The 72,089-nt window shown below is 36.4% G+C and overlaps 4 protein-coding genes and 1 non-coding gene across 5 annotated transcripts; 2 read left to right on the forward strand and 3 right to left on the reverse strand.

Annotated features, from left to right (window-relative positions):
• Window positions 1–5,080: 5,080 nt before the first annotated feature.
• On the reverse strand, window positions 5,081–8,155 carry LOC143529465 (two-component response regulator ARR2-like). The gene is made up of 6 exons (XM_077025251.1): window positions 8,005–8,155; window positions 7,500–7,652; window positions 6,659–7,042; window positions 6,235–6,311; window positions 5,531–6,154; window positions 5,081–5,432 (listed from the first exon to the last, which is right to left on the reverse strand). The coding sequence occupies exons 1-6, from the start codon at window positions 8,153–8,155 to the stop codon at window positions 5,352–5,354; spliced, it is 1,470 nt and encodes a 489-aa protein (XP_076881366.1). The 3' UTR covers window positions 5,081–5,351.
• Window positions 8,156–17,726: 9,571 nt separating this feature from the next.
• Window positions 17,727–36,848, forward strand: LOC143529471 (protein DEHYDRATION-INDUCED 19 homolog 4-like). Its single transcript, XM_077025255.1, has 6 exons — window positions 17,727–17,733; window positions 34,385–34,472; window positions 35,910–36,049; window positions 36,148–36,225; window positions 36,330–36,589; window positions 36,676–36,848. Exons 2-6 carry the CDS (start codon window positions 34,403–34,405, stop codon window positions 36,788–36,790), a joined length of 663 nt encoding a protein of 220 aa, XP_076881370.1. The 5' UTR covers window positions 17,727–17,733; window positions 34,385–34,402; the 3' UTR covers window positions 36,791–36,848.
• Window positions 36,849–38,638: 1,790 nt separating this feature from the next.
• Window positions 38,639–41,035, reverse strand: LOC143529467 (uncharacterized). The gene is made up of 5 exons (XM_077025252.1): window positions 40,844–41,035; window positions 39,770–39,981; window positions 39,437–39,693; window positions 38,827–38,912; window positions 38,639–38,735 (listed from the first exon to the last, which is right to left on the reverse strand). The coding sequence occupies exons 1-4, from the start codon at window positions 40,886–40,888 to the stop codon at window positions 38,893–38,895; spliced, it is 534 nt and encodes a 177-aa protein (XP_076881367.1). The 5' UTR covers window positions 40,889–41,035; the 3' UTR covers window positions 38,639–38,735; window positions 38,827–38,892.
• Window positions 41,036–48,780: 7,745 nt separating this feature from the next.
• On the forward strand, window positions 48,781–49,747 carry LOC143529468 (major allergen Pru ar 1-like). The gene is made up of 2 exons (XM_077025253.1): window positions 48,781–48,986; window positions 49,211–49,747. The coding sequence occupies exons 1-2, from the start codon at window positions 48,806–48,808 to the stop codon at window positions 49,492–49,494; spliced, it is 465 nt and encodes a 154-aa protein (XP_076881368.1). The 5' UTR covers window positions 48,781–48,805; the 3' UTR covers window positions 49,495–49,747.
• Window positions 49,748–61,122: 11,375 nt separating this feature from the next.
• TRNAS-AGA (transfer RNA serine (anticodon AGA)) lies at window positions 61,123–61,204 on the reverse strand. Its single transcript has one exon. It is a non-coding gene; the product is annotated as a tRNA-Ser (tRNA).
• Window positions 61,205–72,089: the final 10,885 nt, after the last annotated feature.

Consider the following 72,089-nt stretch of genomic DNA (forward strand, 5'->3'; position numbering starts at 1 on the left):
TATATTTGTAAATACAAAGAAGACCTCTCATTTCCTAACCTTTAAATGTTTTATGGTTTGTCTTTTTTAATAGACCATCACCCCATTAATAATAACCTTATAATATTGAACACCAGTAAAAGGCTATATGTTGAATTAATTGATTTAAGTTATTTATAAAATAAGAATCCAATTAAGAAGGTGTTTTCCACCTAGGAAACTCCATCGACCACATCATGTCTTAGTGCATGTTTAGTTGTTTACTCAAAACAACACAATCAAGTGATCAACAACGTTAACTTTTTCCAACATAGTTCCATTGAGGAAATCGAATTTTTGGATGTTTTTACCAACAAATTTGTTGCCTATGAAAACAATCAAATCATGTGAAAAAGAACAACATCAAACGACACAAAATATTTCAAAAGACACTGATATAGCAACGTGTTAGATATTTTAGTGTAATTAGATTGACTTGTCGTCAAATGTAATCATAATACACATTAACAAGTCAGGAGGCCGGTGTGGGGTGCACACTTGGGGTAGGGTCTACCGATGGCTAGTCGAGATATGGCATAATTTTATGATCATTTAAAATTTGCAATGGTACACGAATTCAGTCTAAAAATCTCGTTCTTGATCTCATCTGGTTGAATTATTTGGGTAACCACCAAATAGTTTCAATCTGAAGTGCTACAAGACTTTCAAATAATCCGAGTAAGTAATCTGAAATTCCCCAACACAATGTTAGTGAACAAACTGAATGAAATAAACGCACAAAATAAAACAAGAGAAGGTGATTAGAAGCTTTCACTTTATTAAATGAACTGCATGAAATAAAAAGGTCAGAGATCGAACAAAGTTTATATAGACTCTCAAAACAAAATTAACAAATAACCAACAAACTATATATCCCACAACCATGCATGAAACCAGAAAACTGACAAACTCGACTAACAGTTCTCATTCAAATTTAAACAAGACTCTGACCCAACCGTGCTCCTAATCCATCAAACAACCCAACTAGTAGATTTTATTTCTTTGAACGGGCATGTAGGTACCCAACGAGACTAGATGATGTATGATCTTCCACCTGTTTAAGATATAGACGAAATTTCTGCACAAAATATGTACACACATGAGCAATTTCTTTATAAAAAGTAAACAAAAACAAAAAATTGATGAAATTAATTTCAAGATACCTGAAGATGACTGGCAACATTTTCTACGCTCATACCTGGAACGTCGTTAGTTAAGTGTTATGTGCCTTATGTCCAAGGCTTGATGTAAAACTACTTTCGAGCCGGGGGTCTCACTGGAAGCAGCCTCTCTATTCCTACAGGGTAGAGGTAAGGCTGTCTACATCTTACCCTCCTCAAACCCTACCATAGCTCTGCTATTGGTGGGATATACTGAATACGATGATGATGATGATGATGATACCTGGAACGTCGTTCATCAGCTCCAAGATTTTGCTTGGTTCAGCTTATGCATTGACATAAGACAGTTAGACTCAGAAATGTATCATAAGATCGTGTGTTGTGGTTGAGGACGTCCACCATGCGACGCCACCTCACCCGTTTACCCACCATCAAATCATAACACCTCCCAGGCGCCAAACCTTTTGCCCGTGCTCGCCATCCCAATAACGCCCAAGAGGGCTAGAAAAAGGTGGGGTCCACCCCATTTTGGTAATCAATTTTTTTGTTTTGTTTTTTAATATTTAGTTAAAACACAATACCTTACTTGACAATGACGTGACGTGGCATTTTAACTAACTAAACCACAACACATGGTCTAATTAAACAAATACATAAATGAGAGAAATAATTCAAAAAGACGAGAAAAGAAAGTTGTTACCATCGATTCCAAGCTGAGAAATCGCCAAAATGAACCTTTGATGATTCTCGAAAGACCAAGCGACATGAGGTTTCTTTGGATATTTTGAAACATGCTCTTCATTTTCAGAAGACGTATAATCAACTTCTTCCGTAACATTTTGATGTTGGTCGACACTATCGACACTTGTTAACGGCTTGAAATCTTTTAGCTCGTGTTTCTGTCTTCGAACCACGTGTTGCCATATGTTACGCAAGATCTCTATACTAATGCGCTTCACCAAAAAATCGCATGCACCTTGAGTTACAGCTTGCATTACTGCATCATGGCTATCATCCCCTGATATCACTGTAAATTTGACTATATTAATAAAACAAAACCAAAAGAAAAGGAAATTCAAAAGCATGATGTTTGAATTGTGAGTGTGTTGGCCCAACCCAAAGATTAAACCCATAAAACCATAACAAAAAGATGAACAAAACTTGTGTTCGTGGAACAAACAACTGACCAAACAAAAGGCTTATTAAATTGTAAATTGCATACTCAAAACAAAGACCAAACAACTGTATTTATAACGTAACCAAATCTAAACATGCTATGACTTAAATTACTTAACTTGCAAACCAAATAAATCTACTAAATAATTCTTAAACATTAAAACTTCCTAGATAACTTACACTATTTATTAAAAACTAAACTTGCATCTTCAACCGTTCAATTTTCTTTTAAACTCGATTTTATGAATCATGACTAACTTTCAATAGAATATATACACATATGTGTATGTGTGATGAGAATAAGTGTCATAAAATAAGAAACAACCACAAACATTTGAAGTTAACAAAACCACATTGAGACTTAGGCCCCGTTTATTGTCATTGACGGAGGCTTAGCCCGTTTATTAAATCGTTTATTTTTCATCTTAAAAAAACCGAAAGAAATAGTGTTTATTGTTTGTCAACTGTCACTTCTAACATGTAAAATAAAAATCCAACGAAATCCAGTTAGATTGTGTCAACTTACTAATAACTGGAATGTCCATTTCTAGCCCAATGTGAGCAAGAAGCTTGAATCCATCCATGTGTGGCTTATGAACATCAACTAGAACAATATCATACCTACTTTTATTTTCCCTCAACAATGATAAACCAATCAAAGGTTTATTGCATGTTGTTACTGCAAAATTAACAAACAATAATCCACCATCAACAAATATATTCTTTAAACAATGATGTCATCAGATCTAATTAATTGGTATTTTTTATTGTACCTAGATACTTGCATTGTTTGAGCATCTTTTCTAAGATCTTGAGAGAAAAAGGATTATCATCAACAACAAAAACACGGAGCCCTGCCGGGAACTTGTCGGCTACAACGTCGGCGACAACGGTCTTGCTTGAACCACGCATCATCATTCTATGTTTCTGAATGTTTTGAGGTTCAAATTGTTGCTTCTTATGAGAGTTGAGTTTTCTTTTTTTATAGATGTTTTCCTTTGTAACGGTGTTTTAAATTTGGTATGTGTTAAACTTCGGAAGGAATTTATTTTAAAAAAATGGAGTTATCTTTTATTTCCTTATTTATTAAATTGATATTTTTCAAAACTATTTTGTTTTTTAATTTATTACACATTATGGTTTTTTTTAATCTATCTATTCGATCATATCATTACACTTTTCTTTTATTTTTCCTTTAATCTAGTCATTATATTGTTTTTTATAACAAATATATGCTTCTTCTTATTATTTTTTTAATATTTTTAATCAACTCATGTCAAATACAAACTATAAGCACGAAATAAATTTTGAAAATGAAATAAGCAATATGAAAAACTAATCCAACATTTATACATATGGTCCGCTTTCTGCTTCGATAAACGAAGAAAATAAGACCAAAAAATTTGTTATGTTAGTTAAACAAACGGATATTAGCAATTGAGCATGATCGTATGTTCTTTACTTTCGTACACATTTTGTTTTAAGTTCATTCGTTTTTATCAACTAAGTTACATATTAGCAATAACAATTGCCCCATCATGCATCAACCCTCACTCAAAAGAATTAAGTATCAGTAATCGACTAACGAACTGAACGAACAAAAAAGTAACATACTTTTTTTCTTAATTTGTTCATTACATTCGTTTAAGCTAGCATATTTCTATTCTTAATTGCTTGACTCGATATAGATAAGACATCATATCCCCTTTCACTTGAATTAAAAAGATATGTTAAAAACAAACCCATAGCATAATGGTTAGAGTCACAATGACGTAGTTCTTTTTTTTTTCTTTACATAAGTCCCAAAGTGTGAAAATAATACTTAAATACTTTTATAAAGTTGAAAAAAGATGTCAAGTTATCAACAATTCAACATCATCTCTTTATACAGAGAGACTACAACATGTCAACAAGAATGATAAAATGTCATAAATATTCTAATATTCAAACTAAAGATGCAATAATAACTAACAAACAAACTTAAAGAATAATAATAAATCAAACTATAATATCTATCATCTATAAAAAAAAAAGAAACTTTGGCTATAATATCATCACAACGTGTAGCTTAATAATGAAATGTAGCAAAGCAAGCATACAAGAAATGCAATGTCGAACCTGATTCTTGCCGATCATTGCTGCATTCGTTGTACCGGGTTTAAAAGTTCAAGGCATGGGCATGATTCTTGCAAATCATTGATGTATTTGTTGTTCCCGTCTTTAGATAAATAAAACGCATAATGGTCACTAAGAACGTGTTTAAATATATACAAACTAATACATCATTTTATTAATATATTATAATATTACAAATAAATTACACATAAATTTCTTATGATTTTAGGAAAATCATGAATATTATACTTCGTTAGTCTTCCTAATTTCAAAATAGAGATGAGCTAGGTACCGAGCCAGTACCTCTCCCGAATTTCCCGATCTCGAATTTCCAAAAATTTGATACCAGCATCGATGCTGAAAATACTCGGTTCGGTCCTTAAATATTTGTTAAATACCGATACATATTCTAATTTAACGATTTTCTTAAAGACGTACTAGTACCAGTTTCGAAATACTCTCATCCCTTTTTCAAAAAGAATATACAAAATCCATCCTCCATAATAATCTTCTTAAATCATAAAAACAATCCCACTGTTTACGTTTCTCACCTTCAGATCTTCACCGACCATATTTTCAGTTTTTTTTAAAGATATTTAACTCATTTTTAATCAATAAATCCAAATAAATATGTTTTAAAACTTCTTTGGAAACAAGATAATCAACCTTAAAATCATGTATCTACAAACCAACCCACAGACAAACATCAAAACATAAACGTTCAAAGCCCTCTACATTTCCAAACAACCAACGTTAATATTTCCGAACATAAAAACCTAAGATCCGTTGAGAAAATCGAATTTTTGGATTTTTTACCAACAAATTTGTTGCCTATAAAAACAGTCAAAAATTCATGCGCCAAAAACAACCTTCGACAAAACGAAATGTACGAAATCCTTAAAAGACACTGAAAATAAAACTTCAAGTCCCCCTCAGAAGATCATCAAACGCATACCCATTGAACCCATTCTCGTTTTTCAATTGCCCAAAGCCTTCTTGCGGCTGCATCAAAAATTCTACACACATTATTTCATACAGTAGTACAGTACAACCATAACAATGCATCACAAATATTATTGTATCATAGAACATTTATTTACCTGCTTAAAAATTGCAGACAGGAGGTCATCTTGATTATCCCCGGGCCCGTTACGGTGGGTCCCGCTTTCGTCATCTACCACCAACGACGCAACTGGGTCAGTTTCCTTGCTAGACGAATAAGCCAACCAATCGTTAAACGACGGGTTCGGAAAACCAGAACCAGGTCTCGTCTGGTTTGACTCGTTTAAAACATTGTAGTTTGGAGCAAACCCGGGCGGATGTTGACTTTGACTTTGACCGACCATTGGCATCAGCATTTGACCATTCGCACCGTTAAACGAACGCTGTCGGGATTGATGCAAGCTGACAAACTGCTTCGGTTGCATATTAGTTGGAATGCCATGAAGTAAATGTGGCGGTTTGACTTCTGAATATCTCAACATTGAGTTATCGAAGTTAAACGCGTTTCTTTGATCGATACCAGGCATAGAAATAGGAGATTTCAAGTTATTTGAACGATTAATAACCGCAGCTTGGAGTGTCGCGAAGCTTTGACCCGGGAGTTGACCACCGGAAGTGAGAGCTTGAAGATCATAACCCGCATCGGGATTACCCATAAACGAGGCATCCATGGGGCCCAGATGCTGGGAACTGCTCAGCCGTTTAAGATATAGACGATATTTCTGCACCAAATATGTGAATTAACTTCTTTTGTAATAAAAATTTAAATTTATTTCAAAATTTTGGTGAAATTTTAAGATGCCTGAAGATGGCTGGCAACATTTTCGCGGCTTATACCCGGAACGTTCATCAGCTCCAAGATTTTCTTTGGAACAGCTTCTGTATTAACAAGTGGAAAATGTTATACGAGCTCGTTTAAATATAAAATAAGGTTTTATACGAGTTACTTTAGAAATTGTATAAGGGATGTGCATGAAACCGCAATAACTTATTCAATGACCGAAATAACTGAACTCAACCCAAAACCAACGGTTCGGTTTTATATTTTTCAGCCCAAAAGTTTCAAGCCAAAACGGCGGAACTTAAACCATACCAAATCAGACCCACTGTGACAACCGAAAAAGGCCGAAACAGAACATATACTGAATGATGTAGCAGTACTGTTGTAAAAAATACATATAAATGCAACAAAACAATATAAAAGAAACGAGGAAAGAAGTTCTTACTATCTAACCCGAGCTGGTTAACCGCAGCCATGAACTGTTGATGAAGATCAACGGACCAAACAACACGAGGCTTCTTAGAAGAACAAGACTCGTCTCGCTCTTCAGATTCATCCTCATCGTCTTTCCTCCTTTTTGTGTTTTTCCAATTATTCCCTTCGTTTGTGGAAGACGTATAGTCAACATCTTCCGGAACTTTCTGATGTTGGTCAACATCATCAGCACTTGTTAACGGCTCGAAATCTTTCCACTCGTTTTTCCTTCTTCGAACCACGTGCTGCCATATGTTACGCAACGCCTCTAAACGAACAGGTTTTATTAAATAATCGCATGCACCGTGTGTTACACCCTTCATTACTACGTTGCTGCTGTCATCCGCTGACATCACTGTAAAGTTGACCACATTATGAAAGTCAAAATTTGACCATATTATCATGGCGTTGACTATCAAAAACTGAAAGTCAACAACATGAAGAAATCCTAAGATATGACTTCTGTCAAATAAATCATGGCGTTGACTATCATAAATTGAAAGTCAACAACATGAAGATACTGCAGATAAAAACTGGTTGACTTATTGATGAGTGTTGACTTTCTAGATTGTGCAAATTTCACCAACAATTTATCAAATTAAACCTTAAAAATTCAACACACATAAACAGTAGTTGACTTTTCAACAACTACATATGCAAATTTGAACAGTAATAAAATAAAACATGCATTTGACCATATCAAGAACACAAATAAATTCAAATCAAATCAAACAAAAAAAAACACAAATTTCAAAACCTTAAACTAAACCGCGATAAACACGAAAAAAGTCAAAACAAATGCATTGACTTACTGATAACAGGAAGATCCATCTCAAGCCCAATACATTCAAGAAGCTTGAACCCATTCATATCTGGCATATGCACATCACTCAAAACTACATCATACCCACTTTTATTTTCCCTCAATAATGATAACCCAATTTCAGCTCTGTTGCATATTGTCACTGCAAATAAATAAATAAATAAATAAATAATTAAATTAATCAATATTCAACCCAAAATTGTTAAATTACACATAAACAACAAATTCAATCTCAACAGTTAAACATATTCAATATAATAAAAACCCAATTTTAATTAGGGTTTATTTCAAATAAATAAACCCTAACTAAAATTTTGGTTTTATTATATTATAATATTATATTAATTTTTTCCTTCATTAATACCAAACAAAATAATCCCGGTTAGAACATGGAGGCAGGTAAACGGACAACAAGTTGTGACACCAGTCCACCTTCATCGTTCTTATACGTCGATAAGTTACTGCTAAGCACATGCTATATATTAAATTCATACCTTCATAGTTGCATTTTTTGAGCATCTTTTCCAATATCACAAGACACGTAGGATCATCATCCACAACGAGAACACGTAGTCCTGCCGGAAACTTTTCCGGCATACCGCCGGCGACAGGCTTCCAGTTAGACCCACTTGAAGCAGGCATCATGAATGAATATGTTGTAATCGAAAATGAATTAAATGGATATTCGGATACCCTTTGAAGTTGATTTCAAAACAGAATCATCCAATTGTGGGTTTATATCGCCAATTTTTAGCATAATGTTAATGTTAGAGAGAGAAAGAAAGAGCAAAGAAACCGTTTATGTGAGAGTTGAGTTGAGTTGAGTTGAGTTGAGTTGAGTTGAGTTGAGTTTTATTTTGGTATATCTTATGTAAATGTTTTTCTTTTTCTTAATATAATTATATTAACAAAGACCATGTTTTCGGTAAGTGTTCACGGGTGTTGGCATTAGGTGAGGGTTTTTTCTGGTTTAGAGACAAGTGTATCTCAGTGTGACGAATTTTCTTAGTTGCCTGTTTGAAAGATTCGTTGGCCATTAAAATATATAAATATATAAATAAAATATAATATTAATTTTTTTTGAACGGCAAACGAATCCTACAAATGAGCTACTTGCTAAATTCACCAAATCGGAATACACTCGATTTTAGATCCAGAAAAACTCTCACCTAAGGCCAACGCCCGAACACTCGCCAAAGGATTGACAGTGCGGTGAGATAAAATTCGTTCAGTTCAATGATCCAACTAGTTAAAGCCACCTACTAGCCTAGTCTTCCATCATTACCCTGGTGCTTCTGAAAATAAATGTTTGGGGACAGGAATCGAACTTGCTTTACGTGGAACACCAAATCTCTCCCTATGTGGGCGTTATGCGCCATGTGACGCCACATCACCATAGAGGCTTTATGGCTAAAATGGGTGTAGTGGATGGAGCGCCTTCAAACCATTTCATCATTATTTTTATTATTATTTTTATATTAAAAATAAAACAACCAATCAGATTTCTCTTCGACTCCCCCTTCCGGGCCGTGTGGGAAGCGTCCCCTACCCCTTTAGTGGAGCATATAACGCGTCGGGGGACGGTGCTCCCGACACCATGGGGCGCCATGGTTGGGGATGACGCCCACTAACATTTTATTAGCAAAAAGTATAATATTAAGATATATTGGATTTTAATAATCTATATTAAATGGTATTGGCCGATAATAATCCATATTCGTTTTATCACCAATAGCGGTTCCAAATTCAAAAAGTTGGCCCCCAATGGTCCCCCCGTTAAAAATTACTTAACGGAGTTATAGTTTTTTCTGAATTTCAAACCAATGTTTTAGGGCTTTTAATCATTAGGAGGATACGAGTCGATTGGTGTAAAACTTAGTTTGAAATAGTGCTTCAAAATGACGAAATAATGCTTCAATTCGGGTGTTTGAACTTACAATTAACCAAAATTGAGTTGTGTTGATCATTATTTCGAGCTAAGTTTTACACCAATCAACTCGTATCCTCCTAACGATCAAAGGCCCTAAAACATTGGTTTGAAATTCAGAAAAAACTATAACGTCGTTAAGTCATTTTAACGGGGGATCATTGGGGCCAACTTTTTTGAATTTGGGACCGTCAGTGACGATAAAACGAATATAGATTATTATCGGCCAATACCATTTAATAAGGATTATTAAAATCCAATATTCCTAATATTAATTGATTAAATAATTATTAATTTGTTACTATTATTTGATTTGGATTTTAGGTATAACGGTATATTGGATTTGGTATGTGTTTTGAATTTGGAATGGATTTTTAGAAAGATCGGATTCTTTTCTCAATGAGTATATTTGTCATTAATATATTTTCTTATTTATGATCATTGCAATATTATTTTATAGTTTTATAGTCAATAATAATTATCATTAATTTCGTCACAACTTGTACTCATTACAAAAAGTGTTATAATAAAGTTTGCCAATGAAGTTGGGGTTGGTGGATGCATGGTTTTTGTGTGCATAAATAACGCTATTAATTTTGTCACAGGAAGTATTTTATGATTCAAACACGAGAGTTGGATTATTATCGACCTAAATTGTAAATATTGGTTTACTAATGACCTATATTATAGTAAATTGATTATTTGACCATATTTTGTGGCTTTAATCGTATAAATTTGTCATTTTAGCTGGTCCACAGTTGGAAAAATATTTATAAGCCAAAATAGGACTATTATAGAAAACCTTCAATTGTCCATTTCATTGATTTGATTGTAAAGATATGGTTGTTTTAGGTGGTCTATAGTTGGTTAAAAGTATATATAAGTGTGAGCGGAGTTATCACCCTACATAAAATGACAAACATGGGTTTATTAGTGATCTATATTTCAAACTAGCCAAGTGTCCAATATCTCGTGGCTTCGGATCAATAAATCTGATCGTTTTAGGTAGCCATAGCTGGTAAAAAAATATGATTAGCATTGATATGCAAGGGTTGGTTAGCAATTACCTATATATATATAACAATCAAGTATATTGACCGACAATTTTTTTGGACTCAAATCATATATATATATATGATAATTTAAATATTTTAGACGACATGATGGTTATAAGTTAGCTCCATTGAGCTCTGGACATATGAAACGTTCGAGTCGTACTTATGTAGACAATACTAATTTATGGTCAATAATTCCATACTCGGTATTCAACAAGTATTTTAAGTTAATATTATTACTATGGTAGACAAATGTTCTTTAAAGTATTTCCTAACTAATAATATGAGGGAATGTGAACATTATAAAATTGACATTAAAAAATGGTTAATCTGAAAAACCTTTTCATTTGAAATTATTAAATATAATAAGCATGTCATTTTTTGTATGGAATTAAACAAAATTCTCTGGCTATCTACCTTAAAAGATTATTTGTATAAATCTGATATTATCATATGAATATACTCCAACTTCCGATACCTTTTTATAAAGTAAAAAGTAAAAGTTAATAAATAAAATAAAATAATACAGAAAAGTAAAAAGCAAGTCATGGAAATGAATATACGGGAATCTGCATTCTGCTATATGTTTGAATACGAAATATTTTAATCTCATAATTTTGAATGAATACGGCTCCATAGCATTTATATATCAGGTTCGTTTATTTGTATATTGTTAATTGTCAAATAAGTTTGTACGTATAACTGTATAAGTTCTCATGGGTGAAGGCGTGAAGCAATGCTCGGTTTCTTTAGTTTGATTTTATAAAATTATCACTGATAAAATAGTTGTGACGAACATATATATAAAATATATTTTATGATATTTAAATTAAAATCTTTGATTGTGTGATAATAATGTTTAACTTTTTTTAGAGAAATTGGATAACACTTTGCCCAGTAATAATCTCAACTTAAAAACTATTTTCCTCCACCAATCCTTATCTAACTAGGGTCTAACGTCGTTAGTTTTTAGTGACGTGACAGATGATGTGGACGCCTACATTTAAAAATATCATATACTATATCACATATAAAATTATAATTGAAAAAGATATATATATACAAAATTTAATTAAGAAATAGTAAAATAGCCGAGTCCGAACCGAGCTCGGGTTTGGAAAACTACCCACGGGCCGAGCTCAAGCTTTAGAAACTGAGATCGAAACGAGCCGAGCTCGAGCTCTATGACAGTTAAACGATCCGAGCTCGAGCTTCGCTCGGGTCGGCTCATTTGCACCCTACATGTTCTCTTTATGCTCGAGCTCGACTCATTTAACTTACATAAAGCTCATGCTCGAGCTCGATTTGTTTAACTTACATAAAGCTCGGGCTCGACTCGTTTAACTTACACAAAGCTCGAGCTCGGATCGTTTACACAAAGCTCGAGCTCCAGCTCAGCTCGTTTCGATCTCAATTTCTAAATCTCGAGCTCCGCTCGTGGATTGCTTTTCAAAATCGAGCTCGACTATTTACTATTTCTTAATTAAATTTTACCTATTTTTTTCAATTATAACTTTATATATAATGTAATATTTTTTTTTACATGTAGGCATCCCCATCATCTGCCACATCACCAAAAATTAACAATGTTAGACCTGGTTGGATAAGGATCAATAGAGGAAAATAGTTTACAAGTTGGAACTATCATAAACAATTTCTTAAGTTGAGATTATTATTGGCCAAAATGTAAAAGCTAAGGGGGGTGGGGTGATCCAAAACCCATCACTTGCAACACCCAATGGGGGTGAGCCACTTCACCCCACCACTTTCCATCACTAGTGATGAAATTTTAGTTAGGGTGGCGGTGTGATGGTTTGTTTGTTTTTTTTTTGTTTTTTTTAATTTTATAAAAAATAAAACAAGGTTAAATAAATACTAAAACAACGTTAAATTAAATAAAAAATAAAACAAGATTAAATAAAAGATAAATAAATTAAAAAAAAACGACCAAAAAAAACCTATGGTGCTGCCCAACCCCACTTGTCGCATATCTCGCGTTTGCGTTGAAGTAGGATCGATCTAAAGGGTTCATCAAGATGTTCGTACGGTTGTAGGAGGAATGTTAAATCGGTGTTTTTTTTTGTTTTCATTCAAATGGTTGATATACGCTTTTTAATTTTGAATCAAGAGTTAGTTTCTTTCGCTCCTTCGCCTTAGCCATTTCCGCCAACTTAGCCGACTTGTATTCGTTGAAGTCTTCGACCACTGCTTCCTTTCCTAACGCGGCCGTGTGGGTGTGGGTATGTCTTCGTTGGGATCGTCTCCGGGTTGCTCGTTCAATTTCATGTTCGGCATGTTGCTTGACAAGCCGTCGGTAGACGTTGTGTAGTTCCCGGACTCGGAAGTTTTTAATCTTTTTGAAGAAGATCCTTTCTTCCTTAGAGCCTTCAGTCCGTCCATAACGACCACGGGAATCAGTTCCCACTTCGGGTGATGTCTCGCAACCTCCCACGCGTCAAAGTGGGGAAAAGATTTATATCGAAAAATATTGACATAATCGCTCAAGGCGTTCTTTATGATAGTCGCCTCGCTCGCTCCGATTTGTGGAGCTTGGGCCTACAAAACATTTAGAAAAATAAATATATATATCAAAATTGTAAAAATAAAGTAATAAATTATAAAAAAAAATAAAGTAATAAATTTAAAAAAATAGTTACCAATTGGATGTAACAAACATTAAATTTTGATATTTTTCGATTCAAATCTCCCCACTTGGAAGTCATTTGGTCCATATTTTGTTCGGTTGACCCGGGAAGTTTGTCGAAATGTGCAATAACACATCTCCATAACATTTCTTTTTTTTTGTTGCTTTCCGTACTTTTTTGTTTCGGAGGCGTGTAAATAAGCCTTGGTCAAGACGACCTCCTCCCCGGACGACCAAGGCTTCTTCACGATGGTGCCATCCTCCTCCGCGGGTTCATCTTCATCCACATTGTCGTCTTTTTCACGAAAATCACGTGCAATTGATGTATAACATCGTTATCCTCTAGGGGATTGACGAACGTTTGAGACGGTTGATATTGAAACATTTGAAAAGCATTATTTGGATAATTTTGGTTAGAAAAAGGTGGAATAAACGTTTGGTTTTGATACGGTTAAAAAGGTTGCGATTGAAAATGTTGGTTTTTGAACGGTTGAAAAGGTTGTGGTTGAAAAGGTTGTTGTTGGAATGGTTGGGTTGTGTCGGGTTCATCTTGTAACAGGAATCTCGTCGGCTCGCCTAGATTTTATCGAACCTTTGGTCGGGATTAGGTTTTCTTTGAACCCGAGCCACGTTTCCTAGAACCCTCCATTGGTGTGATGTTAGAATGTTGTTTGTAGTAGAGGATTTGAGTTGTATTTGAGCTGGATTTGAGTTAGATTTGAATATGGATTTGAGTTATATTTATATGGGTTAAATAATCTTTTTCTTAATAACCACAACGGTCACCCCAACGTTCAACTCCTCGGGCTCCACCACGCGATGGCCATCACGACCGCACCCCCATCACGAGTAATGGGGGGACCGGCGGCGGTGTTCCAAGGCCCATCACGCGTGATGGGTTGGCCATCACGGACCACCCCGTCCCCCTAAGATTAATAAAATCTAATTTGCATTTTTTATCATGCTTCACCTTTTATGTAATAATGAACTCAGTATGGAAATGGTAAGATGTGTCTTTTTAAAGTGGATTGTGTCTTCTAGCCACAAACCATCCCGATTTTTGGTTGTTTTATTGCTTCCTTAGTCACATTCCATATATGCAGCGTTTTTTAGGCACATGTGGAAAAAAAACATCTTTTAAAACACATAAAGGCGTGACATATATAACAAAACAAATTTAAACGTGAATATGTCTCCCGTAACAAGTCAAAGCTTAAATTCATCATAGCCAATATCTTGATTCATGAGAAACTTTTATTGGAGAGCATATGTTTTATATGGGATGAGTGTGAGTGTGAGTGTGAGTGTGAGTGTGAGTGTGAGTGTGAGTGTGAGTGTGAGTGTGAGTGTGAGTGTGAGTGTGAGTGTGAGTGTGACTGTTAGTAGCGCCACGTACACGTACTACACTATGTTGTATTGATATACTTTGCATTTTGTTCACATGGACATATTGTTGGAATCATGTCCAAAACTTAATAATAATCATTATGACTATTAAAATATGATGTCTTGAGGGTTAGACTCTAAGAAACCTTGTCAAAAATACATATGTATAGTTTAAAAATACATCACGTCAAGATTAGTTTCATATTAATATATTTATTATTTAATGAAATTATAAAAAGAATAAGAAATTAATGGTTATTATATATTTATCAGAGCCATCGATTTCAACGATTAAATACTTGATTGAAAAGTATATGGGCTTTAACCACTAAATGTTTAAACATTATAGATAAGTTTTAACAGTAAATATAAGATAGGAAAGCATTCCTATCCCTAATCTAATTAAGCGCAGATGTCCGACCGTAATAGTTGTTCAATTCAATTACCACCTGGTAAAGGAAAATGCCGTATGGGAACAACTTGATTCCCAATTGTCCTATCAAGTGATGAAGATTCATATTAAACCACAATGGAAGAAGATTCCTATTCAAGTAACACAAATAGTACCCCCGCCTCCCAAGCTCCAGTTATCCCAAGTCCGAATATAAATGGAGCGGGACCTTCATTGGTAGAAAATGAGTTGATTTTGTCAATCTATCCATAATTACTCAAATTGTGGCATTAGTTTTTCTTGTTTTAGGTAATTTGGTAACAAAATCCATTGTTATTAATTCTCATTTTGATACTGGTTCTGATGTTCAGCTTTAACTTGCGAACAAGTCAAACATTTCGAAACATAACTAGCTATGTCCTTTTTCATTCCTATCCACCAATATGTTTTCTTCAAATCTTGATACATATATCACTTCCAGGGTGCATTGTTTATTTAGCTTTATGAGCTACTTTGAAAATTATTTCTCATAAATTTCCTTGGATAGGTATCCAGATTCTTCTTTTATAAAATTTCCAAATTCCATTTTTATCTTTCTCCAATTCTTTCAGCATTCCTTTTAATCCTTCAATATCATTAGTAATATTTGCTTCTTGAACGCCTTTTAATTGTTCTATTCAATTAATTTGCATATTTACTCTGAGAGCACACACCCGTTTCAATTTCTCTTGATACTTATGGCTTAAAGCATCTGCTACTACATTAGCCTTCATGATATTGAATTTCACAGTCATAGTCACTAAAAATTTTCATCCATCTTTTTCGCCTCATGTTTATCTCCTTTTGCCCAAAAATATATTTTAAACTTTTATGATATATGAATATAGTAAACTTACTACCATACAGATTTGTCTCTAGATTCTTAGGGCAAAAATAATCGCTCATATATCTAAGATATATATTGTATGATTCTCTTCAATGTCCATGAGAAAATAACTAGACATTAAAGGAAAAAATCAACCCTAGAAAAAGATTGTTCTCGACAATTTTCTACTTGTTTAACTATTTCTACTTATTTGATCTTCAATTAATGTTTAATTTAATTTTCTGATTATTTTATAACCCAGTTGACAAAATAGTTTTGATCTATTACCATGAATAACTAGGATGAATGAGAGGAGCAATTAGAAGATTAAAATGGAAAATTAGGCTAAAAGTGAACGTGAACTTGACACATAAACCTTATTATTTACTTTATAATAAGAGTAAAAAATATGATTTGACAAACTATGTTTTGAAATATTTAAACAAGTTAACAAATTTCACCCAAAATTTTCAAAACTAGACATGACTATTTTAGTGTACATCTTATCAATCATTAATTTTTGGTCCAATAAACAAGCATCACATCAGGGGAGTCGACTAAGCCTTAGTCGGAACTTTATGGGCACTGAAATTTGTAAAATGTAATGGGACCCTTTTCAACCAATACAATTTCTACACGTGCCAATCATGGTTAAACTTAGCTTACAACTCTAGTTTTTTAGCCGACATCATTTACTCTTAGCAGACTTCGGGATCTGTGTTTATTCACTTCCCGACACATTATTTTCTCTCTTAACCGACTCTAACTAGGCTTATAGACTAAAACTTCAGTTTGGTATCATCTTTTCTACCTTTTAACCGCTTAAAATTAGCAGCTAAAATTAAATAATTTACCTATCATAATAAATATTTATCCGACTTTCATGTTTTTCTCTCTTATCCGTCTTCTTTTCTTCCTTTTAGCTACATAAATTTAGCCCTCAAAATCAATACTTTTACCTAACCAATTATATATTTAGTCGTATTCTTTTTTCTTTTAGCCAACATGTTTTAACCACCAATTTTAAATATTTTACCTACCCAATTAAATACTTAGCAGACTTTCATTCTTTTGTCACACCCCGACTTAGGGTCTAGGTGTGTGACCCTTTAGTTGGTACATATTATGTAATTAAATCAAAGTTGCAGGTTTATTTTAGCGGAGGCCTTTAAAATAAAATATTCTTTTATAAAATTTCGGGTTAAAATACCTGTTTAATATGTACAAAGCATGTTTGTGAAAATATAATTTTTTATAACATTTTGTAATAAAATATATGAGTAAATTGCATCTAATGACTATATATCCAATCTTGTATCATGTCTTGCTTGTATGATAATCTGATCGAACCTTTCTGTTTTTGTGTAAAATGGGTTGAAAAATACGTCAGTACATAGCTGGTAAATGACGCTGACTATGTTGCAAAATTTTTTCAATGCCATTGTGAAATCAATAATAATACCTTTGTGACTACTCATTAGGCACCCAACTCAATTGGGTTAAAATTACACTAAATACATGTACAATTAATCATATACACAATATCACTTCTCTGAATATTCTCGTAAACCTCCAGAGGCACGTTGATGATGACCTCAGAGAACCCTGATGTAACACCTGAGTCACCACGTATGAATGGATCCAGACACATGTATACATTTAATTAGAGTATCCATTTATTATTATTGTAACACAAGGTTTTAAGGATTCATAGATCCTATGCAAACATTATGACTCTTAAAGAGATTGTAAAAGTTTAGAGCGTATCCACCTTTCTGTTTATGATCAATTTATGTTACTAGTTTATACTTCTGATTGTTACCTCGGACCTGTATATAGTACGAGAATAATCTTTGTATAAATATCTAGACCAATTATCTAGCTTCAGACCTTTAGTCTGTTTATATAACCTTACGTTGACAATTATTTGTTCGTTTAAAACATTTGGACATTTAGTCCCTTTGTTTATTTACCAATTTACGTTTTTTCTTTAAGAAGAAACATTTATACTGGGTTTTTTCTTCAAGAAGAAACATTAATTTAACATTTGTATATAAATTTTATATTTCTTAATCATTAAGAAATATTATTTTGACTATACCCCTTGTATATAAAAACTTCTGTTTCTTAATCATGAAAAAACAATATTTTGACTAAAACCTCTTTTTATGAAAATTTATATTATCCTTAAGTGTGATCAAGGTATGGGCTATACCCTCGACTATGGTCTAAGCTATAATAATAATAATAATAATAAAATTATAACTTAAGCAGAGCCCCTACTTTACACGGGTATTTGGAGTTAGATGTCTAAGACTGATCAACCAACACTTTCTACTTTATGTCGCGTACTAGGACTTTAACAATCAGAACATCTGAGCTTGGTACGCATTACGAGAGTCGACACACTTTCCTAAGGTAAAGTGTGTGAAAGTGAGTGTTTTGGTGTGTTGAGAGAAGTGTCGTGAACTCCACCATTTATAGGATGTTTTGATTTCCTTCGCGTAGCGCGAAGGAAAAAGGTTCTAACCGTTCGCGTAGCATGAACCGACCTTATTTCGATGAGTCATCGTTGGGTTGCCACGTGGTCTGACACGTGATGCCATGTGTCCACACGTGTACTACATGCGTGATGGCCACTTCGCGTAGCGCGGAGTAGTCATGGGTTGGTTCTTCTTGTAGCGTGAAACCGCTAAACTTTGGGTTATGTGATTTGCCGTTCCTGTAGCGCGAAGGGTCAGATCTTTGTCGTGCGCGTGGCGCGAAGGATTAATATTTCAAAATTTACTCTTTTGGTCCCTCTACTTTCCATAAATACTAAGGCGGCTTGCGACGATGCGAGCGTGCAAAGTGCACCATCATAGCGCCCGTGCACGTCGGGTACTTCGCACCCTCCGCTAAGACAACTGGTTGCATCTTGGCATATAAGAATATTACTATGAGAACTCTTTTCCTTATATATAGCTCACAAGATTTATAATTTATCAATGTTGGAGTAATTTCTCTTTCCTATTTACACCCATGTGAAATGCTTTCACTTTATTCTTTCTTCCATGTGATGAACTTTTTATTTCCTTAACATGGAATGCTATTATTTCCTTATCTCATTTTCTCCTTGATTATCTTGAGAATATTTTTGATCTCTTATCTTTACTATGTTGTCAAATTTGGATCAAAATTTCGGGGATGTTACATTTTTTCTCTTTTAACTGTCTTCTCTTTTTCTCTTAGCCAACACGTTTTAGCCACGATATTAAATGTGTTTACTTAACAAGTTTAATTTTTTTTTTCTAACATTCTTATAAAACTTATGATACCATATAATATGGTAGGGTGAAGAAGGTTTATAACTTTGATAGGGTGTATAAGGTATTATAACTTTTATAAGAATATTAGGTAAAACGTTAGTAAACACATTTAATATGGCGACTAAATTTATGCGGATAGAAGGAAGAAAAAAGAAAATGGCTAAGAGAGAAATAACATGAAAGTCAATTAAGTTAGTATTTTGGGTAGGCAAACGTATTTAATTTTGACGCCTAATTTAAGTGGTTAAAAGGAAGAAAAAGGACAACTAAGTGAAGTTTTAGCTTGCAAGCTAAGTTGAAGCCGGCTAAGAGGGAATATAGTGAGTTGGCTAAGTGAATAAACACAGATCCCAAAACCGACTAAGAGTAAAGGATGCCGGCTAAAAAGCTAGAGTTGTAAGCTAAGTTTAGCCATGTTTGACACAGTCGAATTTGTATTGGTTGAAAGTGGGTTCTATTTACTTTTTACAAATCTTAGTGCTCAATTGCTCATTATCGACTAAGGCTTAGCTTACTTAACCAACTCCATTGACGTGACGACTGTTTATTGAACTAAACATCAATGATTTAAGATATATAGGTTAAAATACTCATGTATGCTTTAATTTTTTTTTGGATAAAGATCTTTATTCTAGTCAAGGTTGCAAAAGTCGCTAGGCGGACCCTATGCGGCCGACTGGGGAGTTGGGTGTACTCGGAGTACTCGAGGAGTACTCGAACATGATAAATATAAAGAAAATTAATTTTTGGATATTATATATATGTCAAATATCATAAGTTTACATTTATTTATAACAAAATAGGTAAATATCAATATAAATAAAAGAAATATATTTTTAAATAATAAAATATTCTGACAATTACTAATCATTAATTTAAAAAATGATATTTGTTCTTTGATTTTATTGAAATACGAATTATGTTTTATTGTTTTAAGTCAAAATCGGTCTAAGTTCACTGATAAGATGTGGTTATAGCTGATGTTAACCACATTTGACTGATTCTTAGTAACTAGACGGATTTATAGAAACTCGCCTCGGCAACATACCTTGTAGCGAGTACTCGGCCTTGTAATCCTACTTTTACAACATTTATTATAGTAATCTTTCCTTTTTAACAATTAGGAACCATAAATGTTTTTTTATTGAATCAACTTGACGTTTCTAACCTTCTACACACTTTTCTTTTTAAAGTTGTAAAATAGTGGTGCCAACATTAATGAAAAGTATCGTACACATTTTCCGTGGGGTGTTTCCAAATTCAGGCTTGTAAGAATAATGATTGTGACAAGTAACATGTCAATTTGTTGAAAATCAACATCAATGAAACCTCATATACTTGTAAAGGGCGTTTTAATCATTATACTATCATTATATAAATTGATTAAAATACATATAAAATTTAATATAATTAATATTTTTATTTAAAAAACATGGTGTGTATAGTCTTTCTTTACACATACACCATGTGTCTATGTGTACATACATGCATACACATATATACATATTTTTATACTTAAAAGTTGTAATTCAGGAGATAGGATATAAAACAAAGAAAGACGGTGGAGATAAATAACTTTTTTTTTTTTTTCAATTTTACTATATTTATTAAAGCAATACGTTTTTTTATTTATATAACGACTAATCACTAATTCACACGCATTTTAAACATGCTTCTAAATCCACATATTTTACATTATGAGACTAGAACTCTTAACCAATTGGAGGAATACATTTTCACTTTTTATACCGCTAGCTGCAAGCTCTTTGGTTATTCGGTTTTCGGCCATGAACCTCGTTTCACAAACCTTAGTTTCGTTGCAACAAAGGGCCGTCACGTGCTAACTTTAGGACGGTCACGTTCTTCTTTTGACCCTCATACTATAGTCACACCAATAAAGATCCAATAAGCTACGGATTAAGATGTACACTTGGATCAGGTCCACCACGGACAAATTACATGGGCTTGGGCTCAATCGTATTTTGGGGACCAAATGACCACCAAAACCAAATCACCAATAATGGAAATAAAAAGTAAAAACTACTAGGGTACCTCACCAACTATTCCATATCGACCCGTTATTTTGAATGAAGTTAAACTCTAACGAGTTAAGTTTAAAATTAAACTTGTTCATATTAAATGAGCTCAAACACAAGCTTTATATACGGACCTTGGGTAGGCTCGTAAGTATAAATGAAAATATTAACGAGTAAATTAACTCACGGATTACTTGAGATCGGCTTGTAAAAGGTTTGAATGTAGTTAAGCTTATCAAATGATCAACTATTGTATATATAATAAATAATTTTATAAATAATAAATGAGTTGAGACCAGCTTAAAAGTTTATGTTTGGAAGCTCGAAGTTTGGATACGGAACTCATGCAACTCGACTCATTTGCACCTTCTAAAATCAGTTCGTTTGCACACTTCTGAGCAAATTGTATATTTATGAACTAGGATAGTGCCCGTGTAACACACAAATGAAAAATAATAAATTTGTTAGGTAAATTTAACATTTAAACTTACAATTTGTAACCTTGAAATTAATAATTTTTAAACTTATAATTACAAGGTTAACCTTGAAAAAACTTAAATTTTATAAGTCAAAAATCTAACAATTTGTACATAATGGTTTTTTTAAATTATAAGTATTACAAAATAAATATTAGTGAAATAGTCATTTTATCATTTGTCATTAACACTAAAGTATACTATTGATAAACTTTAAACCATAATATTATATTGAAAATACCATTTAGATATGCATGTTTCTTAAAAACCATCCAAGTTAATAATTTTTTTAATAATAAATTACATCTCCAAATATCTAAAGGAACCATTGAAATCAGAAAATCCATTGCTTGAAAGCGTTGGTTTGAATTTGATTCCCATATATTAACAAAATTTAAAAGGTAACTGGTGACAAACTTTATTTGAAAAACAAAAAAATTTAATAATTGATTTAAAAAACAAGTCAGCAAGATCATGAATAATATATACGAAAAATAAAATAAGGAATCATCTAAAAATGTGGAATATTATATATTTGTTTTAATAATTACCATACACTAAATCTTGTTATAATGTAAAAGATTGACAACAGAACTTTTTGCAATAATTTTAATATTATATATTTGAAATATTCTTTTTGTTTTATTGATTTTTTCAAAAATGAAACGTTAGTTAATTATCATAATTAAGAATGTCAGTTACATATTTCAACTTTAAATTCTTGTAAAAACAAGAGTCTTAAATTGTAAAAAGAAATACTATTTTAGAAAATTGAATAATAAAAATCAATTAAGTGAGATTGAATTTAATTAATAATGAAATATGTTAAAATATTATAAATAGTAACAAATTGTGTGGCATCATATTTGGACAAGATAGTATTGTGCCACGTTGACAGTATGTTCTGTTTTAATAGTAGGGTAAAATTAAAATAAATAATGAGACAAAAATAAAAAGTGTAAGAAATATTCGTGACAAAAAAAACACTCAACAAAAAATTCAAAAAAATAATAAACAAATCATACATCAAAATATAAATAAAACACAAAAAAAAAGCCAGAATAATTCCCCTGTCACCCCCGTTAAAAAAAACGACGAAAAGACACAGTATCGAGAAAGAAGACATAATGCCAAAAATGAACAAACAACACAATGATAATAAAAAACCGACACAATCGGTCGCAAAATTTAACACAATGCCAAACAAAATATAACACAATATCAAGAAAAATACACACAACGTTAAGGAAAAAAGACACAATCAGGGACGAAAATAAACACAAAACACAATGATAAGTAAAAAAGACACAATAATGTTTTATCCTCAATATTGTGTCTTTTTTTTTTGGAGAACAGAGAAGACGGTGAAAACATTTTTGCGTTTTTACATTTTTTATTAAAATTTGAGTTACAATTTTTTTAATTATTTTTAAGGTTTTTTTTCTTTTATAGAAATCCTTCTCATTTTTGTCCTCTTTATAGAATAACTTGACCCTTGTATAGTTAGATTTGTAAGTGTGTTGTCAAAATAGATAGTTGAAAAAAAATAAATAAAAGAATTTATTTAAACTAAATTTACAATTTGAGATAGTAGATTCTACCTTTTTAAAATTTTAATCATTCCATGTTGAGAACTTGAGATGGCAAATACATGTCTTTTTTTAAAGACCAATCAAAAGAATTTTATTAAACTAAAACGATTATCAAACTAGCAAGTTGCTAGACAAACAACAATCAACACCACCATACATGAACACCATCACAACCACCTTATACCCGCCAGTAAACCACCTCATTTATCCCTTACATGGCATTAAAATTAAACGCTCTCCACCTCTCCCAAGTAATATTCAAATTCTTTGACCTATTACGAACCCACAAATAACTCAAAGCTTTAACATCACCAATCACGTTATTAACATGGCACCAGTTTCCTTTCAAATGCCGCCTCATTTCTTGTCTTCCAAATACACCACACGCCCGTTATACAACACGCATGAAACACTTTCATTTTCCGAGTGTACAGCTGATAGTATTTGTGAAGTTCAAATATATCACGGGTAGGGAAGGCAAAAAAAGCTGGTACTTTACACCAACTAGCGATACAATGCCACACCGCTTGAGCAAACATACATGACACTGTTAAATATTCTGTCGGTTAATAAATAAACGCTTACTTACCCAATTATCCACGTAGAATTTATTTAAGGGAACTAAGTTTTAAGAAGTAAATAAAAAATAAAGTTTGAAAACTTATTTTCGAGAATAAAATAAAATCAACAATACATCTATATAACAAAAATAAATGTAAGGCCTCGTTACCGGTGCCTCACGTTTGGACGTTGGATTTACTCATTCACATAGTTCTAGTCATCAGAGTTAATAAAAACATTCGCGGAATATAAAAACTTTCATAAACATTACATTAATCCATAACTTGTCTTAGAATAAACACCTTGTCTTTCAAAATAACATAATATTAAACATAAACGTCTTCCGATATCAGCCTCTTATTCAATGCCACGTGTTCCCCTCAAACGAGCTGTCTCATTCTACTCACCTGCGTGCATACTAAAAGTCAGCTACGCTGAGTGAGTTTTAGTTAATAACATAACATACTTTACATACATACATACATACTTCCATTCATACTTTCATAAATCAAATTCTACTTTACTCTATTCTATTCTGACTCGGATATTATTAGGGTCCGGTCCCGTTTTCTGCCTTGGATATTATTAGGGTCCAGTCCCTTTTTCTGCCTCGGAAGTTATCAGGTTCCGGTCCCTTTTTCTGCCTCGTGATTATTAAAGGGCTTGGTCCCTTTTCTGCCTTGGATATTATTAGGGTCCAGTCCCTTTTCTACTATGACACTCGACAATTTCAGGTTAACTCCGTTAATCCAAACTCCGTCAATTCAAACTTAAGATCACTAGAACTATAAGGCACATCTCATTACATTTAAACTAGGGTTTTAAATGACGCTTGACAATCACTACACATGTAGTCTTTCGGGATTGCATCGAAACGCAAACGAGTTGACTCAAACCATTGATGAACAAACGACAAACATCAAAACAATAAGTATTTGATAATTATGTGTTAGTTTTATGTATTATTTGATATTTATATGTAGAACATTAACTCAAGATGCAAAAGTCTATTTTATGCTAGAAATTTAATAACTAGAAGTAGAGGGGCCATTGTGTAATATAATTATTATTAAATAATAATAAAAACCCTAATCTCCCTCCCCTCTCCCCATATACGATCGCCCCCCCCCCCCCCTCCTCACACCTCCTTGGCGACGGCAACCACCACCACCACCATATCACTTCCGTTTGACCTCGTTTTTCATAATCGGAGCATCCCGCACTTGTTTCTAGTCATCCCTCACCTTCCTCTTGCTCGTTTCTGCGTTTTTAAGGTATAAACATAAACCCTAATTTTCGAAAATCATGTGTTAAGTGTTCATATGCTTTGTTTGGATTAGATGATGCTTGATTATGCTTCGGTTGTTGATTTAAGTGATCATGTGTGATTTTGAATGGTGAAAGATTGTTATATCATTGATTTTTCGTAAACCCTAGAGGGTTTACTACTGATTTTTATGGATTACAATGTTTATTGCATGTTTGGGGATGTGTTGTATGCTTAGGATACATGCTAGATGAATTTGTGTGCTTGCTGATTTTTGACAGCAGAGATAGTTAAACTTGAACGAGGTGTAACTTGTTAAATATGAAACCAAACTGGACTATTTATGAGTCTAAAAGGTAGTACTCTGAGTCTAGTTTTCAGAAAACCCAACCACGCCTGATTTGGAGGTGTTTTGGTTACTCAAACGGTTTAAAGGTGATCAAAGGTCAAAACTGATGCTGGATAGATTATTTAATTCATGTTTGGATGACTGTAACTCGATGTTAATTACATGTTTTGATGCGATTTCTGATGCTATTATATACTAGGTTGAGTCTAGTTTTTAAAGAGTCCAAATTTGTAATTTTTGGACGTGTAAAAGTTAACCTTTATTATTTTACAAAACTGAAGTGCAAGTCTGAATTGTGAGGTCTGCTGTTAGGCTGTTTTGTAATTATCATATCTCATAAACTACAAGACCAAATGGGTTAGTTCCACTTCTGGAAGTTAACATATTGAGTTAAGAATCTAACCCAATTGGTCTTGCATTAATTGAATTTACCATTTAACGGGGATAACAAATATCATTCTGTTACGCATGATTTTGACTGCTGTGAGTTTACTGTAATGTTTTGGTCTTTCTGAGAAAACTATGTGGAATAAAAATACAATAAAAATAGTTCTGGAAACCTAACTCATGTATGTTTTTGTGACGATTTTTGGTGAATTAATTGATATGTTATGATCTGTTGAATAGAGTAATCTTTCAAGTAGAAATATGTCTTGATAAAACTAGCTGCTGAACTATGTGAAAATACATGAAACGTGCTTGTTGTTAGATAATTGCTATGTTTTTGACTAAATTGCCCTTGTGGGGAATGATTGATAGTAATATACAATGTTAGTACTTGATACCTAAGTAGTTGTTTACACATGTAACGTTTCACCAATGTGTTTGTCGAGTCACACATAATTCACAAACGAAACACGAAACGTATCTCATGCATAGGTATTATGTGCCGAGTCTAGAGACTCAATAATAGTTTAAATACTTAGAAAATCTCATTTCTGTTTTAGAGCACTAGTGAGGATTTTCTGTGACGCGCATCTCTCGGATTTGTTTTAGAATTCTTCGCAAACAGTGAGTTTCACGTTCCCCTTTTACTCTTTTAAACGCTTTTTATTTGGGGGAGATAACATACTCCAAAACGCTTTAGATTTTGTTATTAGTTATATATCACTTGTAAGGCTAAGTGGCAAACGAACCAAATAAAGTCCTTCATAACATCGAACCGTTTAGTATTTGTATAATAGCGAGTCACTGTTGAGTAGTACTACTGGGTTTGACAAACCCCACCCAACTCTAAACTCGACGGCAGGCCGAGTGGGTGTAATCTTGGCTAACACATTTTCCATGGTCGTGGTAGACATGGTGGCAAGGCAATTGATAAACAGTCAGCTTCGGTGTCGAACACTTAGTAATACTTGTTTTATAGGCTAGCTACCTATCGATATATAATTGACATAACATTATCTGGTAACGCAAACGCAAACACTTAAACACAAACATTTTCTTTATTTATATATGTGAACTCACCAACCCTGTGTTGACACTTTTAGTATGTTATTCTCAGGTAGCCGAGGCGGGCACGCGGTATAGGAACATGCATTTCATTGAACTCTATCGTTTTTGCAAACTTGTTTTTAAACTGTTATTAATTGGGTTTTAAGTCGTCCTGCATGACGCAACATTTGGTTTATGAATTTACGTTTCCGCACTTATTTAAACTTCAATGTTCGTGGTTTGAAAACTTTATTTATGGTGTTTGATTATAACTAATGATTCCGATCCTGTTAGTTCACACCCGCTGACGGTAAAACTCCGTTAGTGGATTTTGAGGGTGTGACATATACCTTTCTATCTCTTACATTCATTCATAACATACATACATATCATTCATAGCTTATACATAACATTATATCTTGGCAGTACGTGCAATATCCGAAGATCGTTCACGTACCGACAAGCCATCATTCTTACCTTTCACATAATCAAAAAAGGCATACACTTATCACTTAGGATAAATGCATTAACAATCACATCGAGTATGCACACAGTCCCGAAAACATAACACATAAATGGGGCTAGAAACTCACCTGAATGCAGTTACGTTCACCGTTAATAGTTATTCCCTTCTTGCGCTGTGCATGGCTACATGTATCAATTAACTATTGCTACTCATAACGTATTTCTATCCTTACATAACCCACAACCAACGGGGGTCCGGGGGCAGCGCCTCTGGCAGCGGGGTTCTAGGGGCCGCAGCCCCTAGCGGGGTCCAAGGGGCAGAGCCCCTAGCTGGGGTTAAGCGGCCAGGTCAGCTTGGAAAAAATTTATTTTCTTTAACTGTCTTAACACATTTTCCATTAACAATTTAAGTTATTTTCTAAGCTCGGCTTATTTGCTAAGGCTAAATTAATGGGCTGGTTTGCTTTATTTTAGATATGGGCTTAACCCACTGTCCATTATGGTACTTGGGCCCAATTGGACTCTAGCTCAAAAGCCAACAGAGGTCTGATCAGCCGAGAACCCTTTTTGGCAGGGAACTCGTGACCGAGAACACTTTGGTTGACCGAAAACGTTGACCGAAATCAGCTTTGACCGAGAACTCGTATCCGACCGAGAACTCTGTGGCCGAGAACTCATGGGCCGATAACTTGTTTTGGCCGAAATCTCAGGTTGACCGAGAACCACATGGTTGACCACGGATTCTTAAATTTTGCCGAGAACCCTCAGGTCCAATGTTTTCAGTTCATTTCTCCATCATAATCATTTTTTTCTCATCACTGCTAACTGTTTTATGGTTTATAACCAGAATTTCAACTACCCTTTAACTGCTTTACACCCGCCACTAAGCCAATATCTAGATCTAATCCGTTTTAGGCATAAATTTTGGACCTTTATAAGTTTAAAACGTTCTAAGCTAGATTTAGGGTTTTCTTTATGAACCGTTTATATCTATGAGTCCATTTCATCCATTTTAATCATCAAGTTTGTATTTTTATGGAACATCTAGACCCGATCTACTCTAGGGTCATGTTTCATGACAAAACATTCATAAAAATGTAACCTTTAAGCTTAAAACGTACCTTTAGACGTTAGTAGGGTCACGACTAGCTTGATACACGACCTTGGACTCGTTAGCTCACTTGTATGATCGAAGATCTATGATTACTATGATCGGTTTATGGTGTGTATAATGGGTGGCGGCTAAGGAAGGTATTTTATGGCTTAAGTGTGTGTTTTAAGGTGTAAAGAGAATAAGATGGATAAGTTGAATGGAAATGGAAAGATTTAGGGTTTAAGGGGTATTTATACTTCCTTAAGCCCATGAACCTAAGGCTCATCTTTCCTTTTTAGTCCATGATTAATTCTTTCCAATTAGCCTACTTCTCTTTCCCTCGTTTACTATTATTTTATTTACCATTTTAACTAAACTTGTCCACCATAAGAGATAATATATAAAATATTATTTATTGAAATTTTGGGATGTTACAATAAAAGATCTAGAGTTGTTCACTTTTAAAACTAGTCTAATTAATCAAATAAATGTTTAGTATATAACAACTAGTTTTTAACCCGTGTATTACAAGAGATTTTCCAAATGAAAAAAATTAATAAAATCTAAAATTTAAATAAAGACATGAAATTATAGGTAAAGAGAATGAAATATATAGTACAAACAATAAGAATGCTAGAATCTCAAATTTACATTCACATGGAAAACAAAAACGAATTAAATATTACTATGAGTTCAATACCACTATAAGTTCGAAGAAGCAGTAAAACATATTCAAACGGATTCACAACAATAATAAAACCAAAATCTTAGAAGTACATATAATGATTTCATACATGTCATATGAAAGTAACTGCTATGAAAAATTGTTTTTGTATGTGATTCTATTTCTTTTGTTTAGAATTGAACGTGATAGGTGTTTATGAAGTCGAAGAAAAAAAAAGGAATTGTAGGACTCCAAATTTTTTAGTTATAATTATTCATGTTTTAATATTTAAAAGCTTTTTTTCAAATGATTATGTTTAGAATATTGAATTAAAGATTCAAAATTAAATAATTACAAAACTGAATACTTAAATTAAATAGCATAATTAAAACTTTATACATATATGAAGTGAGAAGTTTTGTATAATTTAAACTGAATTCACGACTCCTAATTGTTAAAAATGTTGAATTCTTTAATGAAAACTAAGGTATACATTAAACATAATTATATTTTAGATATTAAATTTTTGTAAATGGCCATTAATGTAGTCAAATATATTGAAAATGTGGTAACTCATGGGTCAAATTATTTTTACTCATGACCCATGGATAGCATAGATTAAGGAGAAGAGAGATTAGAAGATTTAGGCTAGGATTGAATATGATAGGATAAATAAGCATCATTATTTTTGTTTATTAGTATAGTAAGAAGTAAGATAAGATTTTAGAACACGAACTCTGATAACTAAATTCACACTCATCCCTACTTTTTTAAAATGATACATTAAACAAAGTCTTACTTTCTTTCTTTCTCTCTTATACGCCGGTGAATAAATTGTATTTTTAGCAAAACCGTGTAATACTTTTTTAAGAATAATTTAAAACCAGTCAGACAATGATCGGAGTTGAATGGTCGGCCAAAAATAATATTAAATCAAGTGTCCCATTCACCTTAAACTAATTAGGGTAAGCAAAGTGTTGAACCACAAAGAGTAAGTGATTAGTGTATAATGTAACTGATTTTTAAACATTATGAAGTTTCGTTATAGAATTATGAAGCAACAGTTTGAGCTGAGCACACCGGCATTGATTGGTTGAAATTAAGCGAACACTTAAATGACTTTAGATAATCAATTAACAATTACATAAAGCAATAAACCTAAACAGAATGCGCGTTCAATAATAATAAACATCAAGTAGCATAGATCATCAATTAACAATTACATAAATTTCAATGATAAGCATAGAAAAACTGATATCATACAATACTCTACACACCGAAAATTATTCGAATGGATTACCCGCTCATGATCTTCGTTAAATCTTAAAATATGATGTAGAAGGCCATAAGAAATGATATCTTTGTGATGGAAAGCTCTGGATTTTGTTTATGGACTCCTGTAAATGGGTGGAAGACGTGATAACTTATTAGGGTTCGTCAAACAAAAGATATAAGTCAACCAAAAAAAAATTTTCACGCTTTATAAGGCATTCACATGTCGCGAAGGTCTTCTCCTCTGTCCGTCGCGTGGCGTGAAGGACAAAACAATCGAGCACCTCACTAGAGTCTTTCGTGACACGAGAAGGACCGATTTTAACTTCTCAATGTGGCGTAAAGACTTCCACTGGATATAAATTAATTCGCTTTAGCTGTTTTGTTATGTTTTGCGTGCCAGTTTTCCCGGGACTTAATCTCATGCTCGTACAAGTCCCATTTTGGCATCTTTAACGTCCAATAACATGTAACACATAAATACGTATGAAGTACCAAAGTTTACACTGAAAACTAAATAAAACTAATAAAACAATACCAAAATATACAAGATTTATGCCCGACCAACATATCCCTACTAATATCAAATTATGTTCTCCAAACACTCAGAATATTTACATAGGATTCAAGAAGACAAATAAATAATGTACTTACAATGCAACCTTAAACACCCTTCGTCACTCTAAAAGTTGAAACGACGACTTTTATTAAAACACTAGCAAGAAGCTGGAGATAAACAAAGACAACCCAAAGTTATAACAAAAACTCACACCAATCCTTTCACAATACACTCTTCAAGAATATCTACTTTTGATCCATAAGAGCATTCACATCCATTCCTTTATTTTCAAATCCAATATTACAATAAAAATCACTACATTTTTTCTCTCATTTTCAATTAAATAATACATTTTTATAGTTTTATACTTTTATCATTTTCTCTTTCATTCACTCACAACCACTGCATTTTCTCTCTCCTCTACTCACAACACTCTAAACCGCTCCCTACATTTTAAAAACCTCCATAAAAAAATTGATGGAGGGAATGTGAATGATCTAAGTTCCTCAAAGTTTTGATGTCTCAAACCATCTTGGAGATACTTGTCGGTTTATTGAGAATGTAACCTCATTTCTAGACATTCAAATACATTAACAAGCTGTAAGGATAATTCCATGAATTACCTTACTCTTTCTATTACCAAGGTTGCTAGTAACTTCTGAACTTAAGTAGATCCCGTACCTAAAATGCATATATAGGCCGACTACGACACACATTGCTTATAAATTGTCATATTATTGTAGCAAAATGACACAATTTAGGCAAATGATCACTTGTCTCTTCATGCTCCCCACACATGCAACAAACCATAGATCTCACATCCACATTTATATTCTAAAGAGCCGACAATGTAGAAAAAATATCCATTTTTGCTTTCCCGCGAAAAGATTAATTTTTTTTGGGACTCGATTGTTCCACTTCATAATGAATGGAACTTGAACTTTAAACGACGCAGTGAACACCGCCCCTCGTTTCGGGGTTCCTCGTTGTCTATTCAACGGGTGTTTTGACACATTATTCCACATAGCCGTTGATTGCTAAAATATATATAAAAAAATTAATTAATTAATTAATTTAAACCAAATACATATTTAAACACAACCATTTCTCAGTTTTTTTTGAACAACTCAATCTCATTTTCAACTGTCTTACTCTCTAGAAAATTCATCCCAATCTTTAAAAAACCCAACAAATATGTTTGGCTTGGTTTTGGCCAATTTTCAAACCAACAAAATGACTCTTCCAATCGAATCCTGAACACCACCCAACTAACTCGACCGACACAAATCAATCGGTCGGTGTTAACTTCAACATGTTGAACTACTTTCAGATGTTCGATGGGACGCCCAACCAGGGCCGTCTCCGAGAATGATAAAAAAAATTAGGCCTCGTGCGAAAACTTTTTTGGGCATTCTCCTTATAATATAAACTCATCAATTATATATTAAAAACCACAATACATATATAAATATTATAAAATAAACAAAACAAAAGTAGTGTATCAAAATGAACGAACTTAAGCGAATTTTTGAGGCTCTCCAAGCATTTTGGGAAGCGAAGCTCTCGATCAAGTATTTATATTCCATACTTTCTAATATTTCATTTTCAACGAAAGTGCCAGACATGTTTCATGATCAAAAACCCCTTTTATTTCAAGGTCAAACATAACAAAAAACGATTTTGCAATAATAAAATTTTACCATAAAGTTCTACTAACAATACCTAAAAAAATTCCAGACTCAATTTTGCAAGCCGTAGAATTAGATCAACTCAATACTAATGAATAGAACTCAATAGTAATGAATAGAAATCAATCAATCAAGAATATGTTTTAAGGGGTTTACAATCTGGGCCAATTTTTAAGTTTACAATCTGGGCCAATTTTTAAGTTTACAATTTGGGCCTTGCATATCTGTAATAGAACAATTTAAAATCTTTTGGGCCCTTTGAAATTTTGGGCCTCGTGCCACTGCACGGCCCAAAAACCGGCCTTGCGCCCAACTACTCACCCGATTATTATAACCAACCCAGTTTTGTTTCCGAAAACGAGACGGTGTCGGAACATAACAAGATCCAGTGGCACAACCCGGGCTGAGCAAGAAGAAAGACGGTTGTTCGGGATCACACAAGAAGAAAGACGTAAGCGACCCTCCTAAAAAAGAACGTTCTACCATGGACACAACCCGAGTATGAGTTAGTTACACGGGCGTGGCTCACTGTCTCCGAAGTTCACGAAGCTGGTAAGCGTTTACTATGACTTGTTTTCTTTTATTAGAAATATTAAATTTTTAGGAATAAATTTTTTTCTAACAATTTTGTAGCCAATTATCAAAATGCCGACGTTTTTAAAAAAAAAATAATTATTGATCTGTTTCACGCAAAGGGGATGACTACCGGGCAAAGGATTCTATAACGTCAAAATGGACCGTTATAAACTGTAAATGCTAACTTTTTCAAGGGGTTTACGAACGAGTGAAATGTGGATGGGGTAGCAGTGCTAGTGACTCGAGCATCATTGTAAAGACGTTGACCAAGTATGTAAGTGTCAACGGGTCCTTCAGTTACATGAATTGGGATGCTTATGAGGGACCACCCTGAGAGGGGCCTCATACTCCCCGTCACGTCCGGAAGTTGACGGCCCTCAAAAAAGTCGAAAACCTTATCTTCACGTGATCTCAATACACAAACGTCCGATGCTCTAAACATTGACCTTAACGATAATGAGTTCGTGAACCTCGACGAGGACTTGTAGCTCACTTGACCGGACAGTAAAAGAAGTCGTGGGAATGGGATAGGGGCGGGGCCGCAATCGGGTGGGTGTGAGTGTCGGTGCCGATTACAAAGACCAACTAGACGAAAAGAACCGTCGACTCCAAGATATACACGACTTTGGGCATGGACGTCTTCAAGTCAATAACGACTAAGGAGGTCGTCGAGGTAATGAAACAGAATGAATTCAAAAAAGATACATGCATAGGCTTTAATTTTATTTAGTATTTTTTTAATTTCAATATAATTTGTTTTTATTTAATGAAATATTTTTTTTTTATTTTTATTATAAAGAAACTAGAAAACAATAACCGAGTCATGACTGAAGACAAGTTTTATTACCACATCATTTTATACAAAAACTAGCAATTGCTAACTGATACGTCACACTCACGTATCACATTATCCCCTCTGCTTCGGCCACTACGTATGATCTTAGAATCATTCAACAGAGAAAGAGGTATACAACTGTACACTATACATAACACGGGTGGTTTACTTGTAAACAGCTAATAAATTGAATGTAATAAATAGTAATAAATATATTTGTACAAATAATAAATGTTGTATTAATCATCGTATTTCACTCACGAACCAGAACAACAAGTAAAACATAAAGAACACAACACACCAACAACAGGTGAGTTCGCTGGAGTGTTACTTCCTCTTCACTCTCTCTCTTTAACCTATACATACACCACTTCTGTATCTATACACCAATAATATAATCAACCCTCAAAGCCTACAATCTCCTCATTTAGCTTTCGGATCTGAAGAGCATGGACTCAAATTCATGGACCCGTGTTTCTACTTCCAATTCTTCTTCAAGACGTTATCAATCAAGATCAGGTTTCTGGGTTTTGTTGTTTTTTCCATTTATTTCTTTTTAAGAATAATTATCTAAAATATTAGTATTTATTATTGAATTTTGCAACTTTTAAAGTTTTCTAGGGTTTATAAATTAAACCTTTTGTATCATGCTATTTGATCATTGATTATATGTAACTGTGATTGTATTATATTAGCTGCTCAAATAAACTCTACAATAGGCTGTAAACGAACCTAGAAATGGCGTTTATTGTGTTCGTGAACATTTGGTAATGTGTTTATTTAAGTTCGTTAGTTAAAGGTTTGTTTTATATTTTTATAATTTTTTTTGTAATAACAAACCTAACATTTAAATTTTATAATTTTATTGTTTATGTTTAGTTTGTTTCATGAGTGATGAATGATTATTCCTCTGTTTTATAAAATCTACTAACAAGTTGTAACAACAAAACAACCTTATGTTTCGTTGACGTCATCAAAATAAAACCATCGATCTCAAGTGCTTAACTTTATATTTCATTAGGTGATTGTGCCTCCTGTTTTGGATTAAGAATATTGTTTTTTTTTCTCAAAGAGTGCATGCTCGTTTGCATTAGTGAACATGTTCAATTCCTTAACGAATGGACAAAAACAAGATTTTCCATTCGGTTAGCGTTCATGAACAAGCTTTATTGCTACACGAACGAACATGAACAAAGCTTCCTTATGCTCGGTTCGTTTACAGCCCTAATTGGGCTGCAAAACGAACCGAAATGAACAAGGCATTGTTTATGTTCGTTCTTTAGGCTTTTATCGGACAAGCGGACGGTTCACGAACAACAAATGTACCCAAACAATGTTTTAACTGGTTTAGCTAACCTCGAATGGTCAATGTCATACGGTTCTGTCTGGTTACCAAGTTTGTGTTGGTGTTTTTTTACACTCGTATTCATATGCTAATTTACGTAGAAATTAATCACATAATACTCGTATATAATTTTGTTTTTAGTTAATATTTTTGCTTAAATCTATATGATAAGATTAGAAAAGTCATTAAAGTATATTAAAACCTTTGATGAGCAAACATAAACAAACAAACTTTATTGAACATTGACGAACACAATTGAACGAACATGGCCTCTGTTCGTGTTCGTTCATATCGTTAATCGAATGAAATTCCTTGTTCATGTTCGTTCATTTATTAACGACCACAAATGAACTTCACGCCTAACGTTTAGTTCGTTTACAGCACTACGCACAAACACGTTTCTGTACGATAATTGATTATAATGCTATCATGAATCATGTGATTGTGGTTGTATAGCTGCTTATAATAATATTCAACAATAATAACATTTTTTCAATTTGAGATTTAATGTATTAACTAATCCTTGAACAAATTCAAATTCAGAACAATTTACAACTTGATTACGTCTCAGTTAAATCAGTTTAGAATCTAAAATTCTTGAATCACTGCAGAATCATTTCATCTAGTTGAAGAAACAGATGGTGATGACCATAGGCCCGAATACTTATGCCCGTTCTGTGCAGAGGATTTTGACATTGTCGGTCTTTGCTGTCACATTGATGAAGAACACACAGTTCAAGCAAAGAACGGGGTATCGTTATCTTTTTTATCTGTTTATAACTCTTTGTTTCAGTAAACCTTTAATAATATTATAAACCATTGCGTTTCCATTATGTCGTATAATATTAGGTATGCCCGATATGTGCAAAACGTGTGGGAGCCGGTTTAGTGAGCCATATTACTATGCAACATGGAAGTCTTCTTAAGATATCCTTTTATAACTTTATTGTTAAAGTTACTTCCTTTATAACATTTTGGATATTGTTTTTGCATTGTGGATCCCGTTTTGTTGTTTCTTAACTAAATATCACGTTCAACGCAAGAGGAGGTTTCGAAGGGGTGGACTGAACTCCACCTTTTCTATTTTGAAGAAAGAGTTGAGAGAAGGAAACTTGCATTCGTTTTTAGGTGGTTCATCGTTAACGGGCCAGTCAACAGTCAACACAGAGCCCGACCCGTTGTTGTCTTCTTTCATGTATAATAATGCGGTTGACCCGTCACGAGGTCAAACTGATTCTTCCGTGGCAGCAATGTCGGTAGCAGAAAGCTTAAATAAAGATATCTTGGCAAGGTTAGAAGTTACATGTTATTTTCATTGTTAACTGATTAATGCATTAATTATAACTATTAAAACAATATTGTTTAATATTATTTTAGGAGTGAGAAACAGGAGGTGGTTACACTTTCTGGTGAAGATAAGGAGGAGAAGGCTAGGAGGAGTGAGTTTGTGCAAGGTTTGCTGATGTCATCTTTTCTAAATGATGATTTATAAAGCAGTTACAATCCACATAAGAATAAAGTTAAAAAATCTGTTAAGAGGGGTACCATGAGGAGCCTGATGGGATATGTTTTATTGTATTCAAAGTTTATCTATATATATAGTATAACATAATATGCTTAATTGATGCTAGAAATTATTGTTTAAATGCTTAACTAGTTAGTAACTGTAGCTTAGCACGAGTAGCGAGTTGCATGCCAAGGGTTTTAATGATGACCCATTTTAAATTACAACTCTTTATATGGATCACCTCAAATTATACAAGACGACGGGTCACTTGAAAATACAGGTACCCGAACAAGTCCACGACACCATGACCATTGTCACCCATAATCCCCTTGTAGCAGTCAGACGTCACAATCGTTGCCACCACTGCCACCAGGACTTGTTACAAGTTGGTCCGTCCCAAGGGTAGCTTATTAAGTCCTTAATATGTGGTTTCAATCTGATTACCATTGTGGCACCTATATGGATACCCCCAGGTGATGCCACCTACGCTGCCCAGTTGTTGTTGCCTACGCCTGTTGTCACTAACCGTCATGGAAAATTTAACAAACCCAAATTGATGCTGCATTTTTTTTTCCGAAACTACTATTTTCAACTCAAGCTCATTTTGACCTGAAGTCTACCAATTGTATTGACTTGTTAGTTGCTTGATCTAACCTGCATGTCCTGTCAGCATAATGCGGTGTCTATGACTATATGTGGCGTCCCTATACTTCGACCTCTCTATAGTATAGGTCAAGGGTTCAAATTCAGTCTTTAACATGTAGTATATTGTTTCTTATTGTTAATTGTTTATCTCAAAAATAAATAAATAAAAGTTGAGGAGCATAGGTATACCAATTATTTTCATCATAATATTAATTATCCATAGAGACCTTCAAAATAAAAATTACAAGGTAACAAAATAAAAGGTGTGGAGTATCCAAAGGGTAGGTTCTGAATATATGAATGTGGTTATTTGGGGCATTAATCATCATGGTCATTATGAATATTTTTAAGTGAAAATTTTAAGATATAAAAGATCAACTATCATGATCAAAGAATAATTACGTAGTCAAGACGTATGCAAATTTATTCATTATTCACGTAGAATATGCTATTTGTGGCATGAAGTTTTGACAAGTATTGCTAGTAGATAGCACACGTAAGCACTTAATATATCAGTGGTGGTGTTCTATCCGTGACAATGATCCAAAAGTATTGAAAGTCTTAACTTACAAAACAAACAGACGTTTGTGGTATGTTCGTAAGATGTGGCATGCAAAGTTGTTAACTTATCGAAAGGTGAGAGTTAGTTGCACCGTGGCTACATGTATTATGATATCCGACAGAAAGAGTAGAGTCTTCGTCTAACTTTATGCTCATTTATAAAGGATTGAATCTATTGATTTAATAAATTTAAAGCCGAACCTTCCTGCTATTATAAACTGTTCTAGTCTAGTAAACATAGTTTGTACAATAAGTACATCATATAAACAAAGTTTCATCCCTCCAAAAAGCCCAAGAAGATTTAGTCAGTTTTACCTATCAATTTCACCACCTGCAAACCTCTTTTTTACAAGCAGAAATCTCGGTTCTTGAAAAACACAAAATCGGGATGATGCACATTTAAACGCCGCAGCCAGTTTTCAGTTGAGTTAATAAGTGAGTTCACTATTTCCATTCCATGGGCCCCACTTTGTGTCCAATCGGATTTCTTGAACTTGTAAACAGCAAGTCCAAAAATTGGTAATGTGAGCTGACATGGCATCCCAACATCATCAATATCTGAATCACACACAACAAATTAAAAAAAGATGAACATTATACATTAATATTTTAAAAAAACAAATGAGGAATACTTTTCAAGGGTGTTGATAGAGAATGAAAAGTCAAGAAACTAGCATCGAGATTTTGTAGAGACGGACCGACTGGGATTCTGTATATGGGATACCTTCAAAAAATCGCATACGAATCAGATAAATAATCTATTATGCTAAAAATGGTTGTGTTAAAAAGTGTAGTGAATAATTAAAAATGTTTACCAAGCAATGGAAACCCAACTTGATTGAGTAAGATCACAGCTACGACACGTTTTAAGTTCTGGGAACTTAGATGCGAGATCTGAAATCTGTCATGATCAATGACAAATCATTAGGCTTCTTAAATAACCGTGCTCGTTCATTTAACTTAAACCGAACAAACAATTGAATATGAATAGTCAAACGAAAATGGTTTTCTTGTTTGTGTCCGTTCGTTAGGAACATGAACATGTTTGTGTTTGTTTATAGTCGTTCTTTAATAAACAAACTGTTCACGAGCGTTAAAGAATGAATATGATGAATGGACATAAGTGAGCGAACACCAATTAAAAGTAAACCAAAATCAAACTAGTGGGCCTAAAAGATTAATAAAACTTAACTAAATTGTAATGGGCGATATCATAATTTCATATTCACAAATACATAAACGAACATAAATGAACAAAGTGTAAACGAACAACAAGGCATGCGTTCATGTTCGCTCATTGGTATTACCAATGAACAAACTTCTTGCTGAACACTTCACTGAACGTTTGAGTCGTACATATGTATAGATCATAAACTAATAAATAACTTATTAACAAATAAAAAGGTTACATAAATTAGATATTACCTTGTCGGTTATAGGTGCCCGATTGATATGGTAAAGCATGTTCAAAGTATTCAAATATTAAGTGCCCGGGAGGGTTTCTAATTTCACTTTCCTCGGTACCATTTCTGACATAATAATCATCACCTCTCGGTGCCAAATTATTAAAGTTTTTGGAAATCGAACACACATTATTTTCTTCAACTCGAGGCTCATAACTACCATCGGATTCACTACTAGTGGTTCTTGATAAATCTGAATCAGTTTCCTCACCGGGCCTTCTGTTCATAATATTATAAGAACATAATGTCAAAAGTTATACAATTTAACAAAAGCTATATAATTCAAAAGGACAACCTTAGTTTGGTTAAGGGTGTTGTTGGATCTACATATAGTTGAATGGCAGATAAATATGGAACATAGTATTGAACAACCGAATCACTTTCGTTCAACACGAGAGGAACTCGAGCTCCATACGCGCTCCATTCCTTTAAAGATTCCCAAAGATCCCCAAGTATGAAATATGGGTTGCAACAAATTTCTTGATTCCTCCATCCTTTCATGCTAGTCTACATTTCTCATATAGATTATCCATCAAGATCGCGTTTTTACGCCATTTTACTAACTTGAATTTAAATATAATAATAATTGCTTGTATGCAACTTGAGCAATAATTAATTTCATAGTATCAAATGCTCATAAGATAGTAACCAAGTTTTTCACTAAAGCCACTCGGGTAGTTTGTTCCTATATGAAGTCACTAAACTTTCATAACTTCCATTAGGTGTTTCAATCTTTTATAAGTTATTGAAAAACATGTAGAAAATGTTTATAAATTTTTTTTATAAAACTAAGTGAGAGAAATGACACGTATATGAATCTTGATTACTATTCAGTGATTACTTTTTTCAAATTAATAAGACCGTAACAATGAAGGAAAAGTTTCACTAATAATAACCCATGTTTCGTAATTGTTTAACTTAAGTTAAACTGTACAAGAAAATCACCAAATAGCAATCACGATTCATACATTTTTCATTTGCCTAGATTAATTTTAAACTTTTCCAACATTTATAAAAAAAAATTATACAAAATTAAAACCCTATAGTAAAAATTGCTAAGACATAACATGCAAAACCATTGATCATACATGCTTGAAACACAATGATCAACCAATCATTACTCAAAACAGGCATTGTTTCCTAATATAGTCAAATGCACAAAACAAGTAAGAACCCACAAACAGAATTAAACATTTTAAAACAAAAACCAAACTTCTTCAATTCCCTAGAAAAAAAAACACAACAAATTAAAGTTAAACCACATTTTGTCAACTACCCATGTAAATAATAATCAACATCAAGAAACACAACAAAGTTTCAAACTTTTTCATCATCAAAATAATTTTCTTAAATCTTGTTTCAATAATACCTTAGGAAAATGCTGAGCTGTAACAACTGGAGTCGTGTGTTTCATGAACCGATCCAAATTACAGGGTTGTACTTTACGCTATACTTGTTGTACTTGTTTCTGCTGTTGTTGATTGTACTTTCTTAAAGCCGGTGGGCAGTAAATTCTATCCTCTCTGACCCGACTCCGACCCGAATTCGACATACCCAGATTCTTAAAATAATAATATTACTTTTATTATTATTATGGGGTGATCGAAGTTGTATGATTTTTGGGGTTTTCAAAATTTTAAGAGAGAGAATTTAGAAGACAAAGAAGGGAATATGCGGATTAAAACCGAGGGCGCACGGACGCTACCGTGTGCCATGTTCCAGTGGATTATTGTTTTTTACTTCAGTTGGTATGTAATGTAGATGAAGTACAAGTACAACTCCAGCAGCAAACTCTACAGGTGTCATGGGATTAGGTCCAGTCAAATTATCAAAATCAAAAGTTTCAATTTTTTTTTATAATTTTTTAATATTTTTTAGAGGTGTTTTTGAGTGAAGGAATGGAAAATATAATGATAGATGTAATATTTAATTGAACGAAAGAGGGAAAATACGCTGATTCTTAAAGTAATTATATGATATATATGTGCACGCTCTAAGGGTTTAGATGTATTGTTTGAGAAAAATGATACTCTTTGCTGTGTGTCAGGAGAGGCTCAGAGAGTGTGCAAGCCACATCAGGGGTGAGTTATAATAAAAATAAATAGTTTTGTAGGAAGAGTAAGAATAAATCTAGGTCATTGGATCTATAATTTAGTGGTTGAGATTGATAGTTTTTAAAATACCAAATAGTTTCCTAGGATTAAGGATTTATGCTATATAGTTTCCTAACTCTAAATTTTGTGTTATTCCTACTCTTCCTACAAAACTATGTATTTTTATTTTAACATTTTTCTATATATATACTAGTTTTTATCCTCCGTATTACGGGGGTTGTTTTATATTATTTGTTTATAATATTTATTTATTTTTTGAATTTTTATTTTTTTTATTGTATGAAAGTTAATAATATACTTATGGTTTGATGATATATTGTTTCATAAATAATGAGATGTTATAACCCGGTTTAAAAGCTATATGGGTTTGATGAGATCCAAGACCCGTTTATTTTTTTTATTATAAAATTGGTTTTTTGATTATAAATAATATATAACTTTTTTTAAATAAATCAAATATTAATTTTGGGTATATCCCTGCTTTATAGGATTTTTAAATCAAATATTTGGTAAGATTAGTTTTTAATATAGTGAGATGTTATAACCCGTTTAAGAAATATTTGGGTTTGATAAGACACATACCCGTGAATTTGGGTTAAATGCATTAGAAGCCTCCATTTAAAAATCAAGAAAATCTGGTGACTCCAAAATAAAGGAAGCGACCACATCGCGACACATAGAATTTTTGGGTTTTCGTTTATATAGATTATAGATGTGTGTGTGTGTGTGTGTTTTGGTGTTAAAAATAAGGTTATTTGCAATGGTTTATTAGACTATTATATGCTCAGGATGACTTTTGCTCATAATAAAGCGGTCGATAAAAGTTTTATCCATGTAGGCTAGCAAACAAAAAATTTCCGTTAAGGCATACGGTCTTTTAATATTTGCTTGGCCGAGGTATTTAAGTTCTCGGAGACGGTCCTGTCGTGCGTAATGGGGCGACGGGAGCTACAAAATGGAGGAACATCCCCCCCCCCCCGGCGATTAAGGGGGATGCGAGTGTTATTTGTCGCCGACAAACATTTGAAGAATCTTATTATTATATTGTGTTGTGTGTGGTGTATATATATATACATACATGTGTGGTGTGTGTTTGTGTTTGTGTTTGTGTCTATATATATATATATATAGGGCTACAACACCACTACACCCCTAAAACAAAAACTCGTCTTTTACTGACTAGGCGGCACATGACACAAATCGCCTCATTTTGTAGTTCATCCAGTACACATAGCGTAAGGGATCCCGCAGTGAGTGAGAAAACAACCAATTTTGGGGCTACAAACAATTTTAATACCCCCCCCCGCGTGATAAATGGGGCGAGAAATACTTGTCGATGTTTGTGTGTGCGCATATATTATTACTATTATTATATGTGTGATATATATATATATATGTGTGTGTGTGTGTGGACTATAACACCATTACACCAAAAAACAAAAACCTACCATTTACTGACTGGGCGCCACGTGTCGCAATTCGCCCCAATTTGTAGCATCTCTACTACACATAGCCTAAGGCCACCTGTAGTGGGCGACCATTCCTGGCGAATTTTGGGCGATAGGGGCGACGACACCGCCCCCCGGCGAAATGTGGAGCGATAGGGGGTGGGGGCTCCAACCTTTTATCGCCGTTTGAATTAAAAAATAATAAGAAAATAATAATTGGATTGTTGGGAACGGTCAAATCTAAAAAAACCAATTTAATTTAAACAATATTGTCACACCCCGACCAAAGGCGGCGGAACATGCCGAGGTGCAACGATTGCTCATAAGCGCATGACACAATTTAAAGCGACAATATTTAACAAACTCATTTCATTTCACAACATCGAAAATGTCACATAACCTAATATTCATAACTCAAATACAACAAAATATAGCAAATCAAATATTGTTCATTTTTGCTAATATCCTAACGGTATTTGTGACGTTTTCTTCACCGAACTCCATAATCAACCTAGATACAAACCTGTAACATTTCATAAAATAAAGTTTATCAACACAAAGGTTGGTGAGCAATTCATAAGTTTGAACAATAGATATATAGTATGAAAAGCCACAAAACTAGTATACAAAACAATAAATAAGAGCTATAAACCTGGATAAAATAGTTATCGCTAAACAAGTTAGCGACACCCAACTATAAGGGGTTGCCAAATAGTTTAGGATTTTATAGTTATCGTTAATTGCATTACGTTAACGACACCTTGCCATGAGGGGTTGCCAAATGGTCTAGGATTTATAGTTCCACCATCCAAAAGCGATAAACACATAGTCAAATAAGCATAGAACACCAAATCGAGCAATTATTCAAGTAAGGTATACAACAACGTTTGTGGTTTAAGACCCAAGTATAAAACATTTAGTTTAGATAAGTTGAAATGTCACCCCCAAAATAAAAGATAGAAAACGGGGTATGAAGTTACTCACGTTCAAGTAATAAACTTGAAAGATTGATTATTTGAAGATTTGCCGGAACGACGAGTTTAACGTATGAAGCCTAAATAAAATAAAGTCTTGGATTTAGAAAGGTTGTCTTGAAGATCTTTAAATAAAATAATTGTTGCAAAAACTAATCAATTAAAGTTCAAGGTTTAAAATGTAACTATTTAAGAATTTATAATAATAACCTTTTTAAAAAATGTAAGTTTGCTCAAAACCGGGTTAAAGTATCTAACCTTAATATTTACTTAACCAATGTTAAGTAATAAGGTGGGGAAAATGCTAAAATGCAAGTTCCATTAGGCTAAAGATACTGAAACGGGTTTTTAACGAGTGTTCGGGTTGTCGGTTCGGGTCTTCACAAATGGTCAAACCCAAAGTCAACTTTCCAAAATATTAATTTTTATGAGATAACTCATTAAAACATACTAACACTTTGCCAAGTATGTAGATCCATTGTTTAGAACTAACAACACACGTTAAGCGAGTGTTCGTTTTTGTCGGTCCAAACTATGTTATGAGATCAAGTTGGATCCAACTATTCCAAGTACTTAAGAAAATAATTAAAATCAGTTTGTAAACTATTTTTTTAAAGAAATATACAAGTCTTGATAGCTAAAAACACACTTGTGTGTCTTAAGCGAGTAAAAGTCGGTATAGTTCGGTTTTGTTCGGTCTCCATCTCACAAATAGTTCATAGATGGTTTCTACATGCCCAAATATCATAGAACTTGTATATTGGTTTATAAATGAAGAAAACTTAAATTTTACAACAAGAAAAGTTAACTACAAGTCTTTTAAGCAAAAGTTTCGGTTTAGTTCGGTTTCCATCTCCCAACGAGTTCATAGATGGATTCCATATGCTTAATATCAAAGAACTTGTAAAAATGATTTTTGAAACTCAAATCTAGCAACAAACATGTTTAAACAACTATTTTAACAAAACTAGTAAACAAAAGTTCGGTTACCGGTTTGGACTAGTTTCGGTTAAACCGAGGTTAGTCTTATACAAACCCACACCATGGAACTTGTAAATAAGATGAACAAACTAAGGGTTAGAAGTTAGCCATAAGTGATATGTATAGTAAGTTATGCGTGTGTAAATATATATCAAGAACACGAAGTCCTCCATGAAGCCTTGCCTTATGACATTCGAAACTTAACCAACCAGAGTCAGTGAAGTAACAAATAAAGGAAACAAGGGGTGTGTATTATATATATGTTGTACCACCATATTCAAGAGTTAGTAATGTTAGATGAACAAGTTAGAATGAAAGACTATAGTTAGTTTGACTTGAGAAGTCAAAACTTCAAGAATACATAAGAAATAACAACCTTGAATCTATGGAGTTTTGAGAGAGTTTTTGGAGATGTAGCAAGAGTAAAATAAAGAAGATGGGTGTGTATATATAGGGAAGGGGTGAAGGGTTGGGTATAAAGATTCTTTTATGGTTTGCATAAAAATGGGTGTGTTTAAATGGTCAAACAATGCATAATATAAAAAAAACAATATTTTATATATTTTAAATGACAAGATCCAATATTTTATATATTTGAAATGTTCGGGTTACAAACGGGTTGGGTTTACATAACAAAAGTGACCCGAAATTGACGAATGTCACAAATATAACCATCCCCTATATATATATATAGAGAGAGAGAGAGAGAGAGAGAGGATGGTTCAAATGATAAATGAAATTAATGCGAGAAATTAACATGAACCACAATTTTGTTTTAAATTTTAAATGCTTAAAGATAAATGAAAAAATATAAATGTATTCTCTCTCTTCAATCAATATAACTAATAAACCATAATAATTATCTTTACAATTAATATAACTAATCAAATTATTATAATTAGAAAATATTAAGAATTTACTTATTTTTATAACTTATTTTTTCTCTCTTAAATTTTTATCATACACAAATACAATTTATTCATACATTAAAAATTCTTTATATCTAAAACCAATTTGTACCTACTCAATATATTAATATCCATCAACACGTAATTACATTGTGATGAATAATACAAAAAATTATCTTACACATGTTTGCATGAAATATTAACAAAAATATACAGCCTACACAAATACATATAACCTACACAAATACATATAACCTACACTTGTTCTAAGAATAAGTAAGCATATAACCTACACACGAAAAAATATATAACCCACACACAAAATTTAGCATCAATAAAATACACACGCACACGAAAACATATAACCTACACCCGAAAAACATAAACTACACACAAAACTTTTATCCTACACAAATACAATTTATCAATACATTAAAATTTCTTTCTATCCAAAACCAATTTCTTCCAACTCGATATATCTATATCCATCAACACAAAGTTACATTGTGATAAAAACACATAACCTACACACGAAAAACATATAGCATACACACGAAATTCAGAATCAATAAAATACACTCGCACACGAAAACATATAAACTACACATGAAAAACATATAACCTACACATGAAATTTTTATCTTACACAAATACAAATTATTTATACATTAAAATTTCTTTATATCCAAAACCAATTTCTTCCGACTCAATATATCAATATCCATCTACACGTAGTTACATTGTGATGAATAATACAAAAAACTATCTTACATATGTTTGCATTAAATATCAATAAAAAATATACAACATACACATAAACATATAACCTGCATACGAAAAACATATAACCTACACTCGTTTAGGATATGTGTATATTTGTGTACCTTATATAATTGTTGGTGTCAAATTACATATGTAAGTTGTATGTTTTTTGTATGCTATACATTTTTATTGCTTAAAACAAGTGTGTGTTATATAATTTTGTATAGGTTGTATATTTGTTGTTTATATTAATGGACACATTTGTATGATCTTTTTTTATTATTATTTGTCACAATAATTTTTCTAGGTATATCAATTAAAAAAAAGTTATGTTTTGATGTTTATTGTTAAAAATTACGCGTTGATGTATGCTAATAAATTGAGTGAAAAGAAATTATTTTTTAATATAAAGATATAATATTATATGAATAAATTGAATTTTTGTTTGATAAATGAAGAGGGGTAAATATAATGTAAAACTAAATTAACGTTTTTATCTTTTTAATTATTATAGTTTAATTAGTTAGGTATATTAACTAGAGAGAAATTGATAACAGTTATAATAATTGTATTAATTGAAGAGAGAGAAAGTGCATTTATCGTTTCACTTATGTCTTTTTCATTTATTTTTAAACATCTAAAATCTATAATTAAATTAGTGGTTCATATTAATTTCTTGCACTTCTCGTACTAAAATTACATCTCGCGTGAACTTAAGCATATATATATATATGTATGTATATATATATATATATATATAGAGAGAGAGAGAGAGAGTTGTTCAATTAAAGATAAATAGTTTCTTAAGAATGGTTAGAGAAACATAAAATTTGAAATTAGAAAACTATGTACACTTGAAACTATGTAGTAGTGAGTTAAGAAAACTATTTGTTATTTTCGAAAACTAATAACCTCAACAACTAGTACCTAGATTTATGTAGGGGTGGGTTACTTATGAAACTATATGTGCGCTTGAAATAGCAGTGACCGAAGTCACAGACCCAATACATCGGAGGTGACAGTGCTAAAAACCTATAACAATTTTCGGACAAAATCGCGAAAATTTACCCTATTAATTGAAAAAACGACAGTAACCGAGGTCACCCCTGGTTATATACTTCACCCTCGTTTTGACGAATTTATATTCTGAATTTAATTATTGTACCTTTACGAATGTAACCAATGCCCACTGAATTTGCGTCAACTCATCCTCGCAACACTCTGGTTTACGAAAACCACGGTTTTACCGATCGAATAAACATTGTTTTAAATATGTTATAAATTTAGACGCTATACGAGTGCCACTACTTTTTGTTTATTAATTTCTAGTTTTAGGTATGTTAGTTTGATGAATTTATACTTTAGGTTTACTTCCAATACCATAATGAACTTAGTCAATTGTCACACCTGACCAACAACAGAACATGTCGGGGCGTAACGTAGATTAATTAAAAGATGAAGACACTATCAAAAACGATAATAACTATTTAATTCATTTCATCCTTTCAAATGCACATTGATTACAAATAAATTTAAATAAATACAACAATCTAATAAACTAAATCGTCTTATCTCGATAATCCTCAAACATTCATACCTATAGCATGTGTACACCCATTGAACTCTTAACATGTGTACACTTATTTTCTTTATTAGATATTGGATAGGATATGCCCAATTGTCCATAAGACTTGTTAATTGTATTTCCTATATGCCAGTTGCCCATATAAGGCCAGTTTAAAAACAAAACAAAGAAAAGGCCCACAAGAGGTTCAGTGTACTAACTAAAGTTTAACCAGTCAAACGCATTAATATTATGCTATAAACTATAGGACAAGGAAAGAAGCACAATGCACTTGTCCCAAATGAACGGCATTGTTTCATACAAGGTATGAAAAGTTTGAACACATTACACATGTGAACCTAGAAATTATTGTGAATAGTATTACATATAAATTTTATAGTAATATAATTTTCCTTCTCCGGACCAAAAATAAATAATATACAGCCTATAGGCCCATAAATTTGAGAAGGCCCATAAGGCTCCCAACCCAACAACCAAGTTTGAGAAGTCAAATATTTTGGTTGATATATATATCGATAGCAGAAGTAAAGGCAGATGCACACAACAAATTAAGATAAATATGGCTAATGCTACTAGTTTTGAAGTAGAGTTCACTAGCTCAATCCCTGCTTCGAAGGTCTTTCATGATTTTGTCATCAAGCTCTTTGAATTCGTCATCGACAATATCATTCCAACACACTTTGGAATGGCGATCACCAACCTAGAAGGTGATGGAGGTGTTGGCACTATCAAGATCATGAGTTAGTATTATCCTCCTTGTGTCTTAAATCATCAACTTGTAATGTATATGTGTATAGTTTCATATTCTTCGGTTTATTCTAAAATTTATTTTTCCGTTAGTTCTAAAATTAAAGAGTTGATGATAATTTTATGACTTGTGTAAGTTAATTATGTGTTGATTGTATACACATAGGGTCTTTCATTACAAAACCGATTTTAACTTTTTTTTCTTTGGAAAATATAGCGAAAGACGGATCTCAACAAACAAAGTACAAGAATACTGGACTTGATTTGGAGAACTTCAGCCATAGTATGGTGATGATTGAAGGAACGGGTGACGAGGAATACGAGTCAACTTCAACGGAAATGAAAGTGATACCATCTGCTAACGGAAGTTCTACTTTTATATCAAAGGTTACGGTATTTAAAGGAACAGATGAGGGTGAAATTGAATTCCAAAAAGAACAAATAGGGCAATGGTTTAAGGCTTTCGAGTGCACCGTGACTCAAGGTTCCAGTGATGAGTAGATGGGGCTTAAATATGAAATATTTGTTGTTCTTGATTTCCTTTTACTTCTTATGTTGTGTAACTATGTAAGAAAAATAAATTTTGTCATAAAAAGTTGCTCCCTAAAATGATATGAATTACGCAATTTATTAAACATAGAGCATCATCAATAGAGGCTTTTTGGGGTGTTACAAAAAGAGAGAAAATGTTATGGATGAGAGAGGGTATGATTTAGAGGAAAGAGGGTGGGGTGAGTACCAAGAATAAGTGTGTGACGTGAGTGGGAGTAGCGGTGTTTGAAAAATCCGAATTTGAAATATCCGAAAATCCGAATCCGAATTATCTAAAAATTCGGATATCTGAATCTCGGATTTCCGAATTTTCGGATTCGGATAGTGATTTTGAAAACATACGAGCAGTTCGGATATCCGAACTATCCAAAATAGTTTTAATTATTAAATAATAATATTATTTATAAATTCGGGATAGTTTTTGGATATTTCGGATATTTTTGGATATTTTGAATAATTTTTTCGGACATGTTGGAATTTTTTTGAATATTTCGAATAATTTTTCGGATATGTTTTTTTTTTGATATTTCGGATATTTTTTTTGGATATTTCGGACAATTTCGGAAATTACTGATATCCTAAAATTTTTAAAAGTAGTTAATAAAATTTTATAATTATTATTTTTTTCGAATATTTCAGATATCCGGCTCACTATCCGATCGGATATCTGAAATTTCTGAAATTCGAATATCCGAATTTTCGGATTCGGATAGTGAAATCCGCTAGCCGAAAGGTCCGAATATCCGATGTTCAGATATCCGACTTTGAAGACTCTTAGTGGGATGAGAGGGGGGGAGAGAATAGAGAAGGGATGAGGTATTTTTGTGAAACCAAATGCCAAAATGACATATAAAACACTTACAAAACACACCATGAAGAGGTAGGTCCCAGCAGAGCCCAGTTGGACCCGCAAGACTCACCTTGAAGAGGGACGTCTGCGCAGAGACCAACTGGTTCTGCAGGACCCACCATGCTCAGAGAGATGAAGACCTTACGCGCAGTACGCCAGCTGTTCCCGCAGGAAAAGCCTCCCAGTGGTAAAGTACCCCGCCTGTTCCCGCAGCTGCGGATACAAGCCATGAGGGAAGGCAACCCGCACTAATAGTAAGGCTACACGCACAAGGCACTAACTCAATAATTCAGTAATGTCACCTGAAGAAGGAATGAGCAAGGCGGGAATACTCCCGCCCAAATGAGCCAGTCCGTACGCTTCTGGAAGATCTTTTGTACTATACCTGCCAAGGTATGGACAAAATAGACAAGATCTGACCAAAGCAGCCCATGAACCAATCACAGGGTGACAGCTCACCGACAATAGTACGAGGAGGAGCACGCTCTAGTACAAAATGTCACTATCAGCCGCTGCCTACTCACCAACCCTCATCGTGGCATGTACATAGCCTGCAGTTGGTGGGAAAGGAATAGTACACAGCCGGCCATGTCACTATCAGCCGCTGCCTACCCACCAACCACCAGCATGGCACGTACGTAGCCCACAGTTGGTAGAAAAGGAATATTATACAGCTGGCTGTACCTGCTTGGAAACCTACCTTCGGCTATAAATACTCCAACACATTGGAACGGTATCATCATCTTATATCTTCATATATTATCACATATCATCTGATATTATCTTATCTAGCTATTTCTCTTAATATACACTTATATTCAGAGCAATCTAGTCTGATTCTCACGCCGGAGGGTGGTCACAATGAGGTACCCCCCCTTCTCAGTGACGAGCTTACGGTGTCTGTTTTGCAGGTCATCAGAAGAATAACCATCTTTGCCGGACCTAACCCTCGTGGGAAACATCTACTTAACCCTAAGATTATCCGTAATCTGCCGGGGTCACCTAGTGTTTCTTCATTGGCGTCATCCGTGCATAAAAGCTAGAACTAATTTTCTCAGTTTTTTCAAAACCTCTGGAAAGATGGTTAAGGTTACTCCGATGCCAAGGCCAACGAGTGACCAAGAAACTCCGGTAACCACAACCCCAGCTACTGGGGGGAACACCGGCGAGTACACAATTTTTACGAACACTACCCCGGTTACCCAAGCCGGGGCAAGTGCAGTAAACAATCCTTCACTGGGATTCACCGATACCCAGTTGGAGAGACAACAGACGAGGCTCCCCCGCCAAACACTTGATCAAGTTAAAGCGTGGGCGGAAGCACGTCAGAAGGAATTCCAAGCTGAGTTGGATGAACGCTTACGTTCACTCCAACAGGCTGACGAATTCGGAAGCACTCGACAACAGCTCAACATGACTAATGAGTGCGAGTATGATGAAGATTGGGAAGAATCTGACAGTGACGCAAACCCGCGCCATAAGGCGAAAGGGAAGTGTAAACAAGCAGATTTCCACAGAAGAAATTTTGGAGAAACCTTTAAACCAAAAAACGCGGGTGGAAACCCACGTGACTTCTCTAAAACCTTCAGACCAACTGTTGCAAATGCGGGAACGTCCAAATTTGCAAGGGACATTGCGGAAGCAATTGCCCCGAAAAGTACCAAACAAATGTCCAACATAGGCACATATGGTGGTATATCTGACCCAGACGATCATTTGAACAGATTCATAGCGGGGGCAACCGTCAGCAATTGGACGGAACCCACGTGGTGTTACATGTTCCAAATGACGCTTGTTGGGGCAGCCAGAGCGTGGTTTGACCGTCTACCGGTCCACCACATCTACGATTGGGCAGACTTCCAGCAGAAGTTCAGCCAACACTTCAGTCAACAAAGAAAGTATACCGAAGAGCAATGGACGATCCTCAACTGCATCCGAGAGGAAGATGAGTCTTTACTAAACTTCATCACGCGCTTCAATTCAAAGAAGCTAAGTCTGGGCACTATTAGCGAAGATCTTGTTCGCGCTGCTTTCATCCAGGGCGCGGAAGACCCAGAGCTCATCCGCACCTTAACGGGTAAAGATGGCATGCCATCCATGTGGGATGCCATCATGACGGCGGCCAAGCGCTTTGCCGAAACGGAGAAGCAACTAGGTAGGGATCTTCCCCAGAGTACAAACCTCTACACGCAGAGGACTAGAGAAAACAACGTCCGGACCGCCCGGCAAAACAAAAAGAGGAAGCTAGGTATTTGGCAGTCAAGGGTAAACTTTGACACCTCATCCAGCTCTCGCCCTCTAGTAGGCGGAAGGGATAACACGCACCCATCAAGCCGAAACCCCCGGTGGACGCCACTCACCAAAAGCATCACGGAGATATTTGCCACCAAAAAACTACCATGGGCAAAAGCTCCAATGGTCCGGCAGCGACGTAACGCGGATCAGAGCAAATCCTGTGACTTCCACAGGACAAAAGGCCACACAACGGAGGAATGCGTATCCTTGAAGGACGTTGTCGAAGCATTCGTCAGAAATGGGAAACTCACTCACCTCGTGGCGTAATGGACGCTAAGCAGGCTAATGCGTGTAGAACCCCAGTTGGGGAAAACACGGATGAAACTGCAGCTTCAATGTTGGAGACTACATACTGCGTAAACAACGAGATTCCGAACCAGGTGCATATCGGCTCGAAAGGCTCGATGACACCCCCTTCCCAAGAACATGGAAGGGAGCTCAATTACACAGGCTGCATGTAGATCAATTCCAAACTTGTAAAGAAAAGGCCTAGAGCCACTTCTAATGGAAATGATTCTCCTTATCACATTGACGCTGATGGTCTTACATTTATACTTATGATCTGACCACACTGATATGCCGGTATTCACCGCATAAATAAGTGGGGAAGTAAGTCATTGCGTGTGGAAGGCGGCAAAACCCGCATAAACACAAAAAACGGCAAAAATTTCTAAGATGAGGAAAACCTTCACGCAGGTCAGTTATAAGTGAAGTTTGGTCATCCCACTAAATGAAAGTGACGGTCCGACCCGCACAATCATGATAGAGGAAACTGAACATTAACCTATTGACAACCGCGCGTCGAAAGGTTAACTTATTCAAGACACTTAGAAAATTTCTAAAAAGATGAGGAAAACCTTCACGCAGGTCAGTTATAGGTGAAGTTTGGTCATCCCACTAAATGAAAGTGACGGTCCTACCCGCACAATCATGATAGAGGAAACTGAACATTAACCTATTGACAACCGCGCGTCGAAAGGTTAACTTATTCAAAACAATTAGAAAATTTCTAAAAAGATGAGGAAAACCTTCACGCAGGTCAGTTATAGGTGAAGTTTGGTCATCCCACTAAATGAAAGTGACGGTCCTACCCGCACAATCATGATAGAGGAAACTGAACACTAACCTATTGACAACCACGCGTCGAAAGGTTAACTTATTCAAAACTACTCAAGAAATTGCTAAGTTAAACTAAAATATGCGTGAAACAAAGATTCAAAAATAAGAGGGAATATACCCCCTTACCTTGGTAACCAAGAAACCGTAAGACAAGTGCGGGTATAGTGTCAAGGCGAAACCCTTCACATACTTAGCACCTGCAGGGAATTGAAGCCAAGAATACATTGGAAACCAAGAAACCGTAAGACAAGTGCGGGTACAGTGTCAAGGCGAAACCCTTCATATACTTAGCACCTGCAGAGAATTGAAGCCAAGAATACCTTGGAAATCAATAAACTATAAGACAAGTGCGGGTACAGTGTCAAGGCGAAACCCTTCACATACTTAGCACTTGCAGGGAATTGAAACCAAGAAGGATCTTCTGGGCCATGCTTGTGGAAAGGGAAATAACATCCCCGCATAGCGGGAACGTTGAGAACTAGATTGTTTGAAGCTCCAAGATGGAATTGGTTGTTTAACATAATTGATCACTATGTCTAAAACTACCAAAACCTCGTGGAGAATCTACACAAGTGAAACTCAACGCTCCTGACTTGCGAGGAGGTTACACACCTACCCGCATCATACCCAAAGATCAAGCAGAAAAGTCGGGAATTTCTGCACGTGACATTAGGAAAACCGCGGGAAGAATCCCCACGGAAAACCTTAAAACTAAAAACCCTTTTCAAAACCCCTTGCTTAAGTCCAAAAGTTCACCTCACTTATTAACAATTCATGAGAAGAACAATGGACTGGGGGGACTTGAAGAGGTAGGTTCCAGCAGAGCCCAGTTGGACCCGCAAGACTCACCTTGAAGAGGGACGTCTGCGCAGAGGCCAACTGGTTCCGCAGAACCCACCATGCTCAGAGAGATGAAGACCTTACGCGCAGTACGCCAGCTGTTCCCGCAGGAAAAGCCTCCCAGTGGTAAAGTACCCCGCCTATTCCCGCAGCTGCGGATACAAGCCATAAGGGAAGGCTACCCGCACTAATAGTAAGGCTACACGCACAAGGCACTAACTCTCAATAATTCAGTAATGTCACCTGAAGAAGGAATGAGCAAGGCGGGAATACTCCCGCCCAAATGAGCCAGTCCGTACGCTTCTGGAAGATCTTTTGTACTATACCTGCCAAGGTATGGACAAAATAGACAAGATCTGACCAAAGCAGCCAATGAACCAATCACAGGGTGACAGCTCACCGACAATAGTACGAGGAGGAGCACGCCCTAGTACAAAATGTCACTATCAGCCGCTGCCTACTCACCAACCCTCATCGTGGCATGTACATAGCATGCAGTTGGTGGGAAAGGAATAGTACACAGCCGGCCATGTCACTATCAGCCGCTGCCTACCCACCAACCACCAGCATGGCACGTACGTAGCCCACAGTTGGTAGAAAAGGAATATTATACAGCTGGCTGTACCTGCTTGGAAACCTACCTTCGGCTATAAATACTCCAACACCTTGGAACGGTATCATCATCTTATATCTTCATATATTATCACATATCATCTGATATTATCTTATCTAGCTATTTTCTCTTAATATACACTTATATTCAGAGCAATCTAGTCTGATTCTCACGCCGGAGGGTGGTCACAAGGAGGAATCCCCCCCTTCTCAGTGACGAGCTCACGGTGTTTGTTTTGCAGGTCATCAGAAGAATAACAATCTTTGCCGGACCTAACCCTCGTGGGAAACATCTACTTAACCCTAAGATTATCCGTAATCTGCCGGGGTCACCTATTGTTTCTTCACACCATTTATTGAAGATGGTCTTACAACGGTTACTGGTTCCCATCTTATCTTCACTTAATGAAAACCCAACGGTTTATTTTCACATAAATGTTGATATTAGGGATTTAAGGGTGGTCTTCTCATGTACTCCGATTCTCATCAGTCTCACATTGCCATGTCATTTACACAATATATTACCCTGAACCCAATTAAACAACACACATCACCCCTCTCACATACCCTAAAATCCTTCTTTTCTTTCTATTTTTAATTTTAAACACACAAAATAAACAATAAAACATACAATAATAACTAAACATTTATTTAATTTTAAAAAACTATATAATTCAAATAAAAAAAATAATAACATAGGATAACCTAAATATTAAAAGAAAAACTACTCTTCAGCATCCGAGTCGAGATACAGCAGATTTAAAGTTTGAAGATGGCCCACAAAATCTAATCGAAGTTAGAAAAGTGCATTGTCATCCATGAACTCTAGAAGGACATTATCGTCAAGAACGAGCTAGAGTACCGGCGGATCGATTATGTATATCAGTGATATCGCATTTCTGTCGTCATTGATGATCATGTTGTGCAAGAAAACGCATGCATACTTAACTCTCATAATAGCCCTAATGGGTCGCCTTAGAATCCCCTATTTCTATTTTAGAACACCGAAAGTTCACTGCACATCTTTCCTTGTTGACTCTTGAGCTTTCTTGAACCCCTTTTGTTGAGTCTCAATAGGATACACATACGCTTTGACAAAAGTCGACCAAACATGGTAGATATTATTGGTAAGAAATACGATTAAGTGTTTGTAAGTCGTAACATATAACATTTTTTGGGATTAGATACTTCTATAAATCTTATAAAATTGCGTATTAGTAATTGTCAGAAAATAATGAAATATTATGGAGCATTAGTTTTACCAAAATATGCTTTTGCATTTTTTTCAGGAGGAATGCTTAAATTATTAAAGGAATTATATTAATGTTTGCTATTTAGCCGACCAAATATATAGTAGACCTGTGTCAATTATTCCAAATACATGAATCAACAAACCTCTTTATGTAGTTCTTTACAGGATGGTACCAACTCTAATTAAAAATGAGTACTCATTGAGCACCATTCATAGTTTCTATAACTAGTGTTAGATTTCATAGATTTGATGGTACTCAATTTGCTAAGGCATTTGTATGGGCACAAGAAGTTATTTCTGGGGTCCAATGAACGAAAAATAAAGGTCCAAAATCGAGTGGATTATCGGATTGTACGTGAGTAGGTGGGTGAGTTGGGTAGTATGCCATCTACGTGGCTCGATGGTCGATGCTTGTGGCTGCTTCTAATACCACTAGACCGTTCTAGGTAATTGAGATGAGTATTGTGGTGATTGATTGAAGCATGAGGGACGACGAGAACATACATGAGTGTTTTGTTTTGGTAAGCGTCTTGGTGACGTCTACATCTATGATTAAGATTCTCATAATTCGACTGATGCGGTTGTTGACTTGCCGGTGAGACAAAATAGGTTTGGAAGGAAAACATTGCACATTTTTAAAGCACTTTAGGGTCTTTATAGATGGTTAATGTAATATTAGTTTATAACTTTCTAAAACTTAAAATGAAACAAAGAAAATTGGTTAATTAATTAGGGTGGGCGTTTGGGATTGCGCATTTTAGTATATTTTAACTTATAACTTTTTGAAAAATTGAAAAGGTGTTTGGCATTACTTATTCTGTGATGGAAAACGTTATAAGTCACGAATATTGTGACTTATAACTTTTCCCCAAGTTTATAATGAGGTAAAAATAAAGAATCTCAAACACTCCCTTAGATGTTTTCAATTAACCAGCTAGTTGAATTAGGGGGCGTTTGGGATTGCGCATTTTAGTATATTTTAACTTATAACTTTTTGAAAGTTAAAAAAGTGTATGGAATTACTTTTTCTGTGATGGAAAAGTTGATAAGATATTGTGACTTATAACCACTCCCAAAGTTTATAAGGAGGTAAAAAAATAAGAAATCTCAAACTCCTTAGATGTTTTCAATCAACCAGCTAGTTGGTTTTTTAATAAAGAATACACTCGTAAAATAAATATTTAACAAGTTTAATCCTTTGATTTTATAAATATCAAATGTTTATAACTAGAAATTGTGTATAAACGACTAATTTACTGATTTGTCGTTTCATATTATAATCAATCGTAACGGGTGTTTGCAGGAGTATCCATGGTCCTAATCTTTGGGGTGTTGCCATGGTTGGAAAGCCTACGAATTTCAAAGAGAGATGCGATGTTTTGTTAATGAAGACTAGTTTATGAACGAGAAACGTGAGAGGGAGGCGGTCTAAATGCACCTCGATTGCAAATGCCTTAAAAAAGGAAGAATTAATTATCTACACTTTTTTATTAACAGCTAAATGTGTTACACTTTATAGGGTTTGATTTGTTAACCTTCCATTTTACACCCTAACCACCCTATCAAAAGTGAGAATGACCAGTTATCTGAGCTTGATTAGTACGTATCAATCTATGGTTTGATTTATGGTGTCTTATTTTTTTTTCTTTTTGTAAAAGAGAAGAATAAAATAAAACATAACACGTTGACACGATACAATTATCTCAACCAAAATAAGAAAAATATTATTAAAACACATATGGATTCTGTCAGATGTGTCATCTGTTGGGCTATAAATTACATGTGTGGCTAGTTTATTACTTATTGCAAATGTAAATTAAATGGACTGAACAAACTAAACACATTGTTATTCTGAAAAGAAAGTTTGTGAATTTTTGTTATAGTAAAAATAAATCTAAAATTAGTTTTGATGTAACATAAAGTCCTTTATTATATCATATTGAAGATATACAGGTTTAAACCAGGTTTGAACTAGTATTTTCATAGAGGTTGGTAACCAGGACTCCAGGAGTCTTGAATCTAATGGAGTTGGATGTTGTGATTTATGATGTAAATAAACAAGAACCGGTGTGTAGTGAATGATTAAAAGAGAGAGTGCTCTTAGCTTAGCAAGGAGTCATCATCGCTTTTATCATATCACTTTGTGCAACATGTGTATAAGCACAAATAGTATAAGGCTAGGGAGAGTAAAGTTCAAATCCTTTATTGTTTAATAGAGACTCGTATTTATAGCCGGGATGCGCACGATGTTGGAAAGAAGCTGTTGAACCTCGTGTCAGGGGCATATTGGGTTGTATCCTTTGCAGCCACCATAGTATAGATCGTAGATGCCGTTTCACACGGCCCTACCTCCTGGTACTATTGTCTCCTTTGCGTATTCACATTGGTGGGTATGTGCATACCGACTATACAGGTGGCTTCGCCCCGTTGGTGTGTTTTTCAGTATGGCCTTGTCGTTTGCAGTGGTCTTGAATTGTACATTTTCTTGCGCAGTGTCTTAGACATATTCGCCCAAGGATGCATGCTTCATAGAGATGTTCTTTTGGCGTCTTCCCTTCACGATCAGGTTATTCTACAGTTTAGATTCGGGCTTGACCCAGGTTTGAGACCATATCTCTTCACTTATCATATTACATGTTGTAACTATAATATTGTATAAACCTAACTACAATTACAACTTAGAAAATTAGGACGTGGCTCTTCACAAACTTAAAAATAAACACCACATCATGTATCATGATATTGTTTGTAATAAGACGAATCAGAAACCCATACATCATTCACAATTTTATATCCTAAAAACTTGTTTAAAAGTTAAAACAAGTGGTCAATATATTTTTTAATTAGGGTATTGGTTTTTAATACTCTCAAGTTTCACCAATTGATTAATAACACTCTCAACTTTCATTTTGTCACCCACCACTCCCAACTTTGACCTTATTTGTTCTTATCACTTCCTCGCTAACGAACGACTAACGTCGTTAGTGGAAACACTAATGTAGACGTTTATTTAACTGAGTTGGCATGCTTATGTGTTACTTGTGGGTCCCACAAAGCCATCTCATCTTCTTATTCATCATATTAACCCTAGCCACCTCCATCATCACCCACCAACCTCCACCACCACTCATCCTCCAACTCCTCCACCACCGACCTCCACCATCAAATTACATTCAACTCCTCCACCATTGATTCTCCTGGTGGTTAAGCAACCATCATATGGATTTTCTAGGAATGCTCCTACAGCCACCGACGGGGTAGATTTGAGCCGATTTACATACCTCATCTTAGATCCAGATAAGCACAGACACTATCTTCATTAATCTGACCCGATTTATATACCTTCGCCTCTGAGATCGGAAAACGGTTTGTTGCCAGCCACCGTTGTATGACCGTAGCCTCCACCCCATCGGTGTCTGTAGGAGCATTCCTAGAACCTCCATATGATGGTTGCTTAACCACTGGGAGCATTAATGGTGGAGGAGTTGAATGTAATTTGGTGAGTGGTGGAGGTAGAGATTGGTGGGTGGTGATGGAGGTGGCTAGGGCTAATGTAATGAAGAATGAGATGGGACGGCCTTGTGGGACCCACATGTAACACATAAGCATGCAAACTCAGTTAAATAAACGTCTACATCAGTGTTTCCACTAACGACGTTAGTCGTTCGTTAGAGAGGGAGTGATAAAAACAAATATTGTCAAAGTTGGGAGTGACGGGTGACAAAGTAAAAGTTGAAAGTGTTATTAATCATTTGGTGAAACTTAAGAGTATTAAAACCAATACCCCTTTTTAATTCTACTAGTATTTGAACTCTTTGTAAATCATATTCCAAAATCCAAAGACCCATTCGACAAAATTAGACTTAGAACAATTTCTTTAAACAACATTTTCACTCAACAATTGCACTAAAGTAATCAAAGGAGATGAAAGCCATTTGCAAAATCTCAAAAAAAATGACACCATATCACCGGTTAAATCACAACAACAAAATAATAATAATAAAAATAATAAATATATAAATATATAATCACTTAAACGAAGACAATCCCAAAACCAAGTTCAAAGCTATGCAATGACTTGATATCAAGGATAATTTGTTTGATTGTATATGTTAATCATTTTATGTGCAATTGTAATACGTTTAATGTGGATGAATTAGGATTATATGTTTATGTTTACAATTAAATGTTGATTATTTTGAATTTGTGTATTTAGGGGTTGGCCATTTTTTAAAAGAAAGATGATCAGGTTTGGTTCTTTATGTGACTCGACCAGTCCTTACCTGAAAACTTTGATGTCAGATAGTGATTAAACTAAGCACCCAAGAGTACCAAACCGATAGAAAAGATATCATGGCTCACCAGTGAACACACATGAACCTATAGAAGTTAATTACTTAAGTTTCAACAAGATAAAAATTTAATGAATGAGATGACAGCCGAACCATGTTATGCTTTTATAGTATTTACCATACTTATTACTTAGTCGCACTAATTTGTACATTTAACAGATAACCAAAAACTAAAAAAAATGAAAGAAAAAGAAAAAACTAGAAAAAAAGTAAAAATAATAAAAAGAAAACTATTGAAAATAAAAAAGAAAAGTATACGTGGTCGGCAGGATTCGAACCTGCGCGGGCAAAGCCCACATGATTTCTAGTCATGCCCGATAACCACTCCGGCACGACCACGCTTTTATTTTGTGGTTGTTAGTTTCTTATATAATGTGTTTTAACTGTTATCAAGAAGTCACTCTAAAAATAAATGTAAAGAAAAAACCAAAGCGATGTTCATTGGGCCAAGCCAAGTGTTTGATAATATCGATAGTAATATAAATTATGCTCATCTAAAAATCTAAGATGGTTTGTTTTACAAGAACCTATTTTCGTTAGAACATGTTTCACCCGATTAAAGTGAACTTTTTTTTCTCTCTAAACCAACTTTGTCTGACCTAAATCAGAGTGAACATTCTATTTTACTTAAAACATACTTGGTCTCGTCTGAACCACTACGGCATGCAACCTTACTTGGCGTTACCCTATTTTTTCCGGGCTTAATATTTTTGTTCACAGCTCGTGTTCCTCAACAGTCGAGACTTTTGTATTCTTGTTTATTAAATTTCTTAGCACCTAAAAAGAATTAAACAAATATGTGATATATATCACTTGTTTCCCAAAGATACACACAGTAATAGGGGTTTTGACCATGGGCCTTCTCGCTTAGTTGTAACTCGATAGCTTCTCTTGAGAGCGGTCGTGTGTTTGACCGAATAACCATCATTGACCAACTATCACTATGTTTGACCAATTATGGCTATAATTGATCAAGTAATAACAAATAAACAATGAAAACTAAAATTGATTTTTCTTTTTTTTCTTCGGTATTTTGTGGGGTCCGTCTTTAATCCGCCAGCGATCGCCAATGGATTGCCAAGGACAATTTAAAAACGTATTCTCGATTCTTTTTAGATATAGTGGGTTCCCTTGATGATCCGACGACAACTAGAAAATACTAGCTTATTTCTTTTTGAGATTTTGCGGGTATCGCTGGTAAAATAAATGTTTTATGCTTTCCTAGTAGTTTGATCTACGACGTCAATTCATTATGGTGTAGCCTAATGATTGCGATTCAAGTGGAAAAAATATGATTAAGTGTTTCATAAGATATACCATTTTGTTGGGTTAAATTCTTTTGTAAATCTTATAAATTTGCATATAGTTATTATCACATGATATGTGTTTGCAGTTTTTCAGGAGGGATGTTGCATTTAAAACCTAAGTCAATTATTCCAAATGCATGAATCAAACAAAATCTCTTTTATGTAGTTCTTTACAGGATGGCACCAACCCTAATTAAAAATGATTACTCATTGAGCACTATTCATAATTTCTATAAAAAGTGTTTTGATGGTACTGAATTTGTTAATTAAGGTGTTTGTATGCACACAACTTGTTACTTCCGGGTTCCTAGGTCCAATGAACGAATGGAGTAGGTGAGTGAGTCGGGTGGTATAACGGTCTAAATGTGAATGCGATAATGGTTGTGGTTGCTGTTTAGACCACAGAACACTAGACCATTCAAAGTAAAGGTAACTGAGAGAAGTGTTGTGGTGGTTGTTTGAAACGAGAACCTACACAAGTGTTTCGTTTCGGGAATTGTCTTGGTGGCATCTAGATCAATTAAGATTCTAATAATATGAAAAATGAGGTTGTTGACTAGTTGGTGAGACAACAGGTTTGGACAAAGACGTTGAACACTTTGGAATCAATTCCGGATTATGGGTGTTCATAGATGGTTAACTGAAGAGGTAGGTCCCAGCAGAGCCCAGTTGGACCCGCAAGACTCACCTTAAACAGGGACGTCTGCGCAGAGACCAACTGGATCCGCAGGACCAACCATGCTCAGAGACGTGACGTCCTTACGCGCAGTACGCAAGCTGGTCCCGCAGGAAATGCCTCCCAATGGTGAAGGACTCCGCCTGTCCCCGCAGCCTCGGATACAAGCCATTAGGGAAGGCCACCCGCGCAGCATGGCTACACACACAAGGCACTTAGCTCTCGATCATTCAGTGTCACCTGAAGGAATGAGCCAAGCCGGGAGCAATCCCGCACAGAGGCGGGAGGGGGAATACTCCCGCCCAAATAAGCCAGTCCGTATACTGAAGGATCTTTTACTGTACCTGACGAGGTATGGGCGAAAGATCTGATCAGAGATACGACAGCTCACTGATACAGTATGGCGAGCAGCATGCTCCTGTACTATATCACTATTAGCCGCTGCCTACTCACCAACTACTGCCATACCACGTGCGTAGCCGTCAGTTGGTGGAACAGGAATAGTGTACAGCAGGCCTGGTCGCTATCAGCCGCTACCTACCCACCAACTACCAGCAGGGCACGTGCGTAGGCTACTGTTGGTGGAACAGGAACACTGTTGCAGCCGGCCATACCTCTTTGGAAACCTACCTTCGGCTATAAATACCACAAATGGTATGACCATCTCATCTTATCATACCTTACTACATTATCATCATATTATACCTGATATCTGCTCTAGCAATCTCTTAATATACTTTTATATTTAAAGAGCAATCTAGTCTGATTCTCACGCCGGAGGGTGGTCACAAGGAGGAACCCCCCCCCCCCCTTCTCAGTGACGAGCTCACGGTGTCTGTTTTGCAGGTTATCAGAAGAACCATCTTCCAAGGGTCTAACCCCTCGTGGGAAACATCTAACCCCCAGGTTACTAGTAATCTGCCCGGGGTCCGGTTAGTGTTTCTTCATTGGCGCCATCCGTGCATAAAGCTAGAACTTTATTTTTCTCCAGTTTTTTCAAACTTCTACAAAGATGGTTAGAGAAATTCCGGTAACCACAACCCCAGCTACTAGGGGGAATACCGGCAACACAGTTTTTACGAACACTACCCCGGCTACCGAAGCCGGGGCAAGTGAAGTAAATTTTACGAACACTACCCCACTTACCAAAGCTGGGGCAAGTGCAGTAAATGATCGCCTACTGGGATCCACCGATACCCAGTTTGAAAAACGAAGACTCCCCCGCCAGACTCTCGATGAAGTTAAGGCATGGGCGGAGGCACGACAAAAGGAATTCCAGGCTGAGTTGGACGAACGCTTGCGTTCCGTGCAACAGGCCGACGAATTCGAGTACTGGGAGGATGACTCGGAGGAATCCGACTCCGACGCGAACCCTCGCCATAGGGCAAAAGGGAAGCGTAAGGAAACGGAATCCCAACCGAAAAGGCATTTTGGACAAGCCTTCAAACCAAAAAGCACAGGTGGAAGTCCACGAGACTTCTCCAAAACGTTCAGACCAAACATTGCAAATGCAGGAATGTCCAAGTTTGCAAGGGACATTGCGGAAGAAATCGCCCCAAAGAGTGCCAAACAAATGCCTAACATAGGCACATATGACGGTTTATCTGATCCAGACGATCATTTGAACAGGTTCATAGCGGGGGCAACCGTCAGCAATTGGACGGAACCCACATGGTGCTACATGTTCCAAATGACGCTTGTTGGGGCTGCTAGAGCTTGGTTTGATCGTCTACCGGTCAACCACATCTACGACTGGGCAGACTTCCAACAGAAGTTTAGCCAACACTTCAGCCAGCAACGGAAGTATACCGAGGAGCAATGGACAATCCTCAAATGCATACGAGAGGAAGATGAATCTCTGCCAAACTTCATCACTCGCTTCAACTCAAAGAAGCTAAGTTTGGGCAATATCAGCGAAGATCTTGTTCGCGCTGCCTTCATCCAGGGCGCACATGACCCAGAGCTCATCCGCACCCTAACGGGTAAAGATGGCATGCCATCCACATGGGATGGCATCATGACAGCAGCAAAACGCTATGCGGAAACGGAGAAGCAACTGGGTAAAGATCTCCCACAGAGCACAAACCTCTACACCCAGAGGACGAGAGAGGACAACGTCCTCACCGCCAGACTAAATAAAAAGCGAAAGCTAGGCATTTGGCAGTCAAGGGTAAACTTTGACACCTCATCCGGCTTGCAACATAGAGTGGGCGGAAGGGATAATGTACAGCCGCACCGAAACTCCAGATGGACGCCACTCACCAAAAGCGTCACTGAGATATTCGCCACTGAAGAGCTCCCGTGGCCAAAACCTCCGATAATCCGACATCGTCACGATGCTGATCGGAGCAAATACTGTGACTTTCACAAGACAAAGGGCCACAACACTGAAGAATGCATAGATGTAAAAGACATGGTCGAAGCATTTGTCAGAGATGGGACGCTCGCGCACCTCGTGGCGCAATAAAGGCTGAGCAGGCGGATGCGTGTAGAACCCCAGCTGGGGAAAACGAATAGAAATTCCAGCTTCAACATTGAGACTACATGCTGCGTAAAGAACGAGATCCCGAACCAGGTGCGTATCGGCTCGATGGCGCTCCCATCCCAACATGGAAGGGAGCTCATTTACACAGTTTGCATGTAAATCAATTCCAATTTGTAAAGAAAAGGCCAAGAGCCACTTCTAATGGAAATGATTCTCTTTTAAGAACATCGAAGCTGATGATTTTACATTTATACTTTTCCGAACACTAATATGCCGGTTTTCACCGCATAATTACGTGAGGTCATTACATGGGAAGGCGGTCCTACCCGCACGAACCCAAAAAACGTGACAAACCTTCACGCAACCGCGCGTCGAACGGTTAAACTATGCAACACTGGGGACGGCATTCACATTACGTGAAGTCGTTGCGTGGGAAGGCGGTCCTACCCGCACGAACCCAATAACGTGGCAAACCTTCACGCAGGTCAGTTGAAGGAAAAGTTCAATTCTCCCATTAAATGAAAGTGCCGGTCTATCCGCATGAATCATGAAAGGAAACTGAACACTAACCTATCGACAACCGCGCGTCGAATGGTCAAAAACAAAATTCTTAAAAGGATAAGGAAAACCTACACGCAGGTCAGATAAGGGTAAAGTTTTGCCATCCTACTAAGTGCAAGTGACGGTTCTACCCGCACAATCACGAAAGAGGAAACAAAACTTCTCACCTATTATCAACCACGTCCAAAGGTTAACTTATCCTCAAAGGATGAGGAAAACCTACACGCAGGTCAGATAAGGGTAAAGTTTTGCCATCCTACTAAGTGCAAGTGACGGTTCTACCCGCACAATCACGAAAGAGGAAGCAAAACTTCACACCTATTATCAACCACGTTCAAAGGTTAACTTATCCTCAAAAGATGAGGAAAACCTACACGCAGGTCAGATAAGGGTAAAGTTTTGCCATCCTACTAAGTGCAAGTGACGGTTCTACCCGCACAATCACGAAAGAGGAAGCAAAACTTCACACCTATTATCAACCACGTTCAAAGGTTAACTTTTCCTCAAAAGATGAGGAAAACCTACACGCAGGTCAGATGAAGGTTAAAGTTTTGCCATCCTACTAAGTGCAAGTGACGGTTCTACCCGCACAATCACGAAAGAGGAAACAAAACTTCACACCTATTATCAACCACGTTCAAAGGTTAACTTATCTTAATGCCTTAGAAATTTCGAAAAGGAAAACCTACACGCAGGTCAGATGAAGGCTAAAGTTTAGCCATCCTACCAAGTGCAAGTGACGGTTCTACCCGCACAATCACGAAGGAGGAAGCGAAACTTTAACCCACTATCAACCACGTTCAAAGGTTCTTCTTCTAAACACTTGGAAAATTGCTAATTTAAACTAAGTATGCAAGTCATAAGTTTATAAAGCAAGGAACCCAAAGAAGGAAATAACAATCTTATACGCAAAAAGATTAATATTTCAAGAATATATTACAAGAATGGCCGGGTAACTACCCGCCTAAAAGAATAAAACTATACAAGTCTATCTTAGCAATGGGAAGGGATCTTCAGGATCAAGCTTCAGGGCCGCTTCCACTTGGACCCGCTCCGTCAGAAGAACGGGGTGGTTCGAGGAACGCTTTGAGGACAGCTAACCCATCATCAGCAGCAGCTACTTCGTCCACCTTCTCCACCACTGGATGCGGGAAGGCGGCGTATTGGTTCAATGCTTGGTCATAAATGGCTTCGGTATCCACATCGAACAAAGGGAAGTTGGAAGGCGGGACGCCTTTCTCAACAAACCCTAGACCAAGCAGGAAGCCGGCCTTTTCCCCATCCTCATGAGAAGCGTTGAGGGCTGCGGTCATAGCATCATCGTAAGAGGTCTCTGAAAAGACCCGACGCACAACCTACAAAGAAAAAACACAAGTATTAGAACCTTTTCTTACAAAAGAAAAGCGTGAAGATAAAACTAAACATACCTGAGGCAACGCTTCTCGAAGAAGCCATTGGAGGGCAGCTTGAGCTTCTTTATGGGCGCGTTCGGCTTCGCTCTTGTTAAGGTTGGCAAGTAAAACTTCCTTTGCGGCAGCCTCTTCGACGCCCTTAAGCTTCCGCTCGGTGTGGTCAAGCACCCCCCTCTGGTCCAGGATTTCCTGGAGTTTCTTGGCATCTTCCATTGCCAAGGCATCATGAGCGCGTTGGAGAGCCTCTAATTTGGCCTTGAGCTCCTCATTCTCCACACGCAAAGGCTCAGCAACGGCTTCAGCCTTGGCAGCCCTCTCGGTTGCGTTTCGCGCAGTCTCCCTGGCCAGCCGAAGCTGTTCATTCACAGCTTGGGCAGCCTTGGAGCGGGCCTCGAGTCGCGCCTGAACTTCAACCTCGAGGGCCTTGAAGGCCTTCTCCTTGTCGGCGGCAGCTGCCGCCAGCTGTTGGTTCTCCTCCCGAAGAGCACGCGCCTCAGATATGTCCTTGGCGCGAGCTGCTTTCAACTTGTCGTTTTCACGACAAAGCAGCTCGACGCGCGGCTGCATCCGGGCCTGGAGAACCCGAAGCTCATTAGTTAGCCTACCCTCCTGGTAGCTAACCATGGCTTCCCCCAACGCACCCGGAGGAGCAGCGTGGCGAGCCCAGTCCACGCACTCCACAGGTGTGCGAAGGGTTGTTCCTCAGCGTATGTTCCATCGTGGAACATACACTTCATTGGAATCCGACACTGCAAAAGAAACAAAGGCAGTAAGGAAAAGATGATAAAAAACATAAGAAAAGAAAGGAACCCTACGCACCTGTAGGGTCAATGACAGGCCGATAGCCGCCAAACCCATCACCTGAACCTAAAGGAAATCCATCCAACAGGTCAGGCAGACGGGAAGGTGGCAAAGATCGGCGGGAAGCCCTGCGCGTACCTGATGGTCCGGCCATCGGTGCCGGTGGCGCGGGCATGGTGGCAGCCGCCGAGGTCGCCGTTGTGGTCGCGGCCGCGGTCGCCGCCTCGTAGGCAGCAGCAGTAACCGCCGGCTCTGTGAAGGATGCTGTAAAAATCGCACTCACAGCCGGCGGTGACGTCATCTCAGCTGGAACAGTCTGCTCAGAGGGAGCAACTGAACCAGCGGTAGCAGGCGCAGGCACCTGGGTCGACGCCTCAGGTAGGCTGACCAAGCCTACCGTCATTGGCGGAAGGGTACTCCTCTGCGCTTCACCCCGGAATGCGTCAACATCCACGCCTGCACAAAGAAGAAAGTGTTTAGATAAATTTATGAAGTAATAAATCTGCAAAGACATTATGATTGTACTTACGGGTTTTCTTGACCCTGAACGTACGGACGGGCGGGGAGGAACCCGATGGAGCCGGCCTTTTGGTACCGGTCACCGTCGTCTTCGTTGGTTCTCCGGAGGTAACGGTTGTTGCCTCCGGAGCAGTGGTCTCCTCACCACCGGGGTTCCCCGCCACCTCTTCACTATCTGACTCCGAGTCAGATAGAACCACCGGACCAGCTGTGGAGGCCTTCTCCTTCCCTTTCCCGCCGGCAGCAGCTTTCTTCTTCCGCACCAGTGGAGGAGCATCTGAGGATTCCTCAGAAGAAGACAGGTCAAGAATTCCAACAGCGGGTACAGCATTAAGGGGTTGAGGAAAGAATATCGCCTTACCTGGCCGCCGGTGGCTCAGGATCTCGTGGCCCAGCGGATAGACCTCCACAAAACGATCCGCCGTTTGCTCCAGGATGGGCAACTCGCCCTCGTCCAGAGCACGAGTACCCATCCGCGCGGGACCGTCGGTTTCCCGCGGGAACAGAAGCGACTCCAAATTATTTCCCTCTGAAAGAAAAGAAACAGTTAGAAGACAAACTTGTATCAAAAAGAAAGACAAGACATACCATAGGGAATAGAGTTCAAACCGTATTCGAGAAGGATGGGAACCTGAGACGCATCTTTCCACACCCGGCTCATCCCTAACATAACCATCCCGGATTCCGCAAACCGGTAAACCGGAGATTGGACCCGGGATATCTTCGAAAACCATTCCGCCTCCTGGTAATTGGGGGCGTGAAGGCTCGGTATCGCTTGGCCATTTTAAACTTCATGGCAAGGGGGATGGCGCGGGCAGAAATATAGAAGAATTCCTGCTTCCACGCGCGAAGACTGCGCTCGGTGTCGCAAATCTTCAGACCCTTAATACGGGTCGTCAGGGTGTACCACCCCTGGATGCACCTCCAGGTATAGAAGGTCATCAGGCGGTCCACATGGGGCTCGATGCCCAAAATCCGGCACACCCACTCAAAATGGCGAATCTTGGCGATCGCCATGGGGTGCAGCTCGGTCAAATGAACACCGTGCCTCTCAAGGACACGGTAAACAAATTTAGTCAATGGAAATCTAAGATTCCCATAGACAAAAAATGCAGCATAAACCCCGATCTTGCCTCTGGGGGCATCGTACACGGTCTGGTGGGATTCAGGAAACTCAGGCTCGAGATGATCGAGCATGAACTTCCTGACAACATACCGGTACTGATCGCCGGGCAGAGCACACTGGCACTCGCCAGCAGTACCCCTGTCATCGGCTATAGCTTCAGCATCACGAGAAGACATCTTACAGAGAGAAAAGAACGATTTCGAGAGAATGCTCGATTGAATAAAGGAGTATTCGCCGGAAATCGCCTTAAAGATGAAGAGAAGAGTTAAAAGTGTGAATTGAAAATAACCCTCCCCCCCTTTATATAGTAATCGCAATTAATGCGGTGAATTTAATGCGGAGGAGAGAGAAATCGAATGTGCAATGAAACTATGACACGTGGCAAAAAGCAAGCTGGCAACAGCTGTTGAAAGGACGTATGCCAGTAATTTCGCGGCCACGCGCCCGAAAAATCGCGCCCACGCGCCTGAAAAAGCGACTGGAATGACCATGTTCTGTCACGTCACCATAACTTCCTGCACGTCCTGACACAGTCAGAAGAAACCGTCGCACGACGTTTCAGAGGTTTGGACTGTTATCTTTTCACCAACTCTTCGAATTTCAAAATTCAAAATTCGAAAATATTAAAAAGCGGGAAAATACCCCTTTACCCCTTGGCAAACAAGTAACCGTAAGACGGATGCGGGTACAGTGTAAAGGCAAAACCCTTCACATACCTAGCACCCCGCAGGGAATTGAAGCCAAATAAACCTTGGCAAACAAGTAACCGTAAGACGGATGCGGGTACAGTGTAAAGGCAAAACCCTTCACATACCTAGCACCCGCAGGGAATTGAAGCCAAGTACCTCGGCAACCAAGTAACTATAAGACGGGTGCGGGTACAGTGTAAAGGCAAAACCCTTCACATACCTAGCACCCGCAGGGAATTGACGCCAGGAATACCTTGGAAGTAAAGTAACCGTAAGACGAGCGCAGGTACAGTGTTAAGGCAAAACCCTTCACATACCTAGCGCTCCGCTGGGAATTGAAACCAAGAAGGATCTTCTGGGCAATGCTTGCGGAAACGGAAATAACATCCCCGCATAGCGGGAACGTCGAGAACTACGTTGTTTGAAGCTCCAGGATGGAATTGGTGGTCTTAACATAATTGATCACTATGTTCAAAACTACCAAAACCTCATGGAAAATACATACAACTGGGACTCAATGCTCCTGACTTGCGAGGAGGTTACAGACCTACCCGCATCATACCCAAAGACCAAGCAGGAAACTCGGGCATTTCTGCAAGTAACAAGGACTTCCGCGGAAAGAATCCCCATGGAAAACCTTACAAAACCCTTTTCAAAACCCTTTGCTCAAGTCCAAAAGTTCACCTCACTTTATTAAACACTCATGAGAAGAACATTGGACTGGGGGGACTTGAAGAGGTAGGTCCCAGCAGAGCCCAGTTGGACCCGCAAGACTCACCTTAAACAGGGACGTCTGCGCAGAGACCAACTGGATCCGCAGGACCAACCATGCTCAGAGACGTGACGTCCTTACGCGCAGTACGCAAGCTGGTCCCGCAGGAAATGCCTCCCAATGGTGAAGGACTCCGCCTGTCCCCGCAGCCTCGGATACAAGCCATTAGGGAAGGCCACCCGCGCAGCATGGCTACACACACAAGGCACTTAGCTCTCGATCATTCAGTGTCACCTGAAGGAATGAGCCAAGCCGGGAGCAATCCCGCACAGAGGCGGGAGGGGGAATACTCCCGCCCAAATAAGCCAGTCCGTATACTGAAGGATCTTTTACTGTACCTGACGAGGTATGGGCGAAAGATCTGATCAGAGATACGACAGCTCACTGATACAGTATGGCGAGCAGCATGCTCCTGTACTATATCACTATTAGCCGCTGCCTACTCACCAACTACTGCCATACCACGTGCGTAGCCGTCAGTTGGTGGAACAGGAATAGTGTACAGCAGGCCTGGTCGCTATCAGCCGCTACCTACCCACCAACTACCAGCAGGGCACGTGCGTAGGCTACTGTTGGTGGAACAGGAACACTGTTGCAGCCGGCCATACCTCTTTGGAAACCTACCTTCGGCTATAAATACCACAAATGGTATGACCATCTCATCTTATCATACCTTACTACATTATCATCATATTATACCTGATATCTGCTCTAGCAATCTCTTAATATACTTTTATATTTAAAGAGCAATCTAGTCTGATTCTCACGCCGGAGGGTGGTCACAAGGAGGAACCCCCCCCCCCCCCTTCTCAGTGACGAGCTCACGGTGTCTGTTTTGCAGGTTATCAGAAGAACCATCTTCCAAGGGTCTAACCC

This window comes from Bidens hawaiensis, unplaced genomic scaffold (genome assembly GCF_021521415.1).
Source record: "Bidens hawaiensis isolate Kalapana, Puna unplaced genomic scaffold, B.hawaiensis_p1.1 tig00008556_1, whole genome shotgun sequence".
Classification (NCBI taxonomy): Eukaryota; Viridiplantae; Streptophyta; class Magnoliopsida; order Asterales; family Asteraceae; genus Bidens; species Bidens hawaiensis.

Coding starts and splice junctions, on each gene's coding strand:
- LOC143529465 (XM_077025251.1), bottom strand. CDS start 8,155: ATGATGCCTGCTTCAAGTGGGTCTAACTGGAAGCCTGTCGCCGGCGGT. Junction 6,155..6,234: donor ATGTTGCCAGCCATCTTCAG/GCATCTTAAAAT, acceptor TATTTGGTGCAG/AAATATCGTCTATATCTTAA. Junction 5,433..5,530: donor TGTCTGCAATTTTTAAGCAG/GTAAATAAATGT, acceptor TTTTTGATGCAG/CCGCAAGAAGGCTTTGGGCA.
- LOC143529471 (XM_077025255.1), top strand. CDS start 34,403: ATGGACTCAAATTCATGGACCCGTGTTTCTACTTCCAATTCTTCTTCA. Junction 36,050..36,147: donor CAGTTCAAGCAAAGAACGGG/GTATCGTTATCT, acceptor GTATAATATTAG/GTATGCCCGATATGTGCAAA. Junction 36,590..36,675: donor AATAAAGATATCTTGGCAAG/GTTAGAAGTTAC, acceptor ATATTATTTTAG/GAGTGAGAAACAGGAGGTGG.
- LOC143529467 (XM_077025252.1), bottom strand. CDS start 40,888: ATGAAACACACGACTCCAGTTGTTACAGCTCAGCATTTTCCTAAG. Junction 39,982..40,843: donor CAGCTCAGCATTTTCCTAAG/GTATTATTGAAA, acceptor TGAGAAATGTAG/ACTAGCATGAAAGGATGGAG. Junction 39,694..39,769: donor ACACCCTTAACCAAACTAAG/GTTGTCCTTTTG, acceptor TATTATGAACAG/AAGGCCCGGTGAGGAAACTG.
- LOC143529468 (XM_077025253.1), top strand. CDS start 48,806: ATGGCTAATGCTACTAGTTTTGAAGTAGAGTTCACTAGCTCAATCCCT. Junction 48,987..49,210: donor TGGCACTATCAAGATCATGA/GTTAGTATTATC, acceptor TGGAAAATATAG/CGAAAGACGGATCTCAACAA.